This window comes from Prionailurus viverrinus, chromosome C1 (genome assembly GCF_022837055.1).
Source record: "Prionailurus viverrinus isolate Anna chromosome C1, UM_Priviv_1.0, whole genome shotgun sequence".
In the NCBI taxonomy this organism is placed as follows: Eukaryota; Metazoa; Chordata; class Mammalia; order Carnivora; family Felidae; genus Prionailurus; species Prionailurus viverrinus.
The window spans coordinates 68,591,413-68,663,501 of record NC_062568.1 but is presented as its reverse complement, the minus strand read 5'-3'; the positions used below and the strand labels follow the sequence as shown (position 1 = coordinate 68,663,501).

The window sequence follows — 72,089 nt, the reverse complement described above, 5'->3', positions numbered from 1 at the left end:
CTCTGGGAGCAGGGCTGAGTTATACCTGGCCCAAGGCCACCAGTCACAGGTTATTGCTAAGAGGGCGAGACTACCAAATACAAGACCAACCAATCCACCCCCATGTTACAGTACAGATATCCCAACTCAAATCACCTGCACTAAGATGACCTTACAAAATCTTTGTAAGATATAGGTGTCATCAAAAATAAGATCACTGCCATTGGGAAGCCAGAAGCTAGCTATACTAATTCATGTCACATTTAAGATGCATCAAAAAGACTGTTATTGGGGCACCTGTGTGTCTCAGTTGGTTAAGCATCTGACTTAGGCTCAGGTCACGATCTCATGGTTCGTGAGTTCGAGCCCTGCATTGGGCTCTGTGCTGACAGCATGGAGCTTGCCTGGGATTCTCTCTCTCTCCCTCTCTCTCTGCCCTTTCCTCCTTGCACACACTCTTTCTCTCTCAAAATAAATAAATAAATAAAAAGACTGTTATTGATAATACAGGGAAAATGGAACCTTAACACATTGCTGGTGGGAATATAAAATGATGCACCCCCTGTGAAAAAATGGTAAGATTACCATCTGATCTAGCAATTACACTTCCACTTTCAGTATATATCCCAAAGAAGTGAAGGTAGGAATTGAGACATTTGTACACCCAAGTTCATAGTGGTATGATTCATACTAGCCAAAAGGTGGACAACCTCAGTGGTCCATCAGTGGCTGAATGAGTAAACAAAATGTGGTATATATACACACAATGGGATATTATGCAGCCTTTAGAAATGAAGAGAATTCTGACCCATGCTACGATAAGGATGAACCCTGAAGACAAGCTAAACATGCTAGTCACAAAAGGACAGATATTGTACGATTCCACTTAGGTACCGAAAGTAGTGAAAGTCATATAGGTCAGAAAGCAGATAGTGGCTATATAGGGTTTTTATTTGAAAACATGAACAAGTTCTGGAGATGGATGGTGGTGACAGTTGTATAGTTAGAAAGCACTTAATGCCATTTAATGTATACTTCAAAATGACTTACATGATAAATTTTATGTTTTGTATATTTTACCACAATAATTTTTCAAAGGCTGTCATTAGGCCACAGAGAGCAGCATTAAGTCCAACGTATGTTGATCCATGTTCAAGTAGATCCTTTTCTACTTCTGAAAGTTGGTTAATTTTTCTGGCTACGATATCAAAAGTTGTTAGTATCATCAGCCTGATAGTGTCATCTGCCTCACAGTTTTCCATCCTGAGCCTTACACTCTTCTTCTCTCAGCAGCTGCCACCTCCCTAGTCTCCCCCAGCCACAACCAGCACCCATGGTGACCTCTGCTTAACTAGCCCAGGCACAGCCATCTTTGGCTGACCTTGTCCCTCCACATTTTAAAAAAAAAATTTTTTATCTTTATTTTTGAAAGAGTGTGAGCAGAGGAGAAGCAGAGAAAGTGAGGGAAACACAGAATCCAGAGCAGGCTCCAGGCTCTGAGCTGTCAGCGCAGAGCCTGATGCAGGGCTGGAACTCAAGAACCATGAGATCATGACCTGTGCCGAAGTTGAATGCTCAACTGACTGAGCCACTCAGGTGCCCTTCCATGTTTTAACCCTACAGGTCACTCCTGACTTCTAGTTACACCAACACCCACCATTATCATCATCTAAAGCCCCTTCAGCATGCCAATCTGCTCTATACAGAACAAATAAAAAGGCCCACTACCTGTGTCCTGGCAGATAGCATTCTAAGGATGACAATGAACTTAAAGGGGCAGAATTCATTTCCCAAGTTGTGCTTCTAAAAATTCTTAGTGGAAAGAATCTGGCCCATATAGCCCAGGTATGATAATTTCTTCTCATTGTATCTCTCCTCTCTCTCTTCACTCCATTTCTTCCCTTCCTCTAAACACACATACACAACAAAACAGCAAAACAAAACCAAAACACATTCAACTCCTCTCAGGTGGAGTATTTTCATTCCTTTTTCTGAAACATTGGAGTCTGGAATTTCAACTGTTTCCCCAAAAAAGCTCATCAGAAGGTTCTTTTTGAATAAGTACTCACTCTAAATATATTTTGGCACATATAAGAATTTTGATATAGTTATACATATGTATATATCCCTCCTACATTTTAGTTTTTAGAGTCAACCATGTACTTTTACAAGCATGATCAGATTTGATCTTGCCAAGAATCTTGGGAGGTAGTCAGGCTCATTAAGCCGTCATGTAATAAATGAGAAAATTGACACCCAGAGTGGCTGTGTGTGGCCCAAAATTATAAGTCACCCATCAAGAAAACCATGATTTGTTTCAAAATATCTTTATTTCAAGTCTATTTCTTGCTCTACTACACTGCACAGGTCAAAGCAATTAGTCAAATACCATTGGTAACCACCATTTTTGGCTTTCTACCATGGGCGAGATCTGGAGCTGATCTTACAGTGCCAAAACTTAGCCCCTTCCCCAAACAGATGGTTCATTGAGAAAAGAGGAATTTTTTTCGATAGGAAGTGGCTAATGCCAATCACAAATATACCGTACAGGCAATGAATGCTGCAGACGTGCCCTACAACTCCTGGCACATGAACAGACAGGATCTACACAATAACCCAAGACCCTCTAGAAAAAGATGAGCTCCTCTGATTGGTCTGAACTCCTTCCAGGCACTGACTGATTGGTCTCAGTCTGTTGCTTTGTCTTGCACGGCTGCACTTGGGCCTTCCCTGCCCTTTTCGGTGGTAGACCCCAGCAATGACTCACCTCCTTTTCCAAATTTTGCCACAAGGTTAGGTGTGCTGACAAACCTGGCCTAGAGCCACAGACATCCTTGCTATGGATTCTGCCCACTAGGCCACACGCCCAGCCTGCCATCCATGATTGCTTCTCTTCCCCTGGAGCTATTACTCACTCTGTCCTAGAGTAATAGTGCCCCACTTGTCCCTGTAATTTCAGAGACTAAAAATCCTTGGACAATTCAAAGACTACGTCATCCAATAAGTATTTATTAAGCAGCTAGTAGGTGCAAAACACTTATGGCCTTGAGTTTGAGCAAGCAGTAACCATCGATCACATTAATAATTAAACAGATATTTATGTCTGTGATTTACCCTATATGTAGGTGGAGTAGGTGGCCAGTGGAAACTGCCAAAGGCTCACCCAAGTTATCTTTCTGTCAGACTGCCCAATTTGGAACTCACAGGCAAATCTGGGAAGCCAGACACACCCAATTGCTACCACTAAAGAGACTCTTGTTGACTGAGTATTTCTGGACCCATTAGCAATATTGTGATATCAGCTGAAGGAAGGTCTCAGAGGAACAGCAGAATGGTACATGGGGCAGAGAAAATGGAAACTCTGAAGCGTGAAGCATTGACCAATGAAAGCTGACCTAAGGAGCAAACAATTTTGAGTGACCTTGGGCAACCAAAGGTTTAATAAGGACTATCAGGGGAGAGGGTATCTAAAAGCAAAAGAGAATGGAAGGAGAGGCACAAGACAGGGAGTGGCTTCTTCCATGGTTTGGCCCTGGGCCAGCCCTGAGCACAGCTAATGGAAGCCTGTGGAAAAGGGACACCACCTCCCGGTGCCTCCCAACCTGGCCTCTGCCTGGGAAAGAACAAACAGGGTGCCCACGCTGAAATGCTAGCATGCTCTCCATTTTGTGTGAACTCCCAAAACTAAAGAGGCCTCTTTGGAGGCTTTCAACCTAATACTTCTCTTAGGCCTTTCCTCTGTGAAGAGGACAAGGCTTTCACTTTTGAGATGTCACAGCGCCTTGAAGTCTTCTGAGTAGAATGGGATCCTGCTCTAGTTTTTCAATACATCCAATTCACTGGCAAAATTATCTTGTACATAACATTAAGTCTGTGACCAGTCTTCCTTTGGTGGTCTGCCATATTGTTAATGTGCCAGAAAACAGTGGAGATTAAAACTTAATGGAGCTGAGGGAAATAATCTGTAATGAGCATTAATAAGCACAAAGTGTGAAACCATTAGTGGGATTGTTATTGGGATAAATCGCCGTTTTAAATGGTGTGAGATACGTTGTGGTCCACAGAGTACAGCCCTCTGTTCGTGATACTCTGTCAAACCCAGGAAAGCATTCAGTGTTTCAGCTCTCCTGGACCTTTCCCCCCTGTAACTACTGGAAATCAAAACCATAACTATGATGGGAATTTTAAGGGCAAAATTTTATAGCTGGTACACACTTATAAAATGTAAATATTGTGTGATATTTTGTGACTGTTTAACTTGCAATGATTTTGTCATTTTTATACTTGTAAATATGAGAAACTGGCGGGCTGAGACTCGTTAGCATGTCTCTTGAAATGTACAAACTATGATTTCCCACTTTTTTGGCTATTTTATAATGGGGATGTGTGCTGTGTCAACTGGATTTAGCTAGAACTATGTTTTCCAGAACCCCCTTATGGTTCTGAGAGCTAGAGGTGGCCAAAAGAGGAATTTGTGTGAGGTTTGGAAGGCAGGAGTAAAGCAGTATCCATTATTCTCTGAACGTGACAGACACACACAGTGGTGCAGACAAGCTCCAGATTATCCTCACTCTCTCCTGCTCTGTGTCCAGCTCTTCCTAACTGCCAACACTATTGACCAACTGCTCCCTAGGGCCCCCAGCAGAAGCTTGACTAGAGACCATGAGAAGCAACAGTTGCACATAGAAGACGTCTTTCACGGTCCTCTTCTGGCAACTGGATGTATCCGGTTTCCCAGATAGATTCCCCTGCAATTTGCTCACAATGCCAACTCTTAAAGAGGGCAGATTGGTAACTCTTCTCTGATCCTCTAGTCCCTCCTTTCAGGATCTTATTTCCCCAGCCTCTCCCACAATTGTGCAATGAATCCCTTCCTCCGTAATTCTGCTTCCCTGATTGAACCCTGATTGAGTCCCTTTGCCTCACCATGTTGGAAGCAGTCAACCAACCAAAGAGATTTCACAGCAGAGTTAAGAGTTGGCTCCCCGCTTCTCATTCCTGCAGAAAGATGTACAGTGCTAAACTCAGTATCTGTTACTAATTCTCAGCAAAAATAAAGCTGAATCATGTAAGACAATACTCCACGTAAACGTTCTTTCTTGAGCTCTAAAATGAGAGCCTGGCTTTGTAAAAGGGCTAAGAAGTTACTAGTTTTTAATTGTCCTTTTCGATTTCAAAGATAGTTAAATAGGATGGGTGTAAGCTTTCTGCAAATGTTGATGCCCCAATTTTACCTGCTAGTTCACAGAAGTGCACAAAGAAAAAGGAAACTGGAAGCCATGGTTATTATGTTCTGTTTAAATAGTAAGAGTCCCATCTTTAGTTGTGAGCTATGCACACCAACAACATAGTCATCATAAATATCTTTCCACCTTCTGAAAGTATATTACACAAGAGATCTCCCAAACACTGAGACTTCCTTTATTATTCACATATTTCACCCTTTTACATACCCCGAGGGTCTCATCTCTGTCTCTACCAGATGCAGCTTCTCCTGATTATCTCGTGAATTCCTCCATGAACTGCAAGTAATTCTTGTCTGCCTCCTTGCTTTCTCTGCACTTTCTTAGGTGCCCAAGAGACAATCCTAAGCCCCAAATCCCTCGTCTGTTGTAACTTGAGAATATTCTGCCATGTGGTATTAAGTGTGGCAAGAGGACTCACACATCACATCACGTTCATTTCCAGAATATCACACACACAAAGGAAAAGGCCAATTTAAGGAAACCTGGTAAGTCACCAGAGAGGCATCTGCCCATGGTACAGATATGTATGTTGTTCAGTGGACAAGATAAAGAGCTAGAATAAAAATGATACCAGACAACAAGCAACAGGAAATCTGGGAGAACTGGGTTTTATGTAGTCCTGACTCTGCAGTCACTTGGTATGTGGCCGCGGACAAATCACACGCATCTGTTGGGGCAAAAAGTACTAATCACCCCAATATACATTTGCAATTGTATATAACTGGCAACAGGCAAAATGTATCTGAGCATATGATAGCCAGGACTAAAGACTGCATTTCCCAGCCTTGTTTGAAATTACATGTAGCCCTGTGACTAAGTTCTAGCCAATGGGATGGAAGAGGCAAGATTACATGGAAGTTTCCAGAAATTTCCTTGCAACAACAGAGACATGTGCCCTTTGCTTTTTCTCCCTCTCCTCCTCCCACCTTACTTCCTGGGATGTGGAAATGTTACATAGAATCCTCTGTTGGCCCATGATGCCAAGCGTCGCACCCTATTGACTGTGAAGTTGAAAGCTAGATGTAGCCTGGTTGCCAGTGACTGAGGAGCCCCCACACCAGACTTTTATGTGATAGAAAAATAAATATTGTTTAAGTGTGCCTGCTTTTCAGATATCTGTTACAGTTAGATCCAATCCTGACAAATATGTGTTACTGCTTTTTCAATTGTACTTAGATGCCATTATAATGAATACAATAAATGTCCAATTGAAAGGTTATTACATTAGCAATATTTTGATAATATGTGTTTTTTAATCAGTTGAAATAATGGCTATTGCAGCTTTCCAGGAGATTTTTTATCTTAAAAAATCTTTATCCTTAAAAATATTGGGATACTCTGGGAATTGGGCAGAATTTCGGCATGAATAGGGGAAAGTAGGAAGTAAGTAAAAAAATAAATCACCAGCTTGCCTTTTTCCACTTCGCATATCCACCTCGCTTATCTATTTGACATAATTGGAGAATGAATATAAAAGAAGGTGGAGGAAAATGCCCTTTGGCTTCACCAAAGCTCAGCATTCATATTGCCGAAATTTGTCCCCAGGTCTCCCAAGTTGTGTTCTTTGCTGGGCCTCTTAACCACGTTTCTCGGGGACTCATGGTGTGAGCTATTCGAGTCTTCATTGATGCAGAGATATCCATTTGACCTGTCCCTTTCCTCACCACTCTTTGTGACCCCATGTCTGTACTTGAGCTAGAACCTTGACAGCACTCTCTGCCCACATTCTTCCTAGAACACTGACCCTTTTTGTCTTCCCTTCTGTAGTTCCTCATTTCATCAATTTCCGCGCTCCCACCTGTCCTGGCTCTCTGTTAAGATGCAAAATAAGCACATTTCATCAGGAAGACACCCACTGGTCAGTCATCTCTTTAAGGGTATTAGCTTTGTCTTCGTCCCATGTCAACTGAGAGGCAGAATGTAGATCCTTCACTCATTATCACAGGAACCCCATTACTCCAAGCACTGAAGCTTTGTGGCTCACACAGAGAGGTCAAATGAAGCAGCACACTAGATCCTTCTCTTCTCCCAGAGGCCCTCTCTGGTCTTGCCCCCAGGAGCATTGTTACCAGAACCGTTTTCTTTTCACAAGGTCTCCAAATGGCTCATAGCCCCTCTGCTTTCTCCCTGCCTCATTCTCCCTCCCTACTTCCTATGCCTTTTTCTGTGCAGAGACTTCAGCTTTGAGCCCATTTTTGCACAGCCCATCTCTGCAGACTCAAATTCCCCAAGGTGCTCAACCAAAGGCCTAGCCATTGACAGAAACCTTCTTTGGTTTTTTTTTAATTTGATCTTTTAATGTTTATTTAATCTTGAGGGTGGGGGGGGGGGGAGAGAGAGAGAGAGAGAGAGAGAGAGAGAGAGAGAGAGAGAGAAGAGAGAGAGAGAGGAGGGGCAGAGAGAAAGGGAGACACAGAATCCAAAACAGGCTCCAGGCTCTGAGCTGTCAGCACAGCTGATCCAACATGGGACTTGAACCTATGAACTGTGAGATCATGGCCTGAGCCAAAGCTGGAAGCTTAACCGACTGAGCCACCCAGGTTTCCCCAGAAACCCTCTTTGGAAGATAGTTTACCCACTCTGTCTTATTGCCTGGCTCTACCCCTTGGGGCCTCACCCTTCCCTCCAAGTTTATTATATGTATTTCTTCCAAACAAATACAATTCCCTTCTCAAGAAGAAATCTACCAGCAGATAAGAGAGTAAAATGTCTGTTTGCTTCTGCCCCCCCACCGCCCCCCCGTGAATTTCCCTGTAACCACTAACCTTATCTCAAGTGTGTTTTCAATTACCAGTTAATTTCCTGGTTTGTTACTTTCATGAGTTCATTGAAAAGAATACAGCACTTACCCTTTTGCTTTTCATAAAATTAGTGTTTGTGATAAGCATGATCTAGAACTTTCCTGCATATATACTTTAGGACTGGTAGGCATTGTCCCCCTAGAAAAGTACTTCCTCTTGGATTTTAATATTTGCTGGTAAAGAAATTAAATGGACACTTAGCAGAATGGACATTACTGACTTTATCTTGGGAAATTGAAAATAGAATTAAGTGAGTCTGACCCTTAGCCCTGGGCCTTAAATGACACCTACCGTTTCCAGCCAATCCCATTAGCCTCTATAGTATAAGGAAAAAGACATAATTTCTCAGTAGGACATGTAAGTAGGAAGACCGTTTTTTTGCCCAGGATAGTGCTAGCATAATTATAAATGGAAGGCTTTTCCGTTCTCAAAAATGTCCCATTTTGGACAATAATCTATATGGTAGCCTGGGTGAAGCACTTCTAGTCTGGTGCTAGCACAGCGATGAGCCTGCAGTAGAGATGGTGTCCCCGGAGGGCTGAAGGATATGACCCCTCTGGCCCACATGTCCACATGCAAATACTGGCTTCCCCTCCAGAGTGCCCAAATCAGTTAGGGTGCTCAGCGGCAAGTGACAGAAACTGACCCTGGCTGATTTAAGCAGAAAAGGAATTTATGATAAAGGATTGGGGGTGCTCATCCAAAATTTGCCAGGAAGTCTGGAGAGCCACACTCAGAGGTAAGACAAAATCCCACTGCAGAAGTAGCCCTGGTGATGGAAGTGCCTGCTGTGCCCTTGAGTGCTATGGTGCCACCCCCACCCTGCCCCTAGATGGTGACACTGCAGGCCCCAGGACCCAACCCTGCCACAGCCAGCACTGGCCCTCAGAGGGCTCTCCACGGCCCCTACTTCTTTATGCTGCAGGAAAGCTACAAAGTACAGCTCCAGGGTTACCCCTTCACCAGGTCATTTTCTCATATCTCTGAAATTTTCACTCTACTAGGCTTCTCTGGAGCCTCTTCTACCATCCACATTGGAGCCCCTGGGTCCCTGACTTCACCATCCAGGAACACTCTATTACAACATTTGTATGGGCATACACGTTAACGAACACAAAACAGGCTCTTTTGTGAGGCTCTACGCCATCTCTATAGATTAAGAAGAAAAAGGCAGGTTGCCTGGGTGGCTCAGTCCATTGAACATCTGACTCTTGATTTTGGCTCAGGTTCCTGAGTTTGAGCCCTGCATCTGGCTCTGTGCTGACAGTGTGGAGCCTGCTTGGGACTTTCTCTCTCTGCCCGCCCCCCAACCTCCATGCCTCATCCCCCTCCCTCACTCACACAAGCCTCTCATGTCCATGCACCTGTGCATGCACACAGTGTCTTTCTCAAAAATAAACTTTTAGAACAGAAGAGGGGCGCCTGGGTGGCTCAGTCGGTTAAGCATCTGACTTCGGATCAGGCCATGATCTCATGGTTGGTGAGTTCGAGCCCCACTTTGGGCTCTGTGCTGACAGCTCAGAGACTGGAGCCTGCTTCTGATTCTGTGTCTCCCTCTCTCTCTGCCCCTCTCCTGCTTGTTCTCTGTCTCTCAAAAATAAACAAACGTTAAAAAATAAATAAAAGGAAGAAAAAGGCAATGTAAAAATCCTGTTTAAAAACATTAGAAGGATGTGTTCAGACTTTATTTAAAAAAAAACAGTACATGCTGGCGTGCCTGGGTAGCTCAGTCAGTTGAATTGAGCATCCAACTCTTGATTTCAACTCAGGTCATGATCCCAGGGTCTTGGGATCGAGCCCCGAGATGGGCTCCGTGCTGTGAGCATGAGACTGCTTAAGATTCTCTCTCTCTCTCTCTCTCTCTCTCTCTCTCTCTCTGTCCCTCTCCCTCTCTCCCTGTCCCTCTCCCTCTCTCCCTCCCTGCCTCCCTCTCTGCCCTTCCCCTCACTCATGCACTCTCTCTTAAAAACACACACAAAACACACATCCATACATGCTGACAAAAAAATCATTAATCTACCCCTAAATATGTCCCCACAGTGGGCTCTGATATACCTTGGCTTTTTTATGCCTTATATTGAGTAATTTCTTATAGACATTGTCCAGCTTCTCAGAACAACGCACAACCAGGGATTTACACGTGAGCCGCTGACCTTGCTAAATCAGCAGGTCATTCTCTCAGAGCCCTGTGCCATGTGAGCTCTCTGGCAAAGTCATGGGAAGGGAAACACAGTCTCTGGGCCCATTCAGATTTACCCTACTGGCTTGGCAGAGATGCCCAGGCAGATGAAACTATGGCTAGACTGAGCACAGAGTCAGCATTAAATGGAGAGGCAGATGCTATTTAGGCTGACCTCCCCAAAGCTGCCATTCCCATCCCCAGTGAGCAACCGAGATACTGTTCATGCTTGCCAACCTCCCGAATTAGAAAGCTGAGCCTGGCCTACTGTTGTCCAATGAATTTAATGGGCAATGACAAGATCTGAAGGTGATTCAAATGTGCTCAGCCCTCAATCATGCTCTCGGGAGAGAAGGTTCTACTGTGGTAGATAAAATTTTCTGTGTGAATTATGAACCACCAGTGAACTATATTTGAAATTTTGCAAATAATAAGCAAGTCCAGATCTCAGTTTTCATTCCACAATTGGATGTTGTAAAAAAATAGGGGCCATAATTGTTCCTTCCAGCTTTTTCCATGTCGAGCCTGTGAGAGGCTTATGAAACCAGAATGGAAGGGGAGGCAGGACGCCAGGCAAAGTCGGAGATCTGCCTCTTATTTCATCTGGTACATGGTATAGGTTTGTCGTGCTTCCTGCCTCGGAACCCTGAAATTTTACAGAAAACAAATTTTCATTTGTTATAAAAATGATGACAGTGAGGCTATTTCTTCTAAAAGAACGGTTAAATCCCATTTGAAAAAGCAAAACAGTCCATATAGTTTATACATGAATACTAATACAAGATGACTGAATCGGGGGGGAAATCTGTTTAGTACAGCTAATACCCATGAATAAATCAGAAGTTGATGTCGTGAGATTTTAGCTGGCCTGACAGCCCCTTTTGGGTGGCTGAAACCTTGGGGGAATATGGCTGTGCATTGTGGCAAAGCAGAAAAGCACGAGGCAGGGTGAGGGACCTGCTTGGACTTTAGTGTGCATTGCCCCTGAGCCCGGTGTCTGGGCTCATCCCATGGCCTGCACTAAAAGCAGAACATGGAGATATCAAGGCAATGGGACTGTAATTGAATGGTGTCCCCCCAAAAGATGTAGAAGTCATCCGAGTACCTGTGAATGTGACCTTATTTGAAGAAAGAGTCTTTACCAAAAATCAAGTCAATGTGAGGTCATGACCATCCTTACAAAAAAGCAAAATTTGGACACAGAGACCGACACAACAGAGTAGCCAATGTAAAGACACAGGGAAAAGATACTCATCTACAAGCCAAGAACGTCTGAGGCCACCAGAAGCTAGGAGGGAAGCCTGGAGCAGATCATTCTCTCTCACCTTCAGAGAAAGCTTGGCCCTGCTGACATTGACTTATGAGATAGTAAATTTCCATTTTTAAACTACTAAGTTTATGGTACTTTGCTATGGCATCACTAGCAAACTTGTACAGGGAAAAAACAGTAGGGTTGTACCAGAATATAAAGTCTGGGAGCATGACCTGGACCAGGAGGTCAGGATTCCACAGAGGCCACAATTCACCCAAACTTCTCTCTCAGTGCTGTGGAAACCACATAGCTGAAGGAAAAAAAAAAAAGTGAAAGAAAACAAAAGAGCCTAGGGAAGGGTTGAAAGCTCTAAACCTACAGGAGAGGGATGGAGACCAGCTCCGGAGATAGGCGGAAGTTGCATAGAAGCCTGACCAGAGTCCTGGGCTGCCATCTCTAGGCCTGTGGAGAGAGCTGCCAGCAGATATCTTGCCAATAGCACAAGAGTAAGACAAGAGTGTGGGGCCTTGGGCCTGCAGAATAAAGGGGACAAGGTCTAAAGGGGAGGTTTTGGTGTTAAGGCAAGCATGTTCAGAGCCAAGAGGCTTGACCCTTTCAAAGAAGGAGAAAGGTGTTCCTCACTCAAATCAAAGTAACTGGGCTGAAGGAAAACGGGAAGAAACAATTCTTCAGAAATAACGTTGTGTTCACAATACGTCCGTTTTACCTTCCTAAAAATTAAGTAAAAAACAAAAAAACCAAACATGTGTATTAGTATTCATCACTGGTGGGTCCAGTTTCCTTACTATGTACTGATACCAACAAAACATTTGAGGCTGTTGGAGGATTTTCAACTCTGGCCAGAGAGGGGTACCCCATGTCTGTATGATTACATCACATTAAGAATTTAATTGGCTCCTTTAGGCAAGATTTCTGAATGTTTTCTATTTCCGACAGATAAGCATCAAGCCATAAATCGCATTTTTGATCCAAGGGAAATACCAAGGCAGTTGTCAGTTCAGAAAAGATAAAGTCTGATGGCCAAGGAGTGAATTTACTGAGTCTCGTGTTACATTTGCAAAACAAGCAGAACTGAACTGAGCCTGCAAGTGAAATGGAAATCAGTGTTTCAGAACAAAAATAGAATAATGCATGAACTGTATCCGCTCTTGATCACATCTGAGTAGAGGCGGAGGCACTGGGTTTTCATTTCTGTTTGTCATTCTTGTCTTACCCACACAAAAATGAACTCGCTAACTGAGGTGTAATCATAGTGTCCCCAATGGATCCATCCTCCTAGACAGTTTCAAATCATCTCATAGAACCACATTCAGTTTAAATATGCTTTCCTTGTAACCCATGAAAGGAATGTTACATTCCTCCACCACACAAAATATGAACATTATCCACGTCTCCAAATGAGCAAAAGACTGCCCAGATGTTTGTTACTGTGAATCCTCTGGGAAAAAAGAGAAAAAAACAATCTTTTTTTCTTATAAAGAAAACTGCCTCTGATTCTTACAAGAAGGGACTATATATATATATACATATATATTCACAAAAAAATCTATAAAACCTTTGGAAATACAAATAATGATGGAAATGCTATATTTTCAGCTTCACTTACCGTAGTGGCTGACATTTACCTTATATGATAGAAGAGAAATGCTTCCATATGATGCCCAGCAAAGAATCTCCAAAGTGTGTTACCTGGAACTTTAATCTTATTAGCTCCTAAAGATCTTTAAGGGAAGAGGTCAAAGTTGATTTGTTAAATACCACTAGAGCACTGTTCTTTGGGTTAAAAAGAACTTTACAAAATGTGCAGTAACTAAATAGGGTCACTGAATCATCCAGTTGGGGGACATTTTAATTAGTAACTAGACTCAACCATGAATTAGTTTGATCTTGGTAGCAAAAATGATCAAAAGCACTTAATTGAGCATTTTTTAATCTGCTATGTTCTATTGTGTGAAGACAGAGGAAGATACGTACCCCATCCCAATTAAAGAAATGATTAGGACAATTCTACCTAACAAGAATTATGGTAACAAAGTAGCAACTGTCTACCTGTTGAGGACCTATTATATCCTCTGTGTGGTGCTCAGGCTTTACATGCACCATTTCCTTTATCCTCATAACTCTTTGAGGCAGATGTTTTTATCTCCATTTTACAGTTAAGAAAACTAAGTTTAGGGAAGTACTTGCCAAATATCTCACTGTCAAGAATTGTGAAGGGTCTGAGATTTTACCCTACTTGTAAATTAATGAACTAGCCTGCCAATTTCATGCGTGCTGGCAGAAGACACAAAACTCCTGGGTCAGAGACCAAACGAATTACTTTCCTGGCACAGCAGACATTCTGAGCTTTGTATACACATCAGTTTCCGAGTTAGAGTGACCTTCATCGCAGTTTGCCCAGAACTGTTTCAGTTTCAGGATTAAATGTCCCAGGCAAACCAGAATGGTCGATCACTCTAGTGCCACTTGTCCTCCAAATCCTACAAAGGCGATGGGGAGCAGCCCAGGTGCAATGCTCACGTAGTAAGCCTGACTCACAACTGAGAAACCCCAAGCTCAGGAACCCCACCCCCCCCAATCATATAATTGTTAGTAAGGGGTGCCTGGGTAGCTCAGTCAGTTAAGCACCCAACTCTTGGTTTAGGCTCAAGTCATGATCTCATGATTCGTGGGTTCAAGCCCCACATCAGGCTCCATGATGTCAGCATGAAGCCTGCTTGCAATTCTCTCTTTCCCTCTCTCTCTGCCCCTCTCCTGTGCATGTTCTCTCTCTCTCTCTTTCTCTCTCTCTCAAAATAAATTAACTTTAAAAATAAAAAATAATAAGATAGTTGTTAGTAAATTTGCCCATTTTTTTTTTCCCAGAAGAGAGGTTAGTTCTATTATCTTGGGTAACAACAAATGTGCCCAGTACCCTGGAGGGAGAGACTTTATCTTCTATGGCTGTTCACTGTACAAATACCCGTGAAAAGATTATCTGATACAAGCACAGAAAAGTGAGAGACTCAGAGCTATCTCCCAAGCTTTCATAGCTGATAAGTGGTGAGAATAGCATTCAAATCCAGATTCTTCAGATGTCAAAATCCATGTGCTATCCTGCCTCTTACATTATTCTTCTCAGATTTACAAAGTTAAGGTCAAAAGAGGGTGAGCTTTTCTTCTAGCTGAAGCTTTGAATTCTTAACCATATTTAAAAAACATATGGTATTTTCCATCCTGAATGAACTTATGGAATAGAAATTTGGAGGTATTGCAGAAATGATACTGTAATCCAAAATAAAGTACAATGAGTCTGTTACGCTGATTTCTAAGGGCTCTTCCTTCCCTGAGAGTCCGTGATTCTCCATCCACATTATTACCACCTGCTATCTCCTCTCCTCTTGTGATGAATGCCTTGCACAATGTTATATTCTTCTGCCTCATTTTTAATCCAGGCAGAATTTTAGCAGCAAAGCTGGGATGTGTATTTTGATACCAGTGTAATTTAAAACCAAATTACATTATAAAAAGAAAACTAAAATGATAGTGCAGAAACTTACTTTTTTTTTTTTTTTAAGTAATCTCCATGCCCAATGTGAACTCAAGAATTCAAGATCAAGAGTTACATACTCTACCAACTGAGTCAGCCAGGCACCCCTCACATTTTTTCTTTTTTGACAAATTTTCATTAATTGTGCAATGGTAACCAAAGCATCAAATAAGTGTGACTTTTTAGGCAAAGCTTAAAGTATATATTTTCTTTAATATTGAGATCAAATTTCCTTTTTGTTTAACCCAAGGCTTTAGCAGGGGAGAATATTACTGTATGCTTTAAAAGGTTATTTTGAATTCCGTTCTACATAGAGCTGGTTTTTCTCTCTATTGCTCTCCAAAGATCAAAGAAAGATGAAAAGAAAAACCAAATAAGCAAACAGAGAACAAAGGAGTTTCTGTATTGCCTAAGTGACAATTTGCTATAAGGACACTGTGGCAAAATAGGTGCACAAAAGGTGAGCAAATATGAAAAAGTTGATCAAAAATAATGCATCCTTCAAAGAGGTAGCTGATGATCAGGAGACCCTTAGGACATGATCGCATCACCCCCCAACCACGTGGATTATGTAGAAACAATTATGGTTCCCATTCTGGGATCTCCAGGCTGCTCAGGGGCTCTAAAGATTAGCACTCATGACCCACAGCTATTTTCAGTGCCACAAAACTATCCCCTCTCCCAGCAGGGGCTTCCCACACCATCCATCCAATGCATGGAGCAGCAGAGATACCACAGCGGATGGTGTAAATTTTGGCAGACTAAAGAGCACTCATCCCACCTAAAAATACTCAAATTCAATTTAAACAAAACTGCTCAAATAGACTCTGAGCTAATCTGGACAGAGGGCCAAACCGCAACCTTGCCTCCCCGGCTAGCTCACACACATTTTGCTGAGACTTCAGCAGTAGTGAAGAAATGCCCCCACCAAAGCTTTGGTCTATACATCTAATGAAGAAAAGTAGAAATATGACTTTATTATCAAATGCAGTTTGGCTCAAAAATCTTTCAGAACGTGGAGTCTGTGGCATAGAAAATAATGAAAGCGGTGTTTAGAATCGAGCTCTTTTTCTCTCCCAATGAACTGGGATCTGGCATGCTAGGGAGAGCACCAGAGTTCATTTGGATTGTGCAAGAAAGTTTAAGAAAAGTTGATTTTCAGTAGGCTTATTTTTAGAGGAAAAAACTCTTGAGGGCTCCATTTTCTACTCCCCGACACAAAGCATAAAGATGCTGCTGGCTGAGGAAGTACAGGCACACAAGCTTTATTGACATTTCTGCTTGTAATTGAATGGGCTTCGGCAAAGGATATTGCTGCTTTTCTGAAGCATTTCCTGCTGGCTTCAAAACACAGAAGGCTGGCATTTAAGTAGGGCCCAGTTATCTAGACCACTTTGCTCTTGAAATCAGCACCCCTCCCCCTCCTGACTCCCACACTCCACCACCCAACTTTCATCTTATACAAGGTATTCTTTGCATCTTCTTTCTTTCTTCTCTCTCTTCTACCCAATTTTTGACATTTCCATTCTTCGCCTGCTGCCATAGCTATTTTCTGACCTTCTCCATAGTTCACAGGTTTAAGATTCTTTTCTTGTCATTTCTGTTTTCATGGAATACACACTGGTCACAGAGGAGAAATGTTAAAATTACTGTTTGTCACAAGTGATTGGCGTTTTGTCTTCCAAGTGCATCAGGAAGATTCTTAGGTGACCTGGATTAGAAAGGCCCACCCTTTCTGAGGTGGCATTCTGGAAGCTAGTGAAGTCAACTTTCCAGGTGACCATTCCTGATACCACACAATTAAGATCAAAACGCCTCTCACCATTGTCCTTCCTAATATTCTCAGCACCAATAACATGCATTTATTTTGTGCCAACCACATGCTATGTGATCTGAGTAACAAGCAGATTCCACTTTCCTAATCCCCACCCCCACAAGCTCATGCAAAGATAAAAAGGCAGATGTTACAAATTATCCTGTGTTAAAATCCACCCAGGGGCCAAAGAGACCCAGAATCTAGAGCCAAGGTTCTTGTCCTGACTTTCTACATCTTAAAAATCTGTGACTTTCCCCACGCCTACACAGACACAGGATTTCAAATGGCATATATTAAAATGCTTTTATTTTTGTACTTTTTAAATTTTTTTAATGTTTAATTTTGAGAAGGAGAAAGAGACATAGTGCGAGTGGGGGAGAGGCAGAGAGAGAGGGAGACACAGAATCTGAAGTAGGCTCCAGGCTCTGAGCTGTCAGCACAGAGCCGATGTGGGGCTCGAACTCATGAACTGCGAGATCATGACTAGAGCCAAAGTCAGGTGCTTAACCGACTGAGCCACCCAGGTGCCCCAAAGGGATATTTTTTTAAATCTATATTTAGTTATGGTCTTATATGAAAGAAGGAATTGTTTTATCGTTATCTACCTTGAAAAGGTTTTTTATTCAGAAATCAGACTATTGGGTAATGTAATCCACAAAATTTATTAATGACCTACTATAAAATGTTAACATGTATATGTGTGTCTTGTTTTTTTAATCTCCAACCAATGTTACTAAAGAGCATATTTTTGTAGGACAACAGGCATTTTCTCACTACTTCTCTTCAACCACAGTTGAAATAAAATTCTACAAGGTCTGTCAGTATCTTCGGATTTCCATTAATTTTTCAATTTCTAAAGTGCATCGTTCACCACATACACCCACAGCACAATCTCCAAGAGAGAACAGAGCACATATGCCTCCTTTCCAAGCCCGTCTACTCCCAACCCACACCAGCACACATCTTCAACTTGAAGACAAATTATTGCCCTTTCTTTCCTACCCACAAGGAAGAAGGGGCTCAGAGGAGGGGCATCTGTGGAAATCTTCCAAAGAAGAGACTTTGCATGCAATGTCATCAGTTTATCATTTCATGTTTCATAACAGGATTATCATAAGTTATGTTTAGAAAAGTCATTCTTTATGGTTTAAAGTAGGATTAACTAATAGGATTGAGAGAAACTTAAAACCATTCAGAAAATAAGATTATTCACGGTTGTATTTCTCTGTATTTGAATAATGGAGAATTATCTCTTACCCAAAATGACCATGAAGTTCAGCTCACCTAAATGTATAAGCACTAGAAACATTGCAGATAGTTGTGGAATAGCGTTAGAGAAAGCATTTCCCATTGAGAAACCACGGAGGCCACTTGTCCTTGAAGAAATATAGTTTTTAATGCAGCACAAAGCAAAGAAACGTGATTCCCTTTCAACAAGTACTTCTTGAGGACCCGTGGGTTGGTCCAAATCCGGGATACCCTGAAACTTCATTCATCAACTGTACAAAGCATTATAGCTGGGGCGATGGGGGTATTAGGAACATCTCACATACTGGCAGCAGCCAGAGCAGGGTGGGGCAGAGAGAAAGGAAAGTGAAAGCTTAAAAACCAGAAGACACTTAGGAACTGAGAGCCAGCATGACCACAGCTGAGACATCAGGCACCGGAAGCGCCTGGAAAGACATTTTTTCAAGCTCTTTGACTTTCACTAACATTTCAGAGGCAGTTGGCAGAAGCATTTTTAAAAGTGAGATGTAATAAGCAAGATGAAGAAATCTTTATTCGAAGTCAAATGAAAAGGACAAGAAGGTAGAAAAATGCCTGAAATAAAAATGCATTTGACACAGTGAGTCAGCGTATATGTCCCACACATGACTGACCTTAACAGTAAAAGGAACTTGAACCAAAAGAACCTTTGTGCTGAGCCTTTTACTGTAGTTGAATATGAAAGCCATCTCCCCACATCCCATATTCTCTCCTCCTAATATGAAGTTGTGGGTTGAGCACTCCTCTGGCAGTTCATTTTCTACAGTGATAAGTTTTGTTTTCTGTATCTAATAATGTTCTTCAAAAGCAGAATGTTAGCTAACCTGCCAGATCAAATTCAACAGAATACTCAGACAACCAGGTTTTATGTTCTCTTGACTTAATTCAACAGGAAGTGCACAATAACACCCGTGAAGTATACTTGCCAAAAAAAAAAAAAAAATCAAACCCGAATCAGATCAAACCTCTAGATCTAAACACCAATTTGCAGGAAATACAAGAGAAGGGAAAACATGTTAAATACCAATATGGCAAATCTAACAAAATCTAGAATGTGGCAACTTCTACAGGACTACAAACCCAGCTTCTTAAACAATTGCAAGGAAGAAAATAAGGGAAGGGAACCTATAGATTTAAAAGACTTACCAGATGCATCGACCAAGTGCAAAGTGCGCATTGGTTTGGATTCTGGTGTGAACAAACCATCTATAACAAAAAATTTGTGAGACAATCAGGCAAATTTGAATGCTTACTAAATATTTGGTGACATTGGTGGTTCAGTCCGTTAAACATCCAAATTTGACTCAGGTCATGATGTCACAGTTCATAGGTTCGAGCCCCATGTCAGGTCACCTGTGCTGACAGCTCCGAGCCCGGAACCTGCTTCAGATTCTGTGTCTCTATTTCTCTCTGCCCCTCCCCTGCTCATGTTCTCTCTCTTTCTCACTCTCTCTCTCTCGCACTCTCTCTCAAAAATAAACATTAAAAAATTTTAATATTTGATGATATTAAAGAATGACAGTTAATTTCACTTGGAAACATAAGAGTACTATTTTAAAACAATAGCAATTATTATGGCAAAATGATAGAATGCCAGGGATTTTGCATCTAACTAGTCCAAGAGGGAAGTTTCGTGTGAAGGTAGAGGTAGCAAGAGGAGGGTATAGATGAAGTAAGACTGGCCATGTGTGGGTGATTGCCGAAGCTAGGTACTGAGTGCCCACGGAAGTTAGTTATGCTGTTTCCTCTACTTCGGTGTGTGTTTGAAAATATCAATAATAAAAGGTTTTTATGTAGTGAATATATAACAACATTAAAAATAACAAAATTTGTTCTAGGGGAGATTTTTGACATATACATTGATAATTTATACATGTTTTCTCATTTACACAAGAAAATTATCAAAGCGTTGGGGCGCCTGGGTGGCTCAGTCGGTTGGGCGTCCGACTTCGGCTCAGGTCACGATCTGGCGGTCCGTGGGTTCGAGCCCCGCGTCGGGCTCTGTGCTGACAGCCCAGAGCCTGGAGCCTGCTTCGGATTCTGTGTCTCCCTCTCTCTCTGACCCTCCCCCGTTCATGCTCTGTCTCTCTCTGTCTCAAAAATATATAAACGTTAAAAAAATATATATATACGTATAAATAAAATTAAATACTATTTTTCTCCTATCAGCTTGACAAAGATCAAAAGTTAACATATTGGCAAGACAATGGTGACAAAGGCATTCATATATTTGTGGTAGGAATTGCTCTCCAATATTTATGGAAGGCAATTTTGCAGTATCAGTCTTACAAATGCACCTACTTTTTATTTTTTTTAAGTAGCCTCCATGCCTAGCATAGAGCCCAATACCAGGCTTGAACTCATGACCCCGAATTCAAGACCTGCACCGAGATCAAGAGTTGGATGCTTAACCTACTGAGCCACCCAGGCACCCCAGCACCCACATTTTGATATGCCAATCTACTTCTAGGAATTTAGCTTACAAATAAACTGTCACACACAGGCAAAGTTGCCTTTGTACAAGGTTATTCACTACAACGTTTTTTGAAATAGTAAAGGGTTACAAACAACATAAATCTTTATAGAAAGGCACTGGTAAAATAAATTCTGATCCATGCATAAAATGGAAGGCTATAAAATCACTAAATAACAGCAAAGCTTTTATTTCTGATTAGGAAACTGTCTTTAAGATGTATGTTAACTGGGAAGCATTAAGTATATAATAATGTACATAAGGTACCTAATATATATGTTATATTATATATATAAACATACGTTATATAACATATATTTATATATATAACATATAACATGACATATATGTTATATAACATATATAAGCATATGTTATATATAAAACATGTTTTATAATATATATAGCATATATATTATACTATATATAAGTATGTATATATTATACTATATATAAGTATATATTGTATAATATATATAAACATATATATTAATAATTTCTTAATGTCTAAAATACCTTAGGAAACTGATTACCTTGTTGGCTCCAGAGCAGAGACCTTGAGGTTGCTGGAGAAGTGATCAGAGGAAGAAGGGCATATAGATTCACTATATCTTTTTGTATCTTTTGAGTTTTGAATTACATGAATGTATTATCTACTTAATTAAAAATTTTTAATCTTCAGAGATGTTAAATTGACTAATTTGTAGGAGACTTCAGACAGGTGTTGTCGATACACAATAAGTCCTTAAATGGGAAGGTTTTCCCAACAGTAGAATGGGACTTCCAGAAGAAAAGGGGCCATCACATGACTACAGGGCTCAGGATCCATGTAAAGAGATTCCCAGGCGGGACGCCTGGGTGGCTCGGTTGGTTGGGTGTCCGACTTCAGCTCAGGTCATGATCTCATGGTTTGTGAGTTTGAACCCTGCATTGGGCTCTGTGCTGGACAGCTCAGAGCCTGGAGTCTGCTTCAGATTCTGTGTCTCCCTCTCTCTCTGCCCCTACCCTGCTCGCACTCTGTCTCTATCTCTCTCAAAAATAAACGTTTAAAAAAAAAATTAAAAAAAAACAAACAAAAGAGATTCCCAGGCTCAGAAATCCACTCCCTACCTCGTGTGGCACTGAGAGGAAGACCAATACAGGCAAATATGTCTTCGTGCTTTAAAGATCAAGGGATCATTTTCTCTGTAAAAGTTGCCCCACACCCCTCCTGAAGCACATATAATGGGGAAACAGCAGAGAAAATAATGAAATAAAAGGGAAAAACAAAACACTAAAGTAAACTGATGCAGACTAAAGAAAAAATTACAGTAGGGGCGCCAAGGTGGCTCAGTTAAGCATCTGACTTTGGCTCAGGTCATGAGCTCACAGTTTATGAGTTTGAGCCCCACATGGGGCTCTCTGCTGTCAGCACAGAGCCTGTTTCTGATCCTCTGTCTCCCTCTCTCTGCCCCCCTCACTCTCTCTGTCTCAAAAATAAACATTTTTAATTTAAAATTTTTTTTTTAACGTTTATTTTTGAGACAGAGACAGAGCATGAACGGGGGAGGGTCAGAGAGAGGGAGACACAGAATCCGAAACAGGCTCCAGGCTCTGAGCTGTCAGCACAGAGCCCGACATGGGGCTTGAACTCATGGACCGCGAGATCATGACCTGAGCCGAAGTCGGCCGCTTAACCGACTGAGCCACCCAGGCGCCCCAAACATTTTTAATTAAAAAAAAATTTTTTTAATGTTTATTTTTTGAGAGAGAGAGAGTGCAAGAGGGGGATGGGTAGAGAGAGAGGGAGACACAGAATCTGAAGCAGGTTCCAGGCTCTGAGCTGTCAGCTCAGAGCCCGATGCAGGGCTAGAAGTCACAGACTAGGAGATCATGACCTGAGCTGAAGTCGGATGCTCAACCAACTGCGCCACCCAGGCCCCCCCAATAAACATTTGTTTTTAATTACAGCAAAAATATCTGCTATGGATTTCCAGCTCTAGTTCTTCCTCTGACAGAAAAGGCAGGGACGGCCTTGGGCGGGAGGAGAAGGAAACCATCAGCAGAGCAGATACAGCCAAACACTGACCCACAAAAGGCTGGTGGCTGGCAACCTTGCAAGACCATCTCTTTCCCATGGCCAGTCTGGCTACAGTCAGAGCTCCTTTCTCAGTCTTTGGTACCAGAACCTTTCTAACACACAGAAAAGGTGCCCATTCCTGTGACGTGTATGACCTATTGGTAGCATCTACTGCTCAGAATGTGCTGCTGTGGGGCTGTTTTCTTAACAGTGCGGTATACAGATTCCCAGTGTGACTTTCCAGATGCTTAATGGGTCAAGCTCCTGGACGATAATAAACATGGGGCCAACAGTGGGTCAATAGCAGCTTCCAATCATTTCTCTACCATTTTACAATGTGTAACAACTCATTTGACTCTCTTTATCTCTTTTTATGGCCTTTTCCCACCTGTAAAGTGAAGTAAATACATTTTTACTTTGTAGGAGTTGGGCAAGGTAGGGATTTGCAGAAATTAGTGTTTTCACTAATCTTCTCAAGTGCACTTCCACAAACAAGTGACTATTACCATCTTCTAACGAAGACTGTTTGTCTCTTCGCTCTAACACCCACCGATAAGCCTCCAAGGCCCAAGGCAAGGGAAAGTATACTCATCGCTGTTTGCCTTATTATCAAGATCAACTAACATCAAAGCTATGCTTACATACCATCCTGCACAGAGAATCAAGACTCGTTGCTGGGGTATTCTCCTATCTGCAAACGTGTCTCCCTGCATGATAACTCAGAGGAAACATCCCCACATACACCTCTGAATTACTAATGGATTCTTTGTTTTGGGTCTGGCAAGTAGAGAGAGAACACAGCACAAGTTTTCTGCTACAGAATGCAAGGACTTAAAAATGTCCCTGAAGGAAAGGAATATCCCAGTGCTTTGGAGAAAGAGGGGAGAGAAGGGCATACTACATTTTAAAAACAGACAAAGGAAGCTGGTGAACCCAGGGCAGGCACCAGAGGCTCAGAAGCATCTTGCAAAAACAGGAGACAGGGCCCCTTGAAGGGGGCTTCCTTATCAACCACCTCCCACCCGAGAGTCATTGCCTTCCTGGTTGGCTTTCTTGCGGTGACAGTCTGACATATATCTCTCATACTTTCAGAACTGGGCATTAGATACTGTATATAACTAATGTTAAGAGGAAAAATCTAAAGATGAAATGCAACTGCTAAACTGTGATTGTATGAAGAAGGTAATAATGGCTCCCCACATACAAATTAAAAGAAGAAAGTACTAAGATGAAAGTGTCATAATTTTAAAATATTATTAACGTCTTTAATGTTATATCGTCCTTTCGCTTAAAAGACAAAAAAAAAAAGCTATCTGGCAACTTCACTGTTATGAGAAGCCATTTTACAAGGCTTTCAGCATTACTAAGCACCATTTCGAATACTTTGGTCCTAGCAGGAACTACTCTCCCATTGCAGTTAACCAGACCAATATCCCTCTTAAAATGAGGTTTACAAGCCTATTTAAAGGGTAATAACACATTGCCTTCTTTGGATGAGACTTTCATCCTGATGGAGGCTCTAGTCCATCCTCAGAGTAAAGAATCCAGGTTATACTCATGTCACAGCCTGCAAAACAGGTCTGGGTTTTGAATGACTTACACAAGATAGAGAGAGGACCCTACCACCCTAAGTGCGCTGCCCCACGGTGGTGCACCTGCCCCAAGGGAATCAGAATTGGGATTCCAGGTCTCCTGTTCCTGTGGAAGCAGAGATAGTGGCAGAGTGGGGAAGACCATGCTGGCAGAGATGGGGAAGGAAAAACACATTGTCCTCATTTTTGCTTTTCCCCTCTTCTTCTCACGTTTCTATATAGTAAAACAGGTTGGTTGTCTCTTTGTGGTTTATGCCACTCCTTTATTTACTCCCACATATGGTCTTGTTAATAACTGGTAGATATTTCTATTTGGGGGGTAAAAGGAAACAAATGCCCTATCCATCTGTGAGGCTCATGTTAAATATGTAGGGTTGGGGGGGCGCCTGGGTGGCTCAGTCGGTTGGGTGTCCGACTTCGGTTCAGGTCATGATCTCGCGGTCCATGGGTTCGAGCCCCGCATCGGGCTCTGGGCTGACAGCTCAGAGCCTGGAGCCTGTTTCGGATTCTGTGTCTCCCTCTCTCTCTGACCCTCCCCTGCTCATGCTCTGTCTCTCTCTGTCTCAAAAATAAATAAAACATTTAAAAAAATTTAAATATGTAGGGTTGGGAAGGATGGAATCTAGAGGGGATGCCCCATGGATTCTAATTACTTACACCCTTCACATTTCCTTGGTTTGCCCTCCTTCACCATCACCTCCCGGACGACATCACTGCTGTTAGCTCAGATTATACTGTTGAAGGCCTTGCTTGTAAATGAGGTGAAAAAGAACCTACTTAATATAACTTCATGGTAAAGTAAGCATTTGCTCAAAAGAAGCCTTCCTTGCCTGGACATGCATTATATTCCATCCAATCAGTTGGGCTGCCCTCAGTACAGCCTCTCCTAAGGGATGGCTGCCCTTTGATGCCTTCCTGGCTTTCTGCACCTTGCAGAAAAGGAGGCCAATCAATGAGTTCTGGACAACAAGCAATCACACATCTAGGTTTTATGCCACAGACCCATGCCATCCAATACAGTAGCCACAAGCCACATGTATTTATTTATAGTAATATTTAAATTTTAATTAAAATTATTTAATTTTAACAAATTTAAATTTTGATTTCTCCATTACACCAGCCACATTTCAAGTGCCCAAATCAAATGTGGCTTGTGGCTACCCTATTGGTCTGAACACATACAGAACATTTCCATCATCGCAGAAATTTCTATTGTCAGCTACAGAAGGAATCCTCTTAGCCTTCTTCTCATCTCATCTTCTACATCCCCTATGAGACTGTGAGATTCTCTGAAAGTGGGGGTGGGGTTTTGTCACCTCTAAACCCCAGCTTCTTGTCCAGGGCTCTGAGGGAAGGCACTCACAAAATATTTGCTAGATGGTATGGATGATCCCTCCTTTTTGCTCCCACAGCATGTACCTACTTTGGTCAAAACACTTTAACATACTTTTTCCCTGAAAAAAGGTTTTATTGATTTGTATTGATTTTAAAAGTAATACAGAAAAATAGAAGATAACAAAAATCAATGGGTAATATTCTTACCTATATACAACCACTCTTAACATTTTGAAATATTTTCATTCATTATTTAACAAATAGATATTTTTGTTGTTTACTGAGGTATAATTTGCATACAGTAAAATTCACTTTTATATGATCTACGTATGATATGTGACAAATGGAATTGCTGCCATAATCTCTTGACTATTTCTAACAGCCTTGAAAGTCCCCTCCTGCCTCTTTGTGGCTAAACCACTCTCCCCACCCCCTCCTCTGGCAATCAAATCTGATTTCTGGTCCTATAGTTTTGACTTTTCAAGAATGTCATATAAATGGAGTTATATAGTAACTGGCTTTTTTAGTCTTCTTTCATTTAGCATAATGCTTTTGAGATTCATCCATGTTATTGCATGTAATTATCTGTTCATTTTTTATTATTGTGGAGTAGTTTCCTATTGTATGGATGCACCACAATCTGTGTATCTGTCCTACATTTGATGGATTTGGGGGTTGTTTATAACTTTTGTCCATTATGAATAGGAGCTGTTAAAACATTCAGACGTAGATTTTTGTGCATACATGTGTTTTCATTTCTCTTGGGAAAATTCCTAGGAATTGGATTGTTAGTCACACAGTAAGTGTATGACTAATGTTACAAGATATTTTACAGGAAACTGCCATACAGACTTTCAAAGTGGCTTTTCCAATTGGCGTTTCCACCAGCTGTGTATGAGAGTTTCAGTTGCTCCGCATATTCATCAGGATGCTATATTTTCCTTTTCTTTCTTTTTTTCTTTTTTTTTTTTTGTTTGAGCCATTCTTATACATGTGTAATGTATTTCATTGTGGTGTTCATTTATATTTCCCTATGATTAATGATGTTGAACATCTTTTATGTGTTTATTTGTTGTCAATATCTCTACTTTGTGAAGTTTTTGTTTTAATCTTTTGCTCACTTTGTTAAATTGGGTTGTTCGTTTTCTTATTACTGAGTTGTTTCTTTATGTATTCTCAATGCCAGCACTTACCAGAAATGTGTTCTACACATATTTTATTTGCCCTTCAGTTTGTGGCTGGTCTTCATTTCCTTAACAATGTTTTCTGAAGAGCAGAGGTTTTGGATTTTGTGTTTTTTTGTTTTTGTTTTTGTTTTTGTTTTTTGAAGTGTAGAAGTCTCTAATTATACTGAAGAACAAAGAAATATTTCTAAGTAACTGCCATATGCTCAACTTTGATCAGCACTGGAGATACAATAAAGCTTAAATTTGGACTTTTTCTTGTTAACAAAATTGGCATCTATTGGCTCCTAGCCTACTTTTTCACTGTCTTATCATGAATAGTTTCACATCATTAAATATTATTTGAAAACATGACATGTAATGTGTACCTAGTATTCTCATGGCTATATCTTAACTATCCCACTGTATTTGGGAATGTTTATATTGATGCCAATCAATTCTAAAAAATAAAGAAAGAAACACATGATTGCCATCCTTGTGAAGAAGTCTCTGCACATCCCCAATTATCTTCTTAGTATGAATGTTCACAATGACAAAAGCTGGGGCGAAGGCATAGTGCTTTGTTTTCTAAGTGTCTCTTCAGAAAGACTATGGATGTCTCCAAACAAAAATCTTGACCTCCTTGTCGCACCAGAATGCAACCGAGAGCCTGTCACATTGTAGATGCACTGTATATACTCGATGGATGAATAGTTGGTGAGAAAAAGAATTCCACTGAACTTCATCCTCTCCCCTGCCTCTGGCAAAAGAAAATAGGAGTTCCTTTAGCTGTCTACCTTGCCTTCTGAGATAAAGGGAACAAGAAGAAAGCTTTCTTGTAAGAGAAAACTTGCCAAGGAGATGAAGGTTCCCAGAAAGCGAGGTGACAAGCCCTGTTGCTGCTCGGCAATGCCCTGAAGGGGCCCCGCCCCCAGCCCACATAAAGCCAGGGTGCAGTGGGGCAGCAGCTGGCGCTCAGCCTCCAGAGCACCGGACTGGCATTGACACTGGCACACGCTATGACAAATGAAGTGCAAGTCCTGCTCTCCCCGCTGAAAGGGGGGCATCCTCCTGCAGGTAGGCTACCCACCTGCCCTCCATCCTGCAGATGACCTCACTGGCCTCACTGCTGTCGCTGCTCCTCCTTCCACCAACCTTCGGCGGAGGCACCCCAACAGAGTGGAGGTTCTTAACATCCCCCTGTTGCTTTAACTTCATGCAACCTGCTTTCCCCCTATGTCTTTTTCAACCTTCTGGGCTTGTGTACAAACCACCTGGGGGTTTGTTAAGCCCCCGCTGAATTAAAAGCTAATGATCTAGGAAGGTATAAGGGACTCAGTGCTCGTGAAAAGGGACCTTCCCTTTCTGGCTGGAGATTAGCAGTGACACATCCACAGGAAGGTGATTGACTGCCATGGCAACCTTCCTCCCAAGAAGCTCCAACCCTAAGACTCAGTCACCCCAAGATGCCTGTACATCATCTGACTTTGTACCCAGGCAAACCAGTTTCCACAAAGAGGACGGCAACTTTATTTTTCTCTCTTTCTCTTCAGGCTTTGGGATTGGGCAGTGCTATCAATAATGTAGTTTACCTTGTTATCAAGCTAAGGAGCACTTTTTAATAAGGACCCAAGCTCTGGAGGGGGCTGACTAGAAAAGGTAGCAATCAACGTGTTTTGCAAAGTAGCCACAGTTTTCTCTCACTCTTTTTTTTTAACTTATGCTCTCTGAAATATGGAAATTAGTTTTATTGTACTTAACCATATGTTCATATAGATTGGCTGAGGTATGCAGGACTATTTTTAGCCAGCTTTATGTTCTTTCAAATGCCTTCCTTCTTTTTTCCTTAAGAAAGATCTCAAAATCTTGACCACTTTGTTCTTGCTTTTCTCCATTTACAAAATTTATTTATTTGTTGGTGTAATTCTTTGGCACCTCTAAGCCAAGGTTATTTCAGCCATCTTTGCTGCAGAGGATGCTGGCAGGTGTAACCTTCAGAAAGCTTCAAAAACTGACACAGAATTCAATGGCTTTCTGGTGGGTGGCCCACCTGAAAAGAGTCCGAATTTTACTACTAAATCTGAGCTTCAAGTTTTGGACACGGTGCCCTGGTTTCCTGTAGCAGACTCCTGACATTTTATATTTGTAATTGGATTTAGCAGTATTTAACATTATCTGTATTTAAAGTTAATGATGCTAACTAATGGTCAGGAACTATACATGCACATTATTAGAGGAGAAGCTCATTACAGAAAGACAAAAGAAAAAAGAACACATTCTCTTCCCGCCACTTCCACCCCAATCCTTCATAAAACGGATAAGCTAAAACCTGATTTGCTAAATTACATTTATGCACAAAGAACACAGAGATAAACTTAACCAAATGAAAGTTTGAATGAAACCACCAGGAACTTTCTGTCCCTCCACTAATGATTGCTAATTACTCTGTGTACATAGCACACCATGACTCCATCAAGCATGTCACAATGCCTCTGGCATGACAATTAATTATTATGAACTGTGACACTACAGATAAGAGGTTTGGGATAATTAGAATGGAGATGAAGGCAGACTTTGGCCTCCCCGCTGAGAGCGAGGGAACAAAGAAACCTCATCCTTCAGCTCGTCTTGCTACATATTTGAAGCCTGAATCAGTTTGCTATGGCGCAAAATTGTATTCATGGCACAAAAATAATTCATTGCCAAGACTCCACTAAAACAGCACCTGACTTTTATAAACAATATAGAGATCCCTGAGAGCAGGAATCAGATGTGATTTGGTGGGGAGGGGATGACATGGCCTTTGGAATCAGGCAGTCCCTAGGCTTAAACTCCGTTCCACATTTCTGACCTCAGTTTCCTCATCTTTAAAGCAGGGGCTAATAGGGGTGCCTGGGTGGCTCAGTCAGTTAAGCGCCTGACTCTTGATTTCGGCTCAGGTCGTGATCCATGATGTGGAATCAAGCCTCACATCTGGCTCTGCTCTGAGCATGGGGCCTGCTTGGGCTTCTCTCTCTCCCTCTCTCTCTTTGCCCCTCCCCTGCATACACCCTCACACTCTCTCGCTCGCTCACTCTCAAAATAGATAAACTTTTTTAAAAAGTTGAGATAGTATTTAAAAAAAAAAAAAAATGAAACGTCTGCAAAGTTAGCCAGCTGTAACTCTTTCCTGCCTACATGTGCAGTCTTAGCTGCTTTTCTTTCACGTATATGAATACAATATTTTGCATCTCTGTCAGCCCTGGTTATATATTGGTGCTGTGAAACAAGTCTACATTAAACATGACGTGGCCTAGCCGCTCGTCAGCGTAGCTTTGACTTCTCTGCTCTTCTGATTTGCCTTGCTCTCAGTTTTAGAAGAACCCCATTACACGAAGAGCCAAAAATGTGTGAGTGGAAAGTAAGATGAGGAAGCCAAGTAACTCGAAAGAGCAAAAATTCCTGCGTTTTTCTGCATCTCTTTCACTTTGTAATTTGGTTTAAGTCAAATGAATCGGAGCCATCAGAGGGGTCACCATGGAACCCCCAGAGAGAATCAGTTTTCTGGCTCATTAAAGAGAGAAGGAGGTTTGGGGACATGCTCAAGTGTGACTCTCATGCAGAAAATGAGGGGGACGCCATGGCTACATAAGGACGGGTATCATTTAAAATAAAACAAATACCAAAGGCTTAATTCTCAACTCCAGTCTGCTCAAGTCACCGTATGGGGGTTAGTCTGTGAGGCTCAAGGAGACGCTGTGTGATACCTGCTACCCCACATATTACGGGGCCAGGGGTTGGGAAGACCATAGGACCAGCTGGTCTCCTAGACATGCCAACAGCCCTGCAGACCAATGATGCACCCTCATCCTTGTTTCACAGAGGAGCAGACTGAAAGTCAGCAAGGTTGAGGGACTGGTCCAAAGCCACAGCTAATGGGGAGTGGGGCTGAGCTTTGAAAAGAAAGTGGGCCCCATGGCAAAGCTCTCCTGCTCTAAAGCCCTCTCTCATTACTTCACCACCTTCTCCTGACTCTCCTTTTGGGTCTTGATTGGCATCTTAAAATGGGCTGAAACATGGGGCCCTTGGGTGGCTCAGTCGATGAAGCGTCTGACTTCAGCTCAGGTCATGGTCTTGTGGTCCGTGAGTTCAAGCCCTGTGTCAGGCTCTGTGCTGACAGCTCAGAGACTGGAGCCTGCTTTGGATTCTGTGTCTCCCTCTCTCTCTGCCTCTCTGCCCTCATGCTCTGTCTCTGAAAAATGAATAAACATTTAAAAAATCTTGAAAAACATGGCCTGAAACATTGACTGTAAATGCAAAGTGAATGTTTTGCGAACATCTAACCTTTAGTTAAAATCTTCAAATATAAGTGCTAAGTCACAGGCAGAGTATGCACAAACCTTTGTGTTATTCAGCTTTCCCCCATTCATTTTCCACTGATTAGTGAAGGAAAAAAGTTTATTTTGCTGGAGGATGTATCTTTCTTTACCTTGACTACCCTCTACCAAAACCTGTTGTCTGGAAAATCTTAACTGAAAAGTTATTATATAGTATTAATACTACTCAGAGATAGGAGAGCAAAGGTTCATTTTCCCCACATAAATTTAGATTTTTCTGATGAAACTATCCAAAAGGGCATCTTTCTCTACATTTTTTTTTCAACGTTTATTTATTTTTGGGACAGAGAGAGACAGAGCATGAACGGGGGAGGGGCAGAGAGAGAGAGACAGAATCGGAAACAGGCTCCAGGCTCTGAGCCATCAGCCCAGAGCCTGACGCGGGGCTCGAACTCATGGACCGCGAGATCGTGACCTGGCTGAAGTCGGACGCTTAACCGACTGCGCCACCCAGGCGCCCCTCTTTTACATTTTTTAAATCTCTAGTTCATTTTGCTTATTGAAAGGACCTAAAGTCTTATATATTTGTACTGAAAAACCTGTTAAAATGTTTAATCAGTTCATATTTACCTTTCCCAATTGCAGTTGGTCCTTCTACAGAAATTCAAAAGGCAATATAGTCTCAAACATGGAATTGTGTAAATTATTACATCTTTAAGTAAACTAATTTAGATACAGTGGAACTTTGAAGCATTCTCATGAGCAGACCTATCTGGTATATTGAAAATGGGCAAGTACCTAATTGTGTTGGATTGTAAATACTTATTTGCAATGGTTTATCAACAGGCTGGGAGACCAGTGTGATCAGTATTCCCAGCAGAACTTTGAGGATGACCCTCCCACAAACTGGTTCCATCTGATTCAATCACCCCAAGTAGTGAGAGCCTTAATCGATATCTTAGTGTATCCATCTACAGTATGGGGATATTAACTTCCATGTCTTTCTACTGTACATGGCTGACCAAGTAAATTACCTGCCTACCAGAACAACTTTGGTACAAGAACTGTGCTCTGGAAATCCAAGGTGTCTGTGGTTTACTTATGCTTCCTAAATGACTGAGAGCATACAGCCATCACAGAGAGAATTCAAAGATTCCTGGATGAAAGTAAGAATCTTCTGGGAGGATTTTTAATTTCCCTTCAAATATCTTTGTTTTATTGTTCTTAAGGACATTCTTAAGAATGCATTCTTAAATTTCTTTTGACATTCTCTTAAGTGCCTTATATTCTTTCAAAGGGAGGAAAGTAATTTATTTATTTTGGAGTTAAGACTTTATAATAAAGATCATCTAGTTCAACTTCCAGCAAATTCTCCAAAATCCTCCTAAGATGTTCATGGCAAGTGGACTTTTTTTCTTTAACACATTGAGAGCCAAGGGACTTACTCTTGTCCTAGGCAACCTACTTCACTTGAATGACACAAACTAGCCAGGCTAGTAGCCAGGCTCTGCCTTTCAGGAATGTTCATCCTTTGGTCTTCATTCTCTCCTCTGGAACAACATGAAATAAATATGAGTAATAACAATTGTCAAGTGCCCACCATGAACCAGGTGCTTGTATCATCTCTATTCTCTAGAGCAACCTGAACAAATGGCATTATTGAAGGATGTAGAAACTGAGTCTTAGAGAGGTTTAAGTATCTTGCTCAAGGTTCCAGAGCTCAAGGTTCTAGAGCTATCTGATCCTACATAAAATTTCCTTACCAAGAAGCCATTCCTCTTCCACATGATAGTCCCTCAGATCTTTGAAGATGGCACCTAAGTTCCCTTGAGTCTATCTTCTTCAGAAGTGATCTTTCCAGACTCCCCAGTTCCCCCTCTGGTCTAGACTTCCCTAGATTGTCCAGCTCCTTGCAGATGAGTGGCACAGAACTCAAAATTCCAAATGGCTTCTCATTCTTAACTATTGCTTATTTTAACTGTTAACAAGTTGGCTTCTATAGTTGGTGATAATAGCCTGGTGGAAAAAAAATATGTAGAAACAATAGCATCAGGGAAAACACAAAGAATATTAATAAGAAAATAATTACAGCCCTCCATATTTCAAAAGCACTTGTCACTGGGGCACCTGGGTGGCTCAGTCAGTTAAGTGTCCAACTTCGGCTCAGGTCATGATCTCACAGCTCATAGGTTCGAGCCCCACATCGGGCTCTGTGCTGACAGCTCGGAGCCTGGAACCTGCTTTGGATTCTGTGTCTCCCTCTCTCTCTGCCCCTCTCCTGCTCATGCTCTGTCTGTCTCTCAAAAATAAATGAATGTTAAAAAAAAATTTTTTTTTAAAAGATACCTCACTTGTCACAAGGAGAATAGAATATACAATGGGAGAGGTACTGAAGGCCCAAACTCTAGACCTCCTGTTTGACTCCTCTCAGTAGGAGAGACAACAGTGCTGTGTATGCCATCACCCCTCACACAGAGGTGCACGCCTCCTTAGTCTTCCCAGAAAAGCCATCCCTTCATTTATTTCACATTTACATTCCCTGGCTGTTCAGAAGATATTTTCACATCATTTGATTTCTGTTGCTGATTACTCTCTATGCCTTTTTCTCACGTAATGTTTGTGTGTGTGTGTGTGTGTGTGTGTGAATTTAAAGCAGATCATGTGTAAAAATAGCATTTTTTTCTAGACTGCATCTAATATTACAAAATTCTAACAAGAGGCTTTTATAATCAATGAAAAAACAACTTGGTGATTCAAAATGACCAAGTGGAGTTTATTCCATGAATGCAAGAATGGTTTGATAGTAAGGTATCCATTAATATATCTTATATTAATATCTGTTAATATAATTAACCACATTAAGGACAAAAACCATGGGTCATATCCATGAATGCTAAAAAGATATTTGTAATTTTTAAGCCCAATGAAATAGAGTATTTCCTTAATATGAAAAAATATATAAATATATATACATATATATCTGTGTGTATGTGTGTGTGTGTGTGTGTCTACCTAAGTGGAAAAACATGAAAAGCAATCTCTTAAAAATTAGGATAACAAAGATGTCAACTACCATGACTAACATTGTTTGACAGGAATTAATATTATAATTCTTTGCAAGTTATATAATTTTTTTACCCGAAAAACCTAAGGGAATACACCAAAAAAAAAAACCTATTATAAATAATAAGAATTCAATAAGATCTAGGTATAAAATCAATGATATAAGAACAACAATCTGTCAGAGTTATCATTGAAGAATCAACCCCATTTACAATAGCAACAGCAACAAGAAAGATAAAATGCTTAGGAGTTAAACTTAATAAATGTGTGAAATTTATGCGAACCAGTTCCTTTTTTTTTTTTAATGTTTTTATTTGTTTTTGCGACAGAGAGACAGCATGAGCAGGGGAGGGTCAGAGAGAGAGGGAGACACAGAAACAGAAGCAGGCTCCAGGCTCTGAGCTGTCAGCACAGAGCCCGATGCAGGGCTCAAACCCACAGACTGTGAGATCATGACCTGAGCCAAAGTCGGATGCTCAACCGACTGAGCCACCCAGGCGCCCCTTATGTGAACCAGTTCCTGAGCGACCCAAAAGAATATATAAACAATGGAAAAGCATACCATGTTCCTAAATAGAGAGCCACTAGGAATATAAAGATACGAACTTTCCCTTTAAAAAAATCTATAAATTTAAAGTGAGACCATTAAAAAAAAAAATACCAGCAGGACTGTTAAGGAAAGAATTGACAAACTGATTTTAAGGTTCATATGGAGGGGCACCTGGGTGGCTCAGTCGGTTGAGCATCCGAACTTGGCTCAGGTCATGATCTCACAGTACGTGGGTTTGGGCCCTACATTGGGCTCTGTGCTGATAGCTCAGAGCTTGGAGCCTGCTTTGGATCCTGTGTCTCCTTCTCTCTCTGCCCGTCGCCACTCTGCTCTGTCTCTCTCAAAAATGAATAAACGTTAAAAAAATTTTTTTAATAAAGTTCATATGGAAAACTAAATCAGAATAGCTAGTAAAATTCTGCAGAGGAAACAGCAAAAAAGTATTAACTCTATCAGACATTAAAATGTAATGCTACCATCACTGTGTGTCAACTATTCTTTAATAAATAAATATATATTGCTACCATCATTAAACTAGAGTTGGAACTGCAGTAAAGAGATTAATAGAACAGAGTAGAAGTCAAATAGAAAAAAATGGACAAAAATTTGAGCAGTTCATGAAAAGGAAATACAAATGGCTTGTAACACGCAGAAGCAAGCTCAACCTTTAATAAAATAGAAGAAATGCAAATTAAAATAAGATATCTTTTTCTCTGACTTCTTCGTTGACAAAACCAAACATTTCCAGCTCCCATTGTTGCCGGAGGTAGGGGAAAGGAGCATTGTCATCAGAGCTCCTGAGATTGTAAACAGGTACAACCTCTGGAAGGGCAATTTGGCAAGATGTAACAAAATTCCAAATGCACATAGAACAAGATCACTTGTAGGAATTTATCCCACGGGTATACTTGCACTTGCGCAAAATTATGCATATAAAGCAATATTTGTTGCAGCATGATTTGTGACATCAATGAATTAGAAACATCCAAAATGTCCAACATTTGGGAGTTGGTTAAGTAAACACAGAATGTTCATATAATGAAATTTTAAAGTAGATGTTAAAAAGAACAACACATCTACATAGATAGGGAATTTTCTCCAAAATTTATCATTGAATGAAAAATATAAACTAACAAGATGCAGAACAATGTGTATCTTATGCTGCCATTTAAAAAATAGTAATATGATGAATGGATAAAGAAATTGTGGTTTATGTACACAATGGAATACTACGTGGCAATGAGAAAGAATGACATATGGCCTTTTGTAGCAACGTGGTTGGAACTAGAGAGTGTGATGCTAAGTGAAATAAGCCATACAGAGAAAGACAGATACCATATGTTTTCATTCTTATGTGGATCCTGAGAAACTTAACAGAAGATCATGGGGGAGGGGAAGGAGAAAAAAAAAAAAAGGTTAGACAAGGAGGGAGCCAAAACATAAGAGACTCTTAAAAACTGAGAACAAACTGAGGGTTGATAGGGGGTGGGAGGGAGGGGAGGGTGGGTGATGGGTATTGATGAGCACTGGGTGTTGTATGGAAACCAATTTGACAAATAAATTTCATATTTAAAAAAAAAAAAGTAATATGATGGGGTGCCTGAGTGGCTCAGTCGGTTAAGTGTCCGACTTCATCTCGGGTCATGATCTTGTGCTTCGAGCCTTGCATCCGGCTCTGTGATGACAGCTCGGAGCCTGGAGCCTGCTTCTGATTCTTTGTCTCTGTCTCTCTCTGCCCCTCCCTGGCTCACACTCTGTGTCTCTCTCTCCTTCAAAAATAAATAAACATTAAAAAAACTTTTAATTAAAATTTTTTTTTTAATTAGTAATACAATGGGGCACCTAGGTGGCTCAGCTGGTTGAGTGTCTGACTCTCAGATTCAGCTCAGGTTGTGATCTCAAGGTTTGTAGGTCCAGCCCTAGGTCAGGCTCTGTGCTGGCAGCATGGGGCCTTTTGGGATTTTCTCTCTCTCTCTCTCTCTCTCTCTGCCCCTTCCCTGCTCTCTCTCCCTCTCTCTCTCTCACACACACAAAATAAGTAAACATTAAAAGAAAATAATTAAAAATTAAAAACATTAAAAATCGTGATATGTAGAATATCTGGATAAACACATTGGAAACATGTAACATTAGCAGTACCTAGGGAGATGAACTGGGAGCTGGAAATAATGGTAGGAGGGAGACTGCAGACCTCTTCGTGCTTTTTGAATTGTGTGCCTTATGCGTGTTTTACAAAATCAGCAAAATATATAATAATTTTTAAAGAACAAGGGTAAAGTCAAATTCACAAGTGCATTGAGAAATAGAATGGGTTTCCCTTATTTTTCACTTTATTGGAACTAGTTTTAGAAATTGCCGATTTGGCGTTTCCATAAAGAGAATTAACAAGTTCAAACAAATCAATGTCCATTTAGCTTTTTCTCATTTGAGTTTGTCAGATTTGAGATGTGCACATTTCCTGGGAACAGAAAGAAGTATTTGCTTTGACTTGCAATCTGAAATGGGTTGTTCCTTTTCAAAAGTTGATTTCATCTGACATTGTTAAACACTTGAATTGCTGTTAGGTCATCTGTAGCCTAATTAACACTAATTGATCTCCTGAATGGCAGGATTATTAATGTAGTTTAATTACTCATTAGAACCTCTGAGTTTGGCCAACATCAGAGGTTTGGGGTCCTGGATGGAAAGTGGGTATCCAGTGGGATCAGAGGCATTTCTCTTGAATTAAATGCCTGTTACCACTGCATGCCCTGACTTTTGGCTCATCTCTCAGAATCTGGCTTTTGAACGCTCTAGTTGGGAAAAAAAAAAAATGCAAGCCTTGCACAAACTTTAATCTTGTGGGAAAACAAGAGGGTCACATTGTAATTGTCTGTTGCTATCATAAAGAATGTAATTGGTTTGATAACAAGAAAAAATGTTTTTCAGTGAAACACCTAAGGGAGTATGTTGTTATTCTCCTCCCCAAACCAAAAGTGTAAACCTCTCTTGTTTTTTTTAGCCTCAGTTCCTGCTCTCTGCACATCAAAAAGCAGACCTCAGCCCTTCTCCCCTTCCCCACCTTGTTTGCATGACACAATATTTTTTCTTCAATTCAGGGTAACGTTTTATTGTGTTATTTTAAATTTTTTTTTCAACGTTTATTTATTTTTGGGACAGAGAGAGACAGAGCATGAACGGGGGAGGGGCAGAGAGAGAGGGAGACACAGAATCGGAAACAGGCTCCAAGCTCTGAGCCATCAGCCCAGAGCCCGACGCGGGGCTCGAACTCACGGACCGCGAGATCGTGACCTGGCTGAAGTCGGACGCTTAACCGACTGCGCCACCCAGGCGCCCCTTATTGTGTTATTTTAGATAAAAGCTTAGATCTTCAGAAACTAAGTTCTAAAATTTTTTTTCAAGTCTAAATTCATACCTTGAATAACAAAGCAAGACTACTCTTTCTATTCTAACCATGACTCTGTGTTGATGCTTATTTTGTATAGTAAAAGCCGGAGGAATGCGAATTTCCAAAAAACAAGAAATTGGCGTCTTGGACAGACACACCAAAAAAACGGGATTAGAGAAAACAAGGTAGGGATTGCCTGATTTCTTCTCTTTCATCACTTCAAGGAGTTTTGAGTGACTCTGCTTCCAGAAGTCACAGGCCTCCCTGCATTTTAGGACAAACCAACTCTTCCTAGACCTTTGCTGAACAGGGTTAAAGGCAGCCAGCCCAGGAGGGGTGGTGTTGGGGGATAAAGATGAAAGGCACATTCAGGTAAAAGGTGACTACCTTCTAGAAGATTCTGGACCCCCTCACCCTCCTCCTTCTCTCTGCAGCCAGCCCAGCTGCCTTGTCCTTATACTTAAAAAGCACAATCCTGACTTCATCTAAACCTGACTCATGTTCCTTTAGCCTATTTTCACATTAGCCTTTAAAATAGTGTCCCTAGGCTGGCCCTAGTTTCATAATATGCTTTCTGCTGTAGCAAATCTTCTGAATTAAAAATAAATGGGGTGGGTTTCTTTTTTCTTTTTTTTCTTTTTTTTTTTTTTTTTTGGTTTTGTTTTAAATCCATCACTCAATTATTTAGAAAATAATGGCCACTATATTTGGCATGGCCAGAAGGTATATAGATACTGAGGTTAGTTTCTCCCTGCTCATTCCCCTGTAACCTTGACAGAAGGCACAATTCCCAGAGCTAAGCAGAGAGCTGTGGGCTGGTCAGGCTCGCAAATGGCCTAACCACTGTGTACTGTGGTTAAAGAAAATGTGTTCCAAAAGAAAGAGACCTGTAAAACTGGCTCCTCCAAGTAGGTAATGAGGGCACTTCAGGGACAATTTCAAGATGGTTTCCATAGATGACTCAATAAGTGATTCAAAAAGAAATCAATTGGAGGGCATTCAAGATGTATCCTAAAGAATTATAATGGTAGTAGTCCCAGAAAGAGAATGCAGAGGGAAATAGACTGTGTAATTTCTGTGGCTGCTTCATGTAAAATTATCTTTAATTCACTTTATTTTTTTAAGAGAGAATGAGTGGGGGAGGGGCAGAGGAAGAGAGAGACTCTCAGGCAGGCCCCACACCCAGCGCAGAGCCTGACTTGGGGCTCAGTATCACAACCGTGAGATCGTGACCTGAGCCAAAATCAAGAGTTGAATGTTTGACCTACTGAGCCTCCCCGGTGCCCATCTTTAAATCACTTTTGAAGTTTTCTTCCCAATTTCTGGGAAAGAATTTTTTTGAGGATTTGTGCCACTTTAAAATGAAAGGCTGGGGCGCCTGGGTGGCGCAGTCGGTTAAGCGTCCGACTTCAGCCAGGTCACGATCTCGCGGTCCGGGAGTTCGAGCCCCGAGTCAGGCTCTGGGCTGATGGCTCGGAGCCTGGAGCCTGTTTCCGATTCTGTGTCTCCCTCTCTCTCTGACCCTCCCCCGTTCATGCTCTGTCTCGCTCTGTCCCAAAAATAAATAAAAAACGTTGAAAAAAAAAAAAATGAAAGGCTCATTTGCCCCATTACCAGTATGTTTTGTTTCTTCTGCTATCAGAAAATAACTATCACATAATGAAAGCCAATGCTATAAATCCTCAACAGTGGGGGTCACATTTTATTCATCTCTGGACCCAACATCTAGGACAGTTCTTAGAATAGAGAAATCACTTGAAATTGAAAGCTGGCTTTATTCTGTAACTAAAACCTGATTCAGGCATAAGCCCTGTTTATTGTGACCTGGTTAACATGCCTGGGCCAGGGGCTCAGGAACAACTAAAAGGTCATGGCTTAGGGTCACCTGGGTGGCTCAGGTGGTTGAGCAACCAATTCGGATTTCAGCTCAGGTTGTGATCTTACTGTCATGAGATCGAGCCCAGTGTCAGGCTCCGCACTGGGCATGGGACCTACTTGAGATTCTCCCTCTCCCTTTCCCTCTGCCCTTCCCCTGCTCACACTGTCTCTATCTCTCTCAGAAAAAATAAAATCAAATCAAAGTGTTTGCTTAGATATATCATCCAGTTGGCAGCCAGTGGACAAGTCATTTATTTCCCTACACTTCAGAAAATGGGGACTTAATTGTGTCGTCAGCTGAATGATGTGGGAAGAGTTGACTAGAGAGTAATAAAGTGGAGATTGGAACCCTCTTAAAAAACTCAATTGTTGCCTAAGAGTCATTAAAAGATGAGAATGGGACCACTTCAAAACATAAACAGCAAGAGGTAGCTCACTCTCTCTTGCCCTATTCACCAGCAACAGATATAGGTATGTGAGGCCTGATATGTGTAGGATTTGGGAGCCATTTTAAAGAAAAATAGTAAAACATTATAGCTATGAATGGCTAGGAACCCTCCTGAGGGAGAAGGAGCCTGTTCAGGGGGAGGCCTGAAGCTGAAGCTTCATTAGCTCCACCCTAAATTCACCTCTGCTGTTGTCATCGCTTTGTGAGTGTATGCATGAGATACGAGGGCCTCATTTTCATGGACAGACATCCCTCCTTACGTCTTGGAGAATGGCTTTTGCAAAATGTATCATAGAAAATAAATTTCTGAGCATCATCGATCTATGTCCATTTCCTAATAACTTCTAACCAACACAAAACATCCAGAAAAAAAAAAATGCCAAGTACAGTTTCCATCAAGAAATTGTACTGCAGGCTGAGCCCTAACTGATGCTCTCCTACAAAATAAATTGGCCTGAGAAAAAGAAGCTGGACACAAAGGAGTATTTGCTGTGTGATTCATTGTATAAAGTACAGAAACACTCAGAACTAATCTACAGGGCTACAAGTCAGGGAAACAGTTATCCTCAGGGGCAGCTGGTTTAACTAGTTGTGAATATTCACCAGGCTATATACTTCAATGGAAAGATAAAACAAAAATACACTAGTAAAAGGGCACCTGGGTGGTTCAGTCAGTTAAGCAGCCGACGTCAGCTCAGGCCATGATCTCATAGTCCGTTAGTTCGAGCCCCGTGTCAGGCTCTGTGCTGACAGCTCAGAGCCTGGAGCCTGCTTCGGATTCTGGGTCTCCCTCTCTTTCTGCCCCCGCTCTCAAAAATAAATAAACATTAAAAAAAATTAAATACACTAGTAAGAATAATTTGACCTACAAAGATTTTTGTAGCACATGGGCACACAGAAGCAGAATTTTTTGCCTTCTAGATATTACCAAGCAAGTGTAAAGACTTAAAGGCCAAGTAGATAGCCCCTTGTATAAATCATTTAGCCTCCTTAGTAAGAAAGTTTTCCCATCCTATATGAAATTTTGTCTCATCTTTACAGCGCCATTGCAAATATTGCCAAACTGCAGGCAATGGATACCCTGAACGACACACTGGAGAAGGTGAGCCACGGGTGAGGCCCCTCACAGGATGCGCCCAGTCAGTATTTATCCAACACACCAGTCTGCATGGGTGAACGAGCACTGACCACTGAGCCTCTACCCAGCTCAGAGATCTGATGTCCTATGAGAGAATCTGCTCTCGGTCCAAGGAACACGAAGAGGTTTTGGTGAGAAAAGTTGTTTCTCCCAAATTCCTAATGTCTATTTAATAAACCTTTTCAAAGATAAGATAGAAAATGAGGCAAGCATCATGATGCCAAATTGGCACAGTTTTACCCTGCCATGTTTTTGTAAAAAAGCAGCTTATGTAATAGAAATTCAGAAGTTTTTGATCTTTCTCCCCTCCATAAGGAAATATTTGATTTCAAGTGAAGGTGGGTGGTGGAGGGTTGCATGGCTAAGGGCTGGAGGAAGATTAGGCACTGGGTTTATCCAGTATAATTTTTTTTATGAAGGTGGTTGGCCATTGCCATTTTTGTTTCTATGTTTTGTATTTCTTCTAAGTACCTCCAGAAACTCAGAAAACTCTTACCAGATCGACAGGGGTTTGGTTTGGATTTACTAGTTTGTTTTTACATTTTGTGGGTGAATGAAGTGAGGGTCCTTATTCTACTTCCAGAGGGCAGATACTTGCATTTAAGTCTGTGAATAACCACTCTTTCTGCTGCTTTCACATTAATTGAAGGGACAGGATTGCATAATTTATAGAAGGAAGACTATTGCCGTCAAAATCAGGGATCTGGAAAAGACTGGAGCATAAACTGAGCAGCTAGGCCTCTAGGGCCCCCATTTGGTAGTGACTTCTCCACTACCAAGGTCGATTTGACCTTGACCAAATTACTTACCCTGTGCCTTAGAGAAGTCATTCGTAAAATGGAGGCAAGGAAGAGTATATACTTCACAGGGCTGTTGTGTGAAACAGAGGAGTTTCTACATATGAAGTTCTTAGAACAGTGCCTGGCACCTAGTAATCTGTTTGCACTCTGTTCTGGTTAGTAGCACTGATTTTATGACAGCAAAATAAAAAGGTGTGTGTATGAAGTCCATGGGGTGTAATAAGGCAGATGGTACATGGCAAGATCTTTTTTTTTTTTTCTTTTGTAATCTTTACGCCCAACATGCAGCTCAAACTCACGATCAAGAGTCACAGGCTGTACCAACTGAGCCAACCTGGTGCCCCAGGACAAGGCACGATCTTGATTATAGGCTACAGCTACAAAGCCTCTAAGGTGGGGGGCTTGGTTCTCCTACAAATTGACGCGAGGTGAGGTCATAAGCAACTCTTTGCCTTCCTAGCTTTAGAAGAAGGACAGGGATGGATGGTGCCCTGCCAGGGCAACACAACCTGCCTACTTCTGCGTCTCACATTCTCTTGCACCTGCCCACTATCCGCCTCTTCCTGAGGGGCCAGAGCATGTCCACACTTGTAAGTGGAACTGGATGGAATGGACACATTCCCCTAGAATATATGTTAACCCCAAATAAAATGTTTAAAGAGAGTGGTCAATAGAGGTTGATGATGCTATGCTAGGTTGATGATGCTATACTGTATTAGGTAACAGTGCCAGAGTCTATATTGCTTTTTATAGACATATATGCTTATGTCTATTACATACAAGAGTTCTTTTCCTTTCCGTTAAAAATATGACTTCCTTATTTCACAGATTAAAAGAAAAATCAAGGGGCGCCTGGGTGGCTCAGTCAGTTAAGCATCTGACTCTTGGTTTCGGCTCAGGTCATGATCTCATGGTTTCGTGGGTTTGAGCCTGACATCGGGCTCTGCACTGACAGGGCAGAGCCTGCTTGGGATTCTCTCTCTCCCTCCCTCTCTGCCCCTCCCCCACTTGCAAGGTTTCTGTCTCTCTCAAAATAAATAAATAAAAGGTAAACAAAAAAGAAAACAAAAGAAAAATCAACAGGAGTAATAAGTTGTATTCGTAAATCATAAGAAAACATTGAGCTGATGTGCTGTTTTAACAGCAACTATACCTATTTAAAAAAAAAACGCCTTTAATACTTAGTTCAATGTTTACTGTCATAGGACTGTGGCTAAGACTGCACAGGTTACTGGGTAGAACAGGTCTGACACAAGACATCAAATGGGTCTCCTGCTGCCTCTGTCACTCACTAGCTATGTGTCCTTGGGAGATTTCTTCCCTTTTCTGTGCCTCAGTTTCCCCATCTGTAAATGGGAATATGGTTCATAGTATGCGCTTCCTTGAGATCCTGTGAGAAGAAAATGAAGTTATATGCAAAGTACAGCAGAGCCAGATGCAATTAGCCCTCATAAGTGTTAGCTCCTATCCCTAAGAAGGTATCCTACAGGACATCACTCAGAATCCCAGGCAAAGGATAAGAGGCCAGCAACAAAATCAAGTCCCAAGATCCCTGTGTATGACTATCTTGAATATGGTAGTTAGAGGGACCCATGTGTTTTCTTACCACGAAGAAAAATCCTCCCTGAATCCATAGTTCAGCCTGAAGCATGATAAGATTTTATAAGAAAGGTCAACTTGGAGTGGAAAGACCAATGCCTTTTAGAAAACTAGATCTGCTGAGATCAGTGGTTGTCAGGAGCTGGGGATGAGAGGAGCAGTTGACCACAAAGGGACAGGAGGGAATTTGGGGGGTTGAGGGTTCTGTCTCTTGATTTTGGTCACAGACTATACATACTTATGGAAAGTCATGGAACTGTACACTAAAAGGGTATATTTTACTGTAGATAAGTTATACCTTAATTTTTTAATGAAAAATGCATAAGCCCTATAGCCTCATATAAAAATTAGGATATATAAAAGATGTAGTGATGTAAGTACAGGTATCTGCTGATGGATTTTCACATGCATTATGATTCCCCTCATAATATGTATTGTCATGAAGACCCAACAATACACAATTAGCCAGAAGAAATACACTAGCAGAAATGAGGGTCATATCTTCTGCATTTTAGTAACATTCATTCATGCACTCAACTAGAAGTATGTCTAGTTTCAAGAACCCATGTTAATTCTCATACCAATGCAAGAATTTAAAAGTCTAAGACAGAAAGAGGGCAGTCCTATTCATAGGATCTCATCAACCACTGAAACATGGTAAGAAATTTCTATCCATATGTTATTTATCTCTGGATGACCCACTTTAAAATCAACCTAGGGTTTGAGATTTGGGAGATTGAAAAACAATCCCCCAAAGCTTGGAATTGTATGAATCTAAGTGGCAAGCAGCCTAAAATTTTCCTCTTCCACTATTTCCAACTCCTCCCTGCACACAGACTTCTCTCCCACTACTTTTTTCCTTCCCTCCCTACCTCTCCAGTCAGCCCTTCCTGCCTCTTCCAGCCCTACATGATGAGAGAATTCATATTGCCTGGTGACAGGTCATACAACATGATATTCCTGCAGAAAAGGGGTTTTGCTTTTTTTTGTTTTGTTTTTTTGTTTTTTTTTTATTTTTTTTAATATATGAAATTTATTGTCAAATTGGTTTCCATACAACACCCAGTGATCATCCCAAAAGATGCCCTCCTCAATGCCAATCACCTACACTTCCCTCCCTCCCACCCCCCCCTCCCCCATCAACCCTCAGTTCTCAGTTTTCAAGAGTCTCTTATGCTTTGGCTCTCTCCCACTATAACCTCTTTTTTTTTTCCTTCCCCTCCCCCATGGGTTTCTGTCAAGTTTTTCAGGATCCACATAGGAGTGAAAACATATGGTATCTGTCTTTCTCTGTATGGCTTATTTCACTTAGCATCACACTCTCCAGTTCCATCCATGTTTCTACAAAAGGCCATATTTCATTCTTTCGCATTGCCACGTAGTACTCCATTGTGTATATAAACCACAGCTTCTTTATCCATTCATCAGTTGATGGACATTGAGGCTCTTTCCATAATTTGGCTATTGTTGAGAGTGCTGCTATAAACATTGGGGTACAAGTGCCCCTATGCATCAGCACTCCTGTATCCCTTGGGTAAATTCCTAGCAGTGCTACTGCTGGGTCATAGGGTAGGTCGATTTTTAGTTTTTTGAGGAACCTCCACACTTTTCCAGAGTAGCTGCACCAGTTTGCATTCCCACCAACAGTGCAAGAGGGTTCCCGTTTCTCCACATCCTCACCAGCATCTATAGTCTCCTGATTTGTTCATTTTAGCCACTCTGACTGGCATGAGGTGGTATCTGAGTGTGGTTTTGATTCGTGAAAAGGGGTTTTGTAACCCCAAAAGCTCTCTAAACTAAAAATCTGGGAGAACCGGTCTCAGACCAAGTTCCATCAACTCCTTAAAGGCTGTTTGAACTTTTAGAAGTCATGTAGCTCCTCTGAGATTTATGGTTGCTCATTTAATCTTTTTTTTTTTTTTTTTTTAAGGCAAGGAACGAGAGAGAATGATACTGCCAAATATAATTCTTTAGACAGTTATGGAAGTTAAATTTGGCAATAGTTGTGAAGCTTCTCTGGACATGAAAGTATCCAGTTAAAGCATGAGTAACAAGGTTGGGTTATGGTGTGGAGGGGGATGGAATGTTGAAACCTAGTTAAAGTTGGAGCCACTTTTCAAGTTGCCAGATGTGTCACCATTGCCAAAGTTAGTGAGATGTATGTGAAATGGGATCCTGGGGGAGTGGAAACTATCAAAGGCATCTGCAAATCTAAAAAGGTTTCTCCTGTTCTGTAGATTAACATCGCTGTAGGAGTATCCTTGAATTTCATTGACTGGAGCTGAATGTTTTGTTTTAAGCATTTTGCTTAACGGGGTGTGGAAATCAAAGTGCCAACATTCAAGTTGGAAGTTAACACCCTGGAAAGATGAATGGAAGAGCTCCAGTCTGCTAACACTACCTAACTTCAGACTCTAAAACAAAACGTGCCGCTGATTTTCTTGCATCTAGAATTTCTCTCCTAGCTCCAGTCATGAAGATTTTTATCATACTTCTTTTGTGTTTTCTCTGAAACTAAAACTATAGGTTCTGAGGTCACAACTACCCAAGATGAAGGTAAATTCTCAATGGGGTAGTTTCTATTGATCTGCTTTTCAAGTTCAGTGTGTTGTCCCTTCTATGATGGAGTCACAGCAAGGCAGAATCCTTTTACATATACTGGCCTTAAATTCTTTCTCTTCTGGGGCTACCCTGGATTCTCTTATCCTAATAAATCTGGCAAGAAACACCTTTCTCTTTAGAAACCCTATCTTTTTTAAAAAACTAAGATGAAAATTCCAAAGCTTCCCCAAAGTTCAGATGCCAGCCTGAAAGACAGCTGGTTGTAGGTTGTACTCTGGAAAGATATTCCTACTTATTTCTAGTTCCAGTTTGAAAATAAAATCTTCCTATTGTATCCTTGATACAAAATTTACAGGAAAAAAATTAGGGCGTTTGGAACTTGACCATTTTACTTACAGTCTGATCAGTTCTGATGGAAGACTCTTTATAGACTCTCCACTGACAACCCCCAAGTCCTTCTACATTAAGGTGTTCCTGTTCCTGATTGAGGGAGTGGGGCGTAGGAGAGAACTTGATTCTCTTGTTGTATATTCAAGAGTTGCTATACAGTCTTGCTACTCCCCCAAACCTGTACATCTGTAATTTAATAATTATGGGCAACTTCCCTAAGCCTATGGTCTTTGCCAGAATCATTTCCACTTCCTTCTCAATCCTGTCAATTTTTTCCCCCTGAACTTTCCCAGATCAGTTCCCAGATGGCCAACAGGCCCCAGGGACAGTCTCCCATTCATTCTGATCTGCAACAAGCCCCTCCTAAAAAGCAATTGAGCGGAACTTTTAGGATCTATCTCCGTTAAATGCCTTAGTTAAAATGTAACCCCTAACCCTTGTGCATTACTGGTGGAAACGTTAAATGTTACAGCCACCATAAAAAAACAATATGGCAGTTCCTCAAAAAAATTAAACATAGAATTATCACATGATCCAGCAATTCCACTTGTGGGATGTACCCCAAATAATTAAAAGCAGGGATTTGAATAGATATATAAACACCAGTGTTTATAGCAGAGTTATTCATGATAGTTAAAAGGTGGAAGCAACCCAAATGTCTATTATCCTATGGGCCTATCCAAATGAAAAGATAAACAAATTGTGGTACATACACAGTCAGTGGGCTATTATTCAGTCTTAAAAAGGAAAGGGATTCTGACACATATCACAACAGGAGTAACCCTTGAAGACATTATGCTAAATGAAATAAGCCAGACACAAAAGGGCAAATATACTGCCTGAGTCCACTTCTCTGCGACACCTGAAGTAGTCAGAATTCATAGAGACGGAAGGTAGAATGGTGGTTGCTGGAGGCTGGCAGTGGGGAGGAGGGAGTGAGGAGTTATTGTCTAAAGGATACAGAGCTTCAGTTTGATGTGATGAAGAAGTTCTGAAGATGAATGGTAGGGATGGTTGCACAACCATGCAAATGTATCTGATGCCACTGAAGTGTACACTTAAAAATGGCTGAAATAGGGGTGCCTGGGTGGCTCAGTCGGTTAAGTGGCCGACTTCGGCTCAGGTCATGATCTCGCGGTCCGTGAGTTCGAGCCCCGCGTCGGGCTCTGTGCTGACGGCTCAGAGCCTGGAGCCTGTTTTGGATTCTGTGTCTCCCCCTCTCTGACCCTCCCCTGTTCATGCTCTGTCTCTCTCTGTCTCAAAAATAAATAACGTTAAAAAAAATTAAGGAAAAAAAAAGGCTGAAATAGTAAATTTTGTTCTGCGTAGTTTACCACAATTTTTTAAGTGATGAGAAAAAAAAATGCAACCTCTAAAGTATGGAGATAAGCCTGAAGATGATCAGGTAACAAGTTAGTGCCGCCAGTCCCCTCCTGTCCCACCCCCACAGGGGTCACTCTCATGCCTGCAGAGCAACAGTCAACTCTGGGGCTTCATCTCCTCAGTCTCGACTTGCCATCTTGCCCTGTCTCACCTTGGTTACTTGCCCACATTTCTGTTAGGTAAGAATTAACTTGTTTCCTTTCTCACCCCTTCACCTTATGTTTAAGTACCTTGCCAAATTGTTGTCCTACCTGTAATCTCTTGAATGTGGTTGATCTGTTTTAGTCAACACTAAACACACCCAGTACTTCCAGTAGTTATCTGGAAGAAAACTACTAACGTTGGTGGCCTCTTAAGTTTCCTTTTGGTTCTAATGTTGAAAGAAAAACAAAACAAAACACTCTGCCCTGACCACACTATAAAATGCCTGTCGTGTGGCCCAATGATAATTGATCTGACAAAAAAAAAAAAAAGTCACTGGCTCTTTTTTTGGATTCTAAAGCAACATTTATGACCAATATCTCAATTATGTGTCTTCCTTCCTGCTGGAATGCCAGCAGAGACCATCCTTGGGTTTAATTATTATATTACTTCTGTCTGCTCATTGTAAAAGGAAAATTTTAGAAAAATACTGATAGGCAAAGTAAAGCAAATGACTGGGAATTGCCCTATAATTCCTCAAAGATAACCATTGTTAACACATCAGTGTATACTTTTCCAGCCTGTTTAATTTTTTAAGACCAAGAAGAAAGGACTTTCTGGAGTCAAGTTTCACAAGAAGGGGAACTCTGTGTGCCCAGAGCTCAGGGATATTTGAGAGGAGATATAAGGCACATATGTTTTCCCTGGCTTAGAAGAGCCCAAACAAACTATAAACAATGTGATGCCTGGGGTCATGTGCAGTTTATCTCCCCCTTTATTTAACTTGAGTGTCAGGGCAAGGGCATCTAAATTCTACAGTGATAAGTTAAATTCCTCATGAGCTGAGGCATCCCTTCCTTGCTGGCTAAGGCAAGTGTCCTTATTAGGTATTTTTCTATTTTATCCATCAGCTTAGACACCAAGAACTGGAATGGACCCAAAAGGTCACTGGGTCAAAATTCTCTTCCTGAGAAAACTATGTCTGAATTGCTCACCGCATTGGGCATCTTTTCCATCTTAAGCTGTCCTTAGTGTAAATTCCCTAAGATCTCTTGGTTCCATGTGAAATTCCTCTTATTGTCAAAAGTGTCTGTGTCCCCTGAAAGCCACGTAAGCCCTTTTCCTCATAGATGTCTTCCGTGGGATGACTAATGAGAACTTTTGTTACCTGAAGCTGGTAATCACTCTTCAGCTTTCCATTTACCAGGCTGTAGAGATTGGACCATGTGAAATAGCCAATACTGGACCATTTTTACCTACAAATACAGCCATTTCACATGCTTCAACGTACTAACTGACCCTAACTCTTCCTAACTTCTTTCAGAGGCTCCTTATTTCTGCTCTTTTGACAATGGAGGTGTTCCTCCCCTACAGGACCTTCCCCAGTGTCCCCATAGCCTCCTTGGAAAATAGTGATCCATATATACATACTAGTGCCAGAATCCTTGCTAATCTTGTAGGAACAATGAGATGTGATCAACCCTTTCTACCTGTACAGATGTCACTTCAAAACATACATATAAATGCACATGTATCTTCTATATGTTATCTTGTATATACTATTATTTATAATTTTCAAAATCAGGAGCCAGCTAATGAGAGAAAACCCAGGTGAACATATACACATATGAGCCCAGAGCTGGAGGTGGTTTAGGAAAAGAGATACTAAAGAAGTAACCAAAAACTGTGAGGTTCCCCTGACCAAACCGTATTGTTCTCTGCTACTCATACTTCATGACCAAAAAAGGTCCAATACGCTTATTTTTTCTTTCTTTCTCACCTCTAGCTCAGCCATAAATTTCCAGCAGCAGTGCATATGGCACATCAAAAACCCAGACCTGCTCTGGAGAAGGTCACTCCACTGAAAAGGATCCACATTATTCAGCAGCCTCGGAAATGTTAAGCTGGGACGTAAAACACAGCCGTCTGGCCAACTGCCTCAAACATCCGACAGCTTAGCAAAAGGACCAAAACTTTCCATAGGTCTAGTGCACTTGCTTGGTAAATAAAACAGCTTTTGTATCTTCTCTTTTTACTTTAGATAATAAAGCATCCAAAGTTATAAATCCAGTGCCTTCCTGGGCCTCCTTTTGATGCAGGTCAGGAGCCCACTGAAGTTTACACATGTAATTCTGTTGAATGAGTGGAGAATCCAGAATACTTGACTATTCCACTCCACCTCTCAGGATAAGTCTTTCTCTCCTTGATGCTGACCCTGAGCTGTTCCACCCACAGTGAGTTCTTCCTAAAGGACAAATTAGTACAAAGGCTGTATAAAGGCCAAACTCTATGCAAACATGAGGAGTGAGTCTTCTCCATATGTTTATCTTAAGATCCTCAAGTTTTCCTTTGAGGTAAAATGTCATTTCCAGTTCCCCGCATAAATACTTAGTTTGTTTTGAAGGCTTGGTGAGGGAAAATGAAAATTTTAGATTTGTTACAAACATACTCTCCTCTGCAAAGCAATCAAGGGTGGAAGGTAGAATTAGAGTTTCCATTGGAGATTTGCTCAGGGTTGCCCACAAAGTTCATCTGTAGAACCTAGGGGGTCACAACGCTACAGGGCATTGTGGTTGGGGTATAGATGTTGATTTTAATTGGAGGTAGGAGTAGGAGAGAAAGTATTGTCATAGCTAACCCTGCTCTAGCTCTCCTACCCTCCACAGCTCTCTCTCTCTCTCCCCCTCTCTCTCCCTCTCTCCCCCACTCCATATACTCACGTGTGAATAGCCAAGGCTGTCTTCAGGTGATAGTAGGGACCACCAGGTTCTTTTTTCACAAAGGTTATCTGTCAGGGGCGCCTGGGTGGCTCAGTCGGTTGAGCATCCGACTTCAGCTCAGGTCACGATCTCGCGGTCCATGAGTTCGAGCCCCGCATCGGGCTCTGGGCTGATGGCTCAGAGCCTGGAGCCTGCTTCTGATTCTGTGTCTCCCTCTCTCTCTGTCCCTCCCCCGTTCATGCTCTGTCTCTCTCTGTCTCAAAAATAAATAAAAACGTTAAAAAAATTTTTATTTTAAAAGGTTATCTGTCACAGTTCTATTCTGCACCTCTAATTAATAATATTATCTGGGGCACCTGGGTGGCTCAGTCAGTTAGGCATCGGACTTTGGCTCAGGTCATGATCTCACCGTACATGAATTCGAGCCCTGCGTTGGGCTCTGTGCTGACAGCTCAGACTCTGTGTCTCCCTCTCTCTCTGTTCCTCCCCCACTTATGTTCTGTCTCTCTTAAAAATAAATGAACATTAAAAAAAATTTTTTTAAATAATAATGCTATCCAACAATCAACACTTGTCTTGACCCAAAAAAGTGGTCATTACTCGAGTCCATCACATTATAGGTTGATAACCCTTGGGGAGTGACCAGGTGCCATGCCTATCTCTGATTCCTGGAACTCCAAAAGCACTTGGCTGAAACCCAGTGGTCATGCTGATGCATCTCGCCCCCTCCACCGCACCGCCCCCCCCACCCCCAGCATTGTTTGGCTCTTTTTCAGGAACAAGAAAATTGTCTGAGACAATATTGAGACTTCAGCCAATGCCAGTATGAATCAATAAGACAGTTAGTCCTAACCACCTCACTTTGGCTTAGCTCAGTTCCTGGTCCTCTGACCATTGTCAGAAATTCTCCTTGCTGGAATATTTAAGTGTTATGAGGCGCACTTGTTCTTATAAATGTACAGAAGTTCAAGGTCAGCCATGAATCCCCAGAGGGACAGTAGCAAAGTATAAAGAGGATAGTAGATACCAGCTGGAACACTAGACTAGGAGATTAGGAGACTAGGATTCTACTTCTGACCCTTACTAGTTCTTAAACCTTAAACAAGCCACTTAACCTTTCTGATCCTTGTCAAATGGGTGTAATAACACCTGACCCCCACCCCACCCCCAGTTTAACTTTACCAGTGGCACACACTGGGAAGAAGACAAAATGGGCACTGAGGTTTGTAATAAGCTATTTCAAGAGTAGTGAGAGCAAGGTGGTACCAGGATGACGGTTCTGGAAGCTTCTAGAACTATAGTAGCAGGAGAACTATAAGAAGTGCTATGAAATGAGCCTCGAATAGGAATTAAAGGAAAAGCTGAAGATTTGGGGTCAGATGGAAGCGAGGAATAAACAGAGGAGGGTGATACGGGAAATGGGAAGCTAAGATGGCAGGACCACTAGACTTGCCTCTCCTGCAGGTGATAGGAAGGCCAACCACCCAAAGGAAGGAAGAAGAGAAGAAGGGTACTAGTCTCTCCTTCTAGATTGGAAGATGTATTGCAAGAGAAGAGACACTGCTCAAAGGGAGGTTATGCAGTAAGGACCCCAGCAGTAATTTAGGCCCACAATTGCAGTCACTCAAATCACCGAATTATAGAAAGGGGGAAGTTTGATGTGAACTTCAGATCTGAAAGGAATTGAAATTATCTCAGAGAATGTGTAATAGGAAAAGGGCCAGTCCAATCAGATTGCTTTGTGGCGATATGGCTGTACATGTTGAAAGCCAAAGTGGCTGTTCCCTCCCCCTCCTGAGGAGTAAGCCCTGCATGGATGTGCTGTGATTCCACTCACTGGAAGCCCCTGTGATATGTTCACAGGCCCAGCAAAAACCATGACAATGGTGGAGGACTGTGTCAGGAGGTACAAGCCTGGGGATTTGATGGCGGACACTCTTCTTTAGCTCATTTCAGTTCAGTTCAGCACGCTGTCTGAGGCACTGGGACACAAAGATGAGTACAAAGTGGACCCTGCCTACCACAAGACCCTAGACCAAAGGGGAACAGGCATGCCAACAGATCAACATGCAGAGCGAGTTTAGAAATGGTTTGGTGAGAATGGGGGGCATGCTGAGGAGGAGGTCTTACACAGTAAAGAAAAAAATGTGTTGGCTAGGGAGATCACTAACCCACATGCAGATCTTGAATAAACAGTCTTTAGTTAAGGTTTCTATTATGGAAATTTTCTTTTTTTTTTTAATTTTTTTAACGTTTATTTATTTTTGAGACAGAGAGAGACAGAGCATGAACGGGGGAGGGGCAGAGAGAGAGGGAGACACAGAATCCGAAGCAGGCTTGGAAATTTTCAAACATACACAAGAGTTGTATGAATATCATACTGAACCCTCAGGTACTCATCACAAAGCTTCAACAATATGGCCCATCTTGTTGAATCTATAGCATCCAGCCCCCGACTTCTCCTTCTTCCTCTCTCCTTCTGGATTATTTTAGAGCAAATCCCAAGCATAATTTCATCTATAAATACTTCAACATGCTATCTCCAAAAGATAAACACTCGTGTGTTCTCTCTCTCTCTCCCTCTCTCCCTCTCCCTCTCTCCCTGTAAACAAAATTTTACAAATATTGTGGAGCAAAAGAGAGTGTTATATAAACAATCCAAGAATCGTTCACTATGAAAGAAGACTGGTATTGCTGTGTGAGCTACAAGAGCCAGAAACAAGTGCAAACACACACACACACACACACACACACACACACACACATACACACACACACACACACACACACACACAGCTGAGCCAGTCGTGCTCACAGAAATGACAGCTGTGAAATTTGAGGAGGCAGTGAGACGCAGAACCTCAGAAAGGGAGGTAGAAAATGAAGGTGGTCTTCAGGTTGAAGAAAAGAAACAGGTAAACATAAAGTTAGTGGGAGTAAACAAAAGGTACAGGAAGAAACCATTGGGGTAAATTAGTTCTTACTGAGGAACAGAATATAGAAAACCCTAACAAATAGCTAGTTCTGAGGTTACTCAGAGGACTAATGGGGTGATAGGCTTTCTTTAGATGGAACCCAAGTCCAAGGTGGGTATGGCTGATTTTGGGGTATGTATTACGTTTTCAAGTGCATGTCGGGATGTCAGCTGGAGTCACCGCCCCCTTCAAATACATCAGATGAGCTCAAACCCCAGCCTACCCCTAGTGGATGTTCAAAGCCCTTCCACAATGTCTGTGAATCTCCAGGAATCACCTCTGATTTCCAACGAATTTGGTGTCCCTGAGTCCCACCACCCTGATCTCATTTTGGCCCTTTTCCGTGATTTCCCAAAAGCCTACTCCAGAGGGTAATAGACATATCAAAGATTTAGCAGAGTTTACATCACAGCAACCAGACAACCTGCAGCAGAATATGAGCTATCCCAGATTTTATGTGTATGTCCTTCCACTACCCATTCCCCTCAACCCAGGATTTTGTTCACTGCTCATTGTAGCCCTGGCAGGCCCCTATTCCTCCCACCGTCTTGCTGATGGCTTCCCCTCTCTCACCCCCATCCTCATTTTTCTGCTCTTCCCCGCCTCCTAATTTCTGTTCAGTTCCACATCAGCAATTAGTATTTCTCGTGTTGTCTTGACCCCTGGAAAACACAACCTCAGGGAGTCACTTTATCCCCCCAAATAATCTCCCTGTTTCCAATAAGTCTGACATCAACTATCAGGATGTCAACATTTTCATCCAAAAATGTTCTGAGTGATTGATTAATTAATTAATTAATTAATTATAAAGGGTGAAGTGACAGAGAACCTGAGCCAAGAAAAATAAGCCAAAAGAAAAAGCAGAGAACTTCCAAAGGAAATGTTGAAGGACTGAAAGACAAACACATGAAATTAGGGTGAGCAGAGCTCCAAGTAAAAATACATAATACGGATAGAATTTTGAACCTGCTTTTGCATACAGGATTTCATGAAATCTTCGCAAAAATCACAAGGTGATAGCTGTCACTACCCCACTTTGCAGATGACAAACATGAGCCTCAGAGAAGTTAAGAGATTCCCAGGGTGTAATAGTGTAAGTGGAGGAATTTCTCTGGAAATCTCTTAATCCCAAATCTAAAGCTATCCTCCATGACCCCATGAGATCACAGGCTGGAGCTGAAGCTTAGAGGTCTCCAAACAGAGAGGATCTGGATATAATTCTGACTTTAAAATAGAGCTGAATTTGAAGACAGAAATCTATGTGAAAGGACTGGTTTGGGACTAATCAAATCCCTCAATAGGGGAAAAGCCATTCGAGTTCCGATTTTCCGGGTTTTGTTTAAAAGATACAAGTTATTCTTTCTTTTCATGTGGTGGCAGAGATTAAAATTATTTATTTTTTAAAAAATTTTTTAATCTTTATTTCTGAGAGAGACAGAGACAGAGTGCAAGCAGGGGAGGGCCAGAGAGAGAGAGAGGGAGAAGTCAAATCCGAAGCAGGCTTCAGGCTCTGAGCTGTCAGCACAGAGCCTGACGCAGGGCTCGAATCCACAAACTGTGAGATCATGATCTGAGCCGAAGTCTGCCGCTTAACTGACTGAGCCACACAGGGGCCCCGAAATTAATTTCTTAAAATATAGGGAATTAGGAAAAGGAGTGAAGAGCCAAAGACATTCTCCCCTTCAAAGATTACAGAATAATGGAACTTTTTTTTCAATGACATAAAGAGAGTTTTCCAAAGGAATATAGGCAAAGGCTTCCAAGAATAAAATAGATATTGCCACAGAAGCATTTAAGAGAGAGCACAGACAGATAAAACCAAGGTGAAGACACCGGGGCTGAAACAGTGAAATCAAAGAACGGATGTAACAGAATGGGGTTGTTAAGAGCAGAATCAGGTCACACAAGAACAAAAACACTCCCTTCAAAAATCGAAGGTCTGTGAAAAGAGAGAGGATTGTTGCAAGATTAAAACGGGCAGAATCCGGTACCAAAAGAGAGCCTGGAGATAATGGAAGGGTTTAACCAGACATATTAAGTGCAAGGAAAGATTGAGCAATGCACTTGGCCGTGGCTGATGGAAGAAACGAGTGATCCGACAGCAGACATCATGGGTCAAGTGGTTCTAAGTGAGCCAGATCTGGAAGCAAGAGAGCCATCCTGGCCCTGGCAGACATGGTCTAGTTCCACCAGGCTTTTAAGAACTGAGCAAACCACTGTTTTCGACGGCAGACACTAAAGAGGAGGGTGCAGTGAGCTGAACAGTGAAATAAGGCGCTCACAATATTTTACAAAGGAAAGAAGGTAGACATTGAGAATAAGATGCGACTATCTTTACAAGCATAGAGTGGGAGACTTTCGTAGGAAAGTTTCCACAACATAACGAATACTCAACAAAGTGGAAAATAAAGTCTAGACTGGTATGAAATCACAAAACATGCCAGGGGCTTAACGGGGATAAACAACAATGGGGAAGAAGTGGGAGAGGAGGGATGGCACCATGGTCACACAAGAAAGTGGTGAACAATGGTCTTTGCTGTTCCTCCACAGACTGGTCACTTCACCTCCCTTCCGGGTAGCCCTGAAGTGCACCAAAGGAAGGAGCTGAGGTAGGACAAGTCAGTCTGTGTTTTCCGAGCAAGGATGAGGGCCCCATACTGACACACCTGATTTCTTTCAAAAACAGCCTGGAATAGTTTTGTGTGAGATCTCCTGGTTTTTATGTATTAGGTCAATTTTTTGTTATTGTACACCGTGCAAACCAAACCGTTCCAGCCTGTGGGTTGGATTTGGCCCGTGGACCATCATCTCACACAAGCTGCATTTTGCTCCTCAGGTTTGCACAGCAATCCTTAGTTCCTGAGGACCTGAGGGGTATAAGAGCAGAGCCTGCAGTGGGGGTGGAGGGAAAGAAGTTAGCAACAAGGAGAATTCAGCTAGAGGTCAGATGTGAAGGTTGAAAGGGAACAGCTGACTTTTGGCCAGAACCCAGCTTTAGTTTCCTCAGATGGTATCAATCTGGAAGTTACTGAAGGCTTATGCCAAGACTGACAAAACAAAATACAAGGTCATAAAAATGAAAAACCAGGGAAATCTGATCATCTTGACAGGATGGACTGATGCAGAGGCTAGGACCAAGAGGGCTTTTACTTCAAGGTTTGGTGGCTGTACAATAGTAACTATCATTTTCTGAGATTTTACTGTGTGCCAAGGGTGTTCTGTTATATCTAACCTCTAATATTTACAACAACCCATTTTACAGATTCCGAATGTATTGTCCAGAGAGGTTAAGCCCCAAACACCCCCAGACCCTTATTCATGCTTTTCTTTTGACGTGGTAATTTTTCCCTAGTCTTTTCTGCCAAGATATCCATTACAATATTATTTATTATAGATACCCAAGAAGTAAAAACATGTCCATACAGAAACATGTATACGAACGTTTATAGCAGCATTATTTGTAATAACAAAAAGTTGAAAACCACCCAAATGTCCATCAACTGATGAATGAGTAAACAAGATATAGTATATCCATACAGTGGGATATTATTTGTCAACATGGATGAATCCCGAAAACATTATAAATGAAAGAAGCCAGTCACAAAGGACCGCGTATTGTATAATTCCATTTATATGAAATGTCCAGATTAGGCAAACCTATAGACACAGAAAGTAGACTAGGGGTTGCCTAGGGCTGGGGTAAGTGGAGGGATGCAGATATTTGGTGGTGGCAGCTAAAGACTGTGGGGTTTCTTTTTGGAGTGATGAAAATATTCTAAAATTGATTGTATTTATGGTTGCATACCTCTGAAAATACTAAACCCCATTGAGTTGTACACTTAAGTAGGTGAATTGTATGATATACACATTACCTCAGAAAATGTTACCAAAAAAAAATAATAAACAACAGAAAACTAGATATTGAAACATCAGTCATGTGTCATGACACACATAAAGGAGGTGATAAAGGTTGGCACTGTTTTTATATTCTAGCTCCCTCCCAAGGCCCCATCCTAGCTCACTGTCCCCAGTGTTGGGGTCTGGCTTTACCCCCAGCCTCAGACTAGACAAGGCACCTGAAAAGCTATTCTTCGGGCTTGGACTGGAGCTAGAAGCAGTAACAGGTGTCAGTATCTCATTTATTTCCACAACAGCCCCGTGAGAAGGTATTATTATCATTTCCCTTGGAGGGAAGAGGAAATATTTAGCTAGATTACATCATTTACTGAAGAGCGAAGCTAATGTATTACATAAGTAGGGTATAAACCCAGACACCCAGCCAATGTTTAACTGCTATCTTCCAGAGACCGGGTGGGTCCTAAGAGTAGGACACCACATTCTCATACACTGTTAGTGGGACTGTAAATTGTTGCATACTTTCTGGAAGACAGTTTGGTTGGAGGTATCAAAGGTCAAAAATAGAGACATACTTCTTTGATCCAACAACCCCACTTTTAGAAATTTATTCTGTAAAAACCATAGAACAAGTTAACAGATATATATAAACACAAGGTATTTCATCAAGGTGTTGTGTACATAACAATAGGCCAAAAAAAAACTTTTTAAAAGAAAAATCCATATTTCCATCCACAAAGGATTGGTTAAATGATGGCGTAAATACATCCCTCTGCTGCAGTGACCCAGGAATGTCAGGTTTTGTGGATAGGAACTGGGGGGTCCAAAGGTAATAAGGGAATAGGGGGTAGGAGGAAAGAACCCTCCCCAAAACTAAGTCACAAAACCCAGCATAGCCTGGCATGCGTCCCACTCAGGAAGGTCACCTCCTTACCACTATCCACGTCTTCACGAGGATTGTATTAATGAAAGAATCATTCTTCAGTGTTATTTACCTGAAACATGACGTTTGACATTAATGTTTATGGAATGCTTCCGTAATTAAAAAAACAAAAAAAAAAAACAAAAAAAAAAAACCCACCTAGACCTTGGGTTGCAAAGTACTACCTCTAAGTAGACTGAACTAGCTGTATGAGACTTGAGATCTTCAACATAGTCCTGGGGGGCAAGGCCAGCCTCCCTTCCTTCTGTAGACCTCTCAGGCTTACCTCTGCATCCATATTTCTTCTTTCTCTGACAGGACCAAACTCAGCAACAAAGTCAGAGACAAAAAAAGGCAAGTCCAGAACCTGATCACATTTATCACTGTTGCAGATGGATGCAAACAAATGAGTTTGAAACAAGTGATATTTATATATTTTTAAATTACTTTTAAACAATGTGTAATTGAGAAATCTTCTTCTAATCCCATTACTGAACTGTAATGGGAGCACGTAGAACTTTTTTATTTAAGACTTGGGGAAGCTTCAGGCTTTAGAAATGAATGGCTTGCTATATACCAAAGAGAGGAGGAAATATAAGGTCTGAGACTGACTGATGGACACTGTCTGAAGTGTTTGATGAGCTCCACCGTGATATACTTAATTTCACTCCTCACCTGTGACAGTAGATTGCCCAATGACCTTTTGGTACAATGTAAAAGTTAAGACGAGTCTTAGGTTTAGGAAACATTTGTTTCCCCAAGAAGACTCTCTGGTTCACATGATATCACTGCCAATGCATGAACCTGACAACTGTACTGTGGTTATATCCAATACAAACACATGCTGAAATACTTAGAGGTAGAGGATCATGAGCTTAGATGGTTCAAACACTAAATTAGGAGTTCATGGATAGATAGAGTGGACTCATATGGGATAAAATGCTAATAATAGGTTAGCCTGGTAAATGGTGCACAGATCTTCTTTGTGCTGTTTTTATTTTTATAGTTTTTTTAAATTTGATATTATTTCTAAATCAAGTGTTGAAAGTAAAAAAGACTCTAGGCCAGAATCTAAGAATACACTACTGCTTCTCAAATGGTAGCATATCACACTGGGAATATTACTGGCTTACATCTGATATTATTTTATTTGTTTACAATTAGTTTTTACAATTATTTTAAATAGATTATGCATTTATGTGATTGAAAAATCTGAACACTTGGAAAAGGTAGACACTGAGAAATGTCACTCCTGCCGCATCACCGTCCACTTAGCTACCTCTCACACCTGCGGATAATTACATTTCTAAGTTTCTGATTTATCTTTCCAGTGATTTTTAAAAAAAATTTTTTTAATGTTTCTTTATTTCTGAGGGGGAGAGAGAGAGACAGAGCTTGAGCTGGGGAGGGGCAGAGAGAGAGGGAGACACAGAATCCGAAGCAGGCTCTGGGCTCCGAGTTGTCAGCACAGAGCCCGAGGTGGGACTTGAACTCAAGAGTTGTGAGAGCATGACCTGAACTGAAGTTGGATGCCTTACTAACTGAGCCATACAAGCACCCCCTTCCAGTGATTATTTATGCAGATATGAGTATATATTATTCCTCCTTTCCTTACAGAAAATGGGCCGTGCTGTACACACCATTCGGCACTTTGCTTTGGTCACCTAGCAGTATATCATGTAGATCTCCCCATTCTATCACTTTAAGATATGATCTTTATAAAGAAATGGATATAATACCTACTTCCTTTATTTACACAGAATGTATGCCCAACCCTAAAATTTGGCTGTGGGTTAAATTATATGTGCTTTGCATTTATATTTCACAGCTGACTAGAAAAGTCAACTTCTGGGATTGTCAAAGATCAAATTCAAAATACCTAGACATTTTCTTAAATATGCTGACAAGTTTTGAACATCAAGGAACAATAAAATTTTAAATATGTTTCTTGAAAGAACACTGAGAAGATGGGTTGACCACAGAGTTTACTTACATGTGCATTGTTCTTTTTTTAAACGCCTCTCTCTGGGAATTTTCAGACAGTGTTTGTTTTGTGTTTTTGTTTTTTGCTCTACATGGCTATAGCCCAGAACTGTCAGAGGAGATTAAGCTTATAAAAGAGAAGTTTCCAAATTTTTTAAATATTATAAGCAAATGGAATATTTTTTTTCTGTCTACAGTACAATTTAGTTCAGTTCAACAGACACTTACTAGGTCTTGTACAAACCACTGAGCTTTAAAAAATGGATAAGACATTGGTCCTGGCTGCAAGATGCATACAGATAATGCCTCTTTCATGTGGAAGCTGCTGTGCTGTAATATGCACTCACAAAATGCTACAGGAGAACAAAGGAAGGACACTTAGCCCTGCCTCATTAGAGAAAATTAGCAAAGTTACAAAGACAAGAAAATGCTGACCAGAAAAAGAAGGATGGGGGCAGCAGGGGTGCAGGTCATGAAGTTTCATGAAAACATGAAATTACCTAGCATAGATGGGGAAATGGCAAACAGCTCAGTGTCAGTGGAGTTCAAGGTGTTCACAGATGTGACTTAGGGGGAGGGGAGGGCCCTGTATGGTCTGCCACAGAGCTGGGACTTGACTCTGGGCAGCTGTTAAAGGAAGGAGCTTGGGCTTGTTTGCCTTTTAGAAGGCTCATCTTGGCTTTGACATGAAGAATGGATTTGAGGAGGGGATCAATCCATGGTCAAAAGGCTATAGGAATGGAGAAGAGGAGACATATTTGAAAAAACACTGCAGGGCTTGATGACTAAGACTGTGGATGAGAGAAGACCAGGAAGACGCTTGGGTTCTGACTTGTGTGACTCAGGGAGTGGTGGATCCATTAAATGAAACAGGGAAACCTAGGTAGAAGAGGGAGGTGATAACTTCTGTTTGGGTCACGTTGAATTTGAGGATAGCAAGCAGACACAGCTATGACTCTGATGATCAGAGGAAAGTTCTAGTATTAGAGATACAGATTTGGGCATTGTATTTATCCTGAGGCTGCTATAACAAATTACCACAAACTTGGTGGCTTAACACAATACAGGTTTATTCTCTTACAGTTCTAAGGTCAGAGGTCTAAAATCCATCTCATTGGGCCATAAGTCAAGGTATCAGTAGGGCTGGTTCCTTCTGGAGGCTCTGGAGGAGAACTTTCCCTACCTTTTCCTGCTTCTAGAAACCAACTACATTCCTTGGCTCACTGCCCTTTGTTCATCTTCAAAGCCAGCATTGTAAAATAATGCTTGCTTCTTCGATAGTCAAGTCTCCCCCTGCCTCCCTTTTATAAGGACACCAGTAATTACATTGGGTCCACCCGGATAATCCAGGATAATGTCCGCATTTTAAGAGCTTTAACTTATTCACATGTGCAAAATCCCTTTTGACAAATAAGGAAACATTCACAGGCTCCAAAGATTAGGACCTGGAGATAATTAGGGGACATCATTCAGCCTACATGTGTGGTTGGCATTACATTAAGTGCGAGTACATACATATAATCAATGGGGTGGACATGAAAGAAGAACACTGGATCAAGAACAAAGAAGTGGGAACACCAAAGTTAAGGGAGAGAGAATTGGTAGTTGGAACCCAAAGGAGATAGGGAAAAAGTCTGACCAGGAAGGTGAGTACGGGAAAGAGCTGGTGTCATGGAGGCAGAAACTAGTGAGTAACAGGAGGAGCTAGTGGCCAGTAGATGAAGTTGGGAAACCATCTGGAGGTCCCTAGGTGTCCTTTCCACAGCAACATCAGTGGAGTACAAGGGGTAGGATACAGATGGCAGTGGACAGCACTAATGCACAATAAGGAAGCATGGACCCCCCCTTTCAACAGGTTGACTAAGAAGAAAAGAGATGTGATGGCAACTAGAAAAACAATGCACACTCAAGAGAATTTATTTTGTTTTATTTTGCTTTGTTTCTAGGCAAGTATGAGTCCGGAGCATACTTGTAAGCTGAAAAGAAAGAGCCCATAGATTGAGAGATGCCAAAGATGTATGTAGGAGAGAGAATACCTGATAGAACAGGGCACCAAAATAGTCTGATGGATGTGAATTCCAAGAGCACAGATACATAAAATTTGAAATAAGACTATCCTTTGATCCAGCTTCTAGAAATTTATCTTACAGAAAGAAGTCTTACCAAAAAAACTTATAAAAATCCTCAATAAGAGGAAAAAATATACAAGATTACAAGATTCTTTAAAAGCAAAGATATATGTACAAGAGTGTTCAACATGGGAAATTTGAAACAATTGACATGCCTATCAGCAAAGGATTAATTAAATTCTGGAGTTGAGAGTAGCTTTAAACATGGAAAAAATTCCCCATATATGATATGATCCAGACATCATAAATAAAAGTGTTACAGAATTGATACAAAGCAAACAGCTTCTATAGACCCCATAAACAAATAAAGACTAGAAAAAATATTTCTAGTCTACTTATTATATAAAGAATTCCTTCAAATTCATTTTTTAAAGTGACAACCTAATAGAAAAATGAACAAAAGTTATACTGGCATTTCATAGAAGACAAAAATCAAATAGTTAGTAAGTACATATTTTTAATGTTTATTATTTATTTTTCAGAGAGAGAGAGAGAGCAAACTTGGAGGTGGAAGGAAGGGATAGAGAGAGAGAAAGACACAGAATCTGAAGCAGGTTCCAGGCTCCTAGCTGTTAGCTGTCAGCTCAGGTCTTGAGCTCAGGGTCATGAATCTATGCCCCGCTTTGGGCTCCTCACACAGCATGGAGCCTACTTAAAAAAATAATAATGATAAAATAAAAATAAAATAATATCTTTGAGAGAGAGAGTAACAGTGAATTACATTACATAGCAAGTACATGATGTAATATTCTGAAGCCATGAAAAAGAATTGGATCTGGATCTGATAAATTATGTGAAGTAGGGTTATACTATTTAAGTAAACAAACAAACAAATACATACATATATATGTATATAGCTAAATTCTAGGTATAGCAGGATTTCATATTTGGAAACAAAAGTTATTTCTGTTACTAGACAAAATAAGGACTGGTTAACACATCAACATGGATGAATCTCAGATGCATTAGGCTATGTAAAAGAAGCCACCGTCAAAAGGCTACACGCAGTGTAATTCCATTTATATGACCCTCTTGAAAAAGCAAAACGGGGCGCCTGGGTGGCTCAGTCGGTTGAGCGAACGACTTCAGCTCAGGTCACGATCTCGCGGTCCGTGAGTTCGAGCCCCGCGACGGGCTCTGTGCTGACAGCTCAGAGCCTGGAGCCTGTTTCAGATTCTGTGTCTCCCTCTCTCTGACCCTCCCCCGTTCATGCCTTGTCTCTCTCTGTCTCAAAAATAAATAAACGTTAAGAAAAAAAAAAAAAGAAAAAGAAAAAGAAAAACCGTAGGAACAGAAAATGTATCAGTGGTTGCCAGGGCTGGAGGTCAGGAAGGAGGTCACCGTAAGGGACACAAGGGAAGTTTTTTGTGATGAAAATGTTCCATAACTTACTTGTGGTATTGGTTCCACAACTACATACATTTATACACTGCACAAGGCAAAGTTTACTCTATGAATTATACTTCAACATATCTGACTTTTTAAAAAGTTTCTAAAGATTCCCAATAAACTGCCAATACTAATTACCCCTGGAAGAATGGGAGAAGAGGATCATGGGGCAGAAAGAATCTTTCACTTTTTACACTTCTGTATAATTTGGTTTATTTTTAGTAAGAATACACTACCAATTTTTGAAGAAGTTTGACTAAGTATGACATGCTCAAACATCCATTGTTTGAGGTAAATTAAAAAGGTAATGTTTCGGGGCGCCTGGGTGGCTCAGTTGGTTGAGCGTCCGACTTCAGCTCAGGTCACGATCTCACGGTTTGTGAGTTCGAGCCCTGCATCAGGCTCTGGGCTGATGGCTCAGAGCCTGGAGCCTGCTTCCGATTCTGTGTCTCCTTCTCTCTGCCCCTCCCCCATTCATGCTCTGTCTCTCTCTGTCTCAAAAATAAATAAACATTAAAAACAATTAAAAAAAAAAGGTAGTGTTTACATGTAACTAACACATAAAGGCATTTACAATCACTGTTAAGTAGAAAAAAAACCAAATTGTATGAAATACGCAATCATAGGGTTGGAAAAATATAATAGAACAATGTGTATACATATATATTTAAGTTTATATGTGGTTGTAACTGTGTATGCAAATCAGAAGGATACCTGTCATATATTTAACAGTAATTAAACAGCATTTACTTTTGGAGAATAGTATCATTGTGGGTTTGTAGAAGGGACTACTTTTATTTTTAACTTTGGTTGAACAGTTACAAGAGTATGTCATTTCTATAATCATAAAAAACATTATGGTTTTTACTTATTTATTTATTTTTGCCTACTTTTTTTTTTAATTAGATTTTTTTTTAAGTAGGCTCAACTCCCAACACAGGGCTTGAACTCACAACCCCAAGATTAAGAGTTGCATGCTTTAACCAACTGAGTCAGCCAGGCACCCCAACATTATGGTTTTCAAATAGCATAACTGAAGACGTTGCATTGACCAAAAGGAAGACTATCCATCCTGAGAGTGGAGGCAAGACCAACACGGATGTAGAGAACTTTGTAGGTTGGACAGCAGCTAGAAGAGTCAGTAATTCTGGCCTCAATTTTCTCAACAAAATAGGCCATCTGGTGCAGGGGAGTGGGCTTGGGGGAGAGTAAGGAGTTTAAGGAAGGTACAAAGTTCTGGAATAACTTAAGAGGTACAACAGGAAGGATTGAGGCTGAAAATTGCTACTGAGGGCAGAAGTTACAAATGCCCTCTGGGGCTTGGCCAGGAGGGGAATATGCAAGGGGTGCTGAACAGGAGCTTCAACAAACTGGGGTGGGCAGCCTTGACCTCTGGGGCAGCCCAGATCTTGGTGACTGCCACAGCCCAAGGTCACCATGACTCCAAGGGAAGGCAGAAATACAGCTTTTTAGATTAAATCATCCAACTGAAAATATCGCCAACTAGTTGAATGTTTTAAATGCTGGCCAGGCCAAAACAAGATCTAATAGCCCATGGCGGTGGGGGGGCTATGTCTGCATGGTTTTGTGTTTTTTTCCTAATATTACCCAACGTATTTTTTTATTCCCCTATTTCTTTACAGTCTAATCCCTTTTAACTCAGTAAAGCTTGTTTCAGCGGGAGGTGAGATACAGTTCAGAACAACAACAAAAAAATCTCTGCTCAGTTGTGATGTTCAGTACCTACCTTTTAAAGGAACCAGCAGAAACAATAGTTTTGAAATTCAAGCTTTCAGAGCCAAGAGCCAAACCCTTTTGAGAGAGAAAAGGGTTTTGGTATTTTAAAAACTTCCTCTCAGATATCTAGAGCAGGAGTCAGGCTTTTACAGAACTGGTGGGAGAAGGAATTCTACAAGATGTAAGAAGAGCTTGCCCTCCAGGAAAGAATTTGATCACTTGGTTGTCAGGAGCACTCAGAGAGGAGAGGAGAGTGACTCCTAAATCCAGATAGGTCTGAAGGGAGGGAGAGGAGGCCAGGGGTCACTCATGTCCCGCTTCCTTCTTGAACCCCTGGGAAGAAGCCTCTTCCGAGCCACCACTGTAGAGCAGCTGTATTAGAGTAGCAACTTGAGTAGGACAAGTCTAAACAGACAGAGGGACAGAGCTAGCCTCTCCTTTGACAAGCTTCCCTAAGAGGCTTGGATGGTACCAGAATTTCCCTCAGGCCTCAGAGAAGATGGAGAAATGAGAAGAGATGTCTGGCCTACAAGCCGCAGAGTCACCATGGCGAGGGCAGAACCAACCCTGTAGCTAAGGGCTTTGGAGTGAGCAGTCCACGTCACGGCAGGCCCCTGGGAGGTCCGCACGGCCAGTGGGAGCTGAGGTGGGCCGTGACCCCGTCTTATTTGCAACAGGCAATGAGAGTGAGCATCGCAGAAGATTCTGAGGCATGCTAAAATGAGAGCACAAAGAACTAGTGAACTGGCTGGGCAGTGGAGGACTAGTGTGCAAAAGGGATAAGAATACTCGTAAAATGATTCCAGTTACCCAATTAGTGGACTAAATCATACTTGAAGCACTGGCAATGCGGGAACACCCAGAAATAAAAAAAAAAGTTTTTTCTAAGAATATTCTTCCCTCACTTCCTCCCTACCCCTTCTCCAAAATAAACAAACCAACGAACACTAATGTAGTCACCACGAGAAACAACTCAGAGTTCCTTTTTGAATTACATCTAGGACAAGGGCACCATCACTTTTTCATTGCCTTGGGCACTAATGTGGCCCTGATTTTCAGGTGAGTACCTGAGAGATCTTATCTGTATGAGCTGAGGCGCGAGAGATACTCACAATGGAAGAACAAAGAGGGGTCAGGGTTAGAGAGGTCTCCCTAGGGTCAAGAGCTGGTGGGTGTCGTCAGAGCCCCTGTGGGCAGCCTTGGGCTGTGGCCATGGAGGTGGATAGCTAAGTGGGGGACAGGTTGAGGGGTAGAGAAGGGGACAGGTTGCTGACAAGGTCACCAGGATAAGGAGGTTGTAGGATGGAGGAGTGAGGTGCCAGTCTTCAGTGAAAGCTGGAGAACCTCCCAACTGTGAACAGGTGCCCGATGCCCTCATTTCCATAACTGGACCTTCATCTAACGTGGCCCATAGTCATGTTATATTGAATAATAGGTTTACATGGAATACTAACATAATTACACATTGATTCATAGCATCGATTATTTTTCTCAGGTTTGTCAGACTTTAGCAAAATTAGGATCCATATGTGCAACATTAGCTCTATTGTACTGCTTACTTTTTTTTTTAATTAAACACACATATAAAAGTCTCCTTCTTCTGGAATTTTCGATTGACAAAAGGAAACACAATATCATTTGGAAATTTTGTTTTTAGGCAGTTAAAGGTGGACCTGAGCTACCAGGGCCACCTCTTCTGTGCATTTTCATTTGACATTCACAGTGAGATTGCAGAGGCAATTTTTAATTTCCCTTTTTTTTTTTTAAGTCTCCAGAGAAAATTACTATCCAGGAATGATGGGTTTTTTTTAACTTGTTTTCATTTTCCCTGTGCCAGACTAAGCATTCCTGAGAGAAAACAGACCTTCTCAGGGAATCCATACTCAGCACATGATCTCCAATTCTGAGTGAATAAACATTTTTCCTACCTAAATGAGTAGAACACAGGCTAGAAGGGAATCTAGGTTGACTCCTCGTTGATCTTTAGTTTTACAGCACATTAGGCTGGTCCCTTCTCCTTAATGATTTAAGTATCTGATGCTAAGCTTTCTTATCAAATAAACTCAAAGTCTGGCTTTATTCGATCTTCAAGTTTGTAGCTAAATATTTAACTAGGGTCTGAAGAAAGAGGAAAAAGTCAAGTTGGTTGTTGCAAAGGGTGATCTAATTCCTGCCATTTTAAACGCTCTGCTCTGCCAAGTAAGGGAGGTTCTTTTTGTTTTGCAGCAATGCTCACCTAACTTTCTCCAATGTGTATTTCACCTTGCTACTTGAGGCTTCTGTAAGACCTGAGGCAGCACTAGATCCAGTCTAGGAATCAGTAGGGTTAGGGAGGTCCTTGTGAAAATCAAAGTAAGCAGTGTGATGTCCTTGATGCCATGGACTACATTTTCAACTATCCATGCAGAGAGAAGGAGAAATTTTAGTGAGGAAAACGCAGATAATATGGAAATCCTTTGTATTTACTTTGGACCCTTGTCCCAGTGCGCACACATTTCTGTCAAGTGGCCATGCGCCATGATTGCAAATGTACACAAGGTATGGTGGGAGATACTGACTGAGTTGCTTTTGTATCTCCTTGGAATCTTAAAAATGGTAGGGAAGGCTGTGTCATGGGATGGAGACTCTTGAGGAAAAACTCTGAGATCTACTGGTCTCCTGAGTCAGAAGGTTTCTATTATATGTTATGCCAGCTGCATGATTTTCCGACTGCTGCTGTAACAGATTGCCACCAATTCAGTGGCTTTAAAAAACAAACAAAAAGACCCCACATTCGACTATCTTATAGTCCTGGAAATCAGATGTCCCAAACGGCTTTCATGGCCCAAAATCAAGGTGTTGGCAGGGCTTTGTTCCTTTCTGAAGGCTCTAGAGGAGAATCCATTTCTTTGCCTCTTCCAGTTTCTAGAACCACCACACCCCTCCATCTTCTCCTTCTGTTGTCACATCTCCTTTCTCTGACTTGGATCCACTTGCCTCCCTCTTACAAGAAGCCTGTGAATATACTGTCCCCATGCAAAACTCCAGGTTCATCTTCGCATCTCAAGATCTAGAATTGTATCAGGAATGTCCTCTTTGCCTTGTAAGGTGACACATTCATAGGTCTCGGGGATTAGGACGTTGTTCAGCCTACCACACCAGGGCAGGCCCCGTTTCCTCAAACCTGGCACTGATCCCAGTCTTCAGTTACCACAGCAGGCTTCATCTGGGCCAGGGCTCTGCAACACCCACAGTCAGTGATCCTTCTGCTGGATCCCTCACCTACTCCATGACCTACTTCTGCTGTAATACATCCAAGCCCCCAGGAGGACTCTTGGAACACTGCACGGAGCCCACAAAATCATTTCAACCCAAGTGAAATGGATATGGTGAATAAGCATGAATGATGAATTATGATATAATCAAAATACACTTTTATCTTTGTCTTCCACTGTCTTTTAAAATTTTGCTCAGGAAAGAGATGCTCCTGTCCTTGCCTCTATGAGTATGTCTCAATGCGGACACGGTTAGCATTTCAAGCAGAGCAATTTTCAGGATTTTTAGTATCCCAGGCTCTAACCTTCTAAATGCCAATAGCACTTTCTTCGCTAATTATTGTGATAATCAAAACATGCTCCCACATACTTCCTTTCTTTTTTAGTCTATTTATTTATTTTGAGAAAGAAAGCGAAAGAATGAGCTGGGGAAGGGCAGAGAGAGAGAAAGGGACAGAGGATCTGAAGCAGACTCTGCACTATTAGCACAGAGCTCCATGCGGGGCTCAAACTTATGAACCATGAGATCATGACCTGAGCCAAAGTCAGATGCTTAACTGACTGAACCACCCAGGCCCCCCGCTCCCATGGACTTCCTAAGGATCTTCAGGACGTGGAACTGCCCCAAACTCAGGCAGACCCCTGGCTTATCAATTCACTCTCAGGTCCCAGGAACTAATTTCTGATGGCCCCTTTAGGGCACATACTCAGTCTCTATTCGGTAATTACGATGCCTGATTAATGCAAAAAACCAAAACTCTGATAGACTTATTTTTTTAATGTTCATTTATTTTTGAGAGAGGGAGAGAGACAGAGCGTGAGCAGGGGAGAAGCAGAGAGCAAGGGAGACAGAGAATCCGAAGCAGGCTCCAGGCTCTGAGCTGTCAGCGCAGAGCCCAATGCAGGGCTTGAACTCACAAACCATGAGATCGTGACCGGAGCCGAAGTCGGACACTTAACCGACTGAGCCACCCAGGCTCCCCAAAACTCTGATAGACTTAAGGCTGCTGCCAGGGAAAATCTACAATAGGGGATTTTGGTCAACTTCTCCCTCACCCCATTCAGGGCCCCAGTTTATTAATGTGACTGGGGAAGTTTCCAAGTTTCTTGTCAAAGGCTTAATCACAACTGACTTTTCCTCTTGGGGAACTTTTGTGGATTTTTCAAAGTTTGCCATCCAGGAATCATTTGTACAACTCTCAGGAAGTATGGAATTCATTCCATTCTCAAGGCCACACCCCCTCAGTGCCTGCACTGGTGGAGCCCCTAGGGCTCGCCTCTCTCTGGGTAAAGTGTCAGGGGTCCAGCAAACTACTTCATTTTGCTTACGGTGACAAGGCCTCCCTTTGGACTGTCAAATCTATGGTATCTTAGTATCCAGTTGAAATTTCCATTGTAACATTTTATTGTGATCAAGAAATAAGAGGATAATTTCAAAACAAATAATTCAAAAAAAATTTTTTTAAGCAGGCTTCACACTCAGCCCAGAGCCCAAGGTGGGCCTTGAACTCATGACCCTGAAATCAAGACCTGAGCTGAAATCAAGAGTCAGAAGCTTGGGACGCCTAGGTGCTCAGTTGGTTAAGCATACGACTTTAGCTTAGGTCATGATCTTGTTGTCGGTGGGTTTGAGCCCCACATCAGGCTCCATGCTGACAGCTCAGACTGGAGCCTGCTTCAGATTCTGTGTCTCCCTCTCTCTCTGCCCATTAATGCTCTGTCTTTCCAGCTTTCAAAAATGAATAAACGTTAAAAAAAAACTTTTTTTTAAGAGTCAGAAGCTTAACCAGATGAGCCACCCAGGTGCCCCTCAAACAAACAATTTAGAGCCAATCCCTCAACACCTGAGAGCCTCTTGGTCTCTGAGATTCTACAACATTGTAGACTACATACAATTCATTTTCATAATCCAATACTTTTTCCAGCTGAATTTGGAAAATAGTCCTCTAAATGTCCTTTAGTCTAGAGGAATGTTTAGGCATTTCCCCCCTCCTATTAAAATGCTCTTCTTCTCTTTTCTACTAATTCTTAAAGCTCTTAACCCTGATACTTTATATTCCAGCACCTTCAAAGTGGAGGTTTGGGGACTGACAGATAACTTCTCATGCATGTTCTGTTTTGACATTAAGGAATATCTGGAAGACAAAGAAGTGACTGACTCAAATATGATGAAAACACAATGACCTGTTTCACAATAACTACCACATGGAGAACCTCACAACCTACGAAGTGTCTACATGTACATGTTCTCCTTTGATCCTTACGAGGCAAATCCTACTTTATAGATGAAGTAAATGAAGCCCAGACACAAAAGGAAGTAGAACTAACATTTAATAAGTGTTATTATATGCTGGGTGGCTTTTTATATATTTGTCACCTCATTTAATGTCCATAATGAATATATAAGATAGGCATTATTATCATCCCAGGACACTGAGGCTCAGGAAGATGAAGTAATTTACCCAAAATCACACAGCCAGTAAGGACAACTTTTTTCTGTACCATACATTAAAAAAAAAATGTAATGTTTATTCATTTTTGAGAGAGAGAGAGAGAGATAGAGTGTGAGCAGGAGAAGGGCAGAGAGGGAGGGAGACACAGATCTGAAGTGGGCTCCAGGCTCTAAGCTGCCAGCACAAAGCCTGATGTGGGGCCTGAACTCACCAATGGTGAGATGAGATTATGACCTGAGACGAAGTCTGATGTTTAACCAACTGAGCCAGCCAGGCACCCCTGCTGTCCTGTACATTTAGTCTCC

The 72,089-nt window shown here is 41.5% G+C and overlaps 1 protein-coding gene across 1 annotated transcript; it reads left to right on the top strand.

The window, feature by feature from the left end:
• The first annotated feature begins 27,677 nt into the window (after nucleotides 1-27,677).
• DAPL1 (death associated protein like 1) lies at nucleotides 27,678-51,253 on the top strand. Its single transcript, XM_047872335.1, has 4 exons — nucleotides 27,678-27,788; nucleotides 38,126-38,213; nucleotides 41,396-41,456; nucleotides 50,154-51,253. Exons 1-4 carry the CDS (start codon nucleotides 27,731-27,733, stop codon nucleotides 50,268-50,270), a joined length of 324 nt encoding a protein of 107 aa, XP_047728291.1. The 5' UTR covers nucleotides 27,678-27,730; the 3' UTR covers nucleotides 50,271-51,253.
• The last annotated feature ends 20,836 nt before the right edge of the window (nucleotides 51,254-72,089 follow it).

Excerpts from the sequence above, each read along its gene's own strand:
- DAPL1 (XM_047872335.1), top strand. The coding sequence starts at position 27,731 with ATGACAAATGAAGTGCAAGTCCTGCTCTCCCCGCTGAAAGGGGGGCAT. Across the intron at positions 27,789-38,125 it reads AGGGGGGCATCCTCCTGCAG|TAAAAGCCGGAGGAATGCGA; the intron begins GTAGGCTACCCA and ends TATTTTGTATAG. Across the intron at positions 41,457-50,153 it reads TGAACGACACACTGGAGAAG|CTCAGCCATAAATTTCCAGC; the intron begins GTGAGCCACGGG and ends TCTCACCTCTAG.